General features: G+C 36.4%; 1 protein-coding gene across 1 annotated transcript; it reads right to left on the reverse strand.

The window, feature by feature from the left end:
- Positions 1–23,360: 23,360 nt before the first annotated feature.
- On the reverse strand, positions 23,361–49,361 carry LOC121405822 (neuron navigator 2-like). Its single transcript, XM_041596788.1, has 8 exons — positions 49,237–49,361; positions 47,634–47,686; positions 36,559–36,631; positions 35,830–35,993; positions 33,047–34,088; positions 31,898–31,915; positions 27,432–27,608; positions 23,361–26,395 (listed from the first exon to the last, which is right to left on the reverse strand). The coding sequence occupies exons 2-8, from the start codon at positions 47,634–47,636 to the stop codon at positions 24,066–24,068; spliced, it is 3,807 nt and encodes a 1,268-aa protein (XP_041452722.1). The 5' UTR covers positions 47,637–47,686; positions 49,237–49,361; the 3' UTR covers positions 23,361–24,065.
- Positions 49,362–72,089: the final 22,728 nt, after the last annotated feature.

The raw sequence follows: 72,089 nt of genomic DNA on the forward strand, positions 1-72,089 counted from the left end.
AACCATCGCTTTTGTACAGTTAGCTTGATGGGCAAGGAGGATGGTCAATTTCAATGATGAAATTTTAAAAAAACAGAAAAGAAAGATGAAAGAAAGCTTGATAGAAAAAAGGTGGATAGAAAGATACTCTTATCAATAGGATAATGGGAAGGCAGGATAATTGTTAATTTCATTGAAATAATGAAAGAATTACAGAAAGAGGAAGGAAAACTGGAAGATTGATGGAAAGGTAATATATAGGAACAGTTATTATACCCAGCATTGATTGGTATCAATATTAAAGGAAAGGATGAAAATGCTTTTTCTAAGAAAACAAAATGCCTGTCATAATTGTGTATTTTTTAAACACATTGAAATCCAGACAAAATAAAAATATCATCTGTGTAATATTGTATGATCACATGCAGATCTTTGATACTCACGGCAGAGAATGACACACATAAACTACTTTCAAACCAATAACATTTGCCCACCTAAACAGGATATACATGTAAGCTTAGGCATAGCTAGACATGGGCATATTTTGTGTCGGTGCAAGAACGTCCTTAGCAAAACATTTTTGCAATCAATGCGGCAACCCCCTTATGCCCAAAAGTATCGTGTTACGGGCATTCTTGCACCAAGATATATGAATCTGCATAAAGTGTTCAATTCACCAGCCTGCCTTTGTTCTCATAAGCAATCTATTAATTTAAGGACTGGTTAGACCTGCTTGGAGTACAAATCGTATTAGTTATATCATGTGTGAAAAATATGGCAGCTGTTATACATGAAGAAAAACAGCAGGGGGTTCAGGCGAAATCCAGGCATGAAAATGATTTGTCATTCAGATTTTCTTTTGTTCCAAAAATGTAATAAATAAGGAATTTTAGCTTACTTCACTTTGCACGTAGTTGCATCGTTCATAAATGCCTAATATTCTGCGCACTATAAACTGCATGTCAAAGCTCTGCATGCCGCCAATTGCCATCTGTATGGGACTCAAAGGCACTTTATGAGGGCATTTTTTAATGTGTGTGGGAGTGACCATAAACATTTTGAGAGTGAAATCACCCTCAACTTTAACATTTTTATACTGCATTGTTGTGATCGGTAAAGTAGAATAGGATAAACATTGCAACATGCAAGTAAAAACAGAACCTTAACAATAAAATAGTAACGGTTGTCAATGTAAGATCTTTCAAAGAGAAAAATATTATTTTAATCTAACTGGTTCATGCTCAAGTTGTTATTTTGATTATTATAATTGTTATTTTGATTTTTATATGCTATGCAACTACAAAATAATTTATTAGGAGGCTGCACTCTACAAGCTCAGCTTTTTAGCAGCCCCCTCCATTTCCAACCTGATATGTAATAATCTTGAATATAATCTTTGTACAAGGATACTTGAAATATGTTATGTTATTTATATGTCAAAGGGATACAAAAAACAAACTGTATTTGTTGAAAATGGAAATAAACAAAATGAAATGAAACATATTATTAAATGCGATTACAAATGGATGTGAATATACAGTTAATATCCTTTAAAATATTGATATTAAATTTTCATGGAACGCCCTCATTATACATTCTCAATAATCATACTGATTAATTAAGTTTTTAATGTATTTTCAATATCTGCAATAATTTACATAATTGATTATAAAAAAAATATTGGCACGTTTCTTGTGGGAGCATACTAACTCATGACAGAACCTACTGGTGCCAGTAGAGCCATAATGTCAGGCCCAAATTACATTTGGACAAAGAACACACACTTGTAATGTCATGACTAATGGGAGAAACTCATGTGTGTAATTCAATGACATCTTTAACCTTCATTAAATGTGATACGAGCTTGTTCTGCTAATCAAATATATCGCCAGACATTATCACAATAGAGGTTTTGCTCCTCCCCTCTATTTCCTGGTCTGTTTCACCATTTCGTCCCGTATCTGCATGCATCTTGAGACCCTACATCAATAACGTTTGAAATTTATTGTGAGCAATCTCTTTCACACTATTTTCCCTACATTCATTTATTCATTTCATTTCATTCATTCATAAAGATCCACATCCTATACATCAACAACCCATAGCCCCACTCCAAACTTTCCAACCTACCATCGGTCCTCCTCCACAAATACTTCTATTTCTCCATCCAGCCTACTTTCTCTCTCCCTTACCACTCTCCATCCTTCTATCCATCCATCCATTCATCCATCCATCTATTCATTCATTCATCAATCCATCTATACATCCATCCATCCATCAAGTCATTCATTCATTCAACAAAATCTACATGTACAACCTACACAACCAAACCTGAACCCACTACACCCTTTAGCACCTGAAGGGTTAAACTCTCCAACCTTCAGACAATACCTGCATAAATTATCCTCGTCTTTGTTGGCTGTCTGTCCATCTGTCATTTCTTTCTGTCATTCATTCATTCGTTCTATCAGTAATTCATTAATTCATCCATCCACCCATCTATCTATCCATCCACCCATCCATCCATCCACTATCCATCCACCATCCATCCATCCACCCACCCACCCATCCATCCATCCATCCACTCATCAAACCTACAGCCAACACAACCAAACCAGAAGAACCCCCTACACCCTATAGCACCTAAAGGGTTAAACTCTCCAACCTTCAGACAATACCCGCATAAATTATCCTCGTCTTTGTTGGTCCCTAGCGACTGGACCGGTGAGAAGCGATGGAATATTGATCTCCTATGAGTCATTCCATGTGAAATATTGTTATCTTTGACTGATATCACCAAATGGACAGCTTCCCAAATACTGTATGACTGGCGTCTGACTAACGGTAAAGTTTATATGGTTAAATTTTTAAGTAGCAATGATTATGACAGGATCTGGAGATAAGTCACTTATTTTGTGAAATCCATTATTTTTCAAATAATTTCATTAAGTGGCTAGCTGCCAAAAATAAGACCAGAGTCTGAACTGTATAATTAAAAATAGTACGATTGTTATATCTCGTAGGAACAATTGATTCAGAGATAACGTTTTTAAAAAAAAATAAAATATCATCTTTCATATAATACCACAAAGTGGCTAGCTGCCCTAAATATGACTGGCGTCTTAGTGGTATAGTCATAAAGTTTATAGTATGCTGGTTATTTCTTCAAGTAGCCAAGAATGCAATAGAATTTGGAAATAAGACACATATTTTGTGAAATAAATTAGCTTTCATATAACATCACAGAGTGGCTAGCTGCCCCGAATAAGACTGGCGTCTAAGGAATATACACATAAAGTTTATAGTACCATTATCTTCAAGAAGCAATGATATGGAGATAAATAATGTATTTTAGTGAACTGAAATGAATTATTTCATATAATTCACAAGAGCTTTTGATGAAAAAACATTACAGAGATCAAAGGAAATTGTTAAAGAACATCCTGGCAATTTCAAATTCAATTACACGTCAGTTATAACAAAATTTTTGTATTCAAAAGCTACTTGGTTAGAAATCTAAGTCCATGCACAAATGCTGAAGAGAGGTCCCCCGAAACAACAAAAGAAACAAAACTCCCTTATAAATCAACAGTCATCAAATTTCTGAGTCAGAGCATCGAGCACCCCCCCATGCCCCACCCTCACCCCCCCTTGAGGGATTGTTCCATTCCTAGATCTGTTCAGTCAACACAGATCGGCCAGGCAAGATTTGACCTAATTCTCTTCATAACTCGAGGCGCACGAAAGCACATGTCAGTAAAACACAGATGCATGACGTCAAGTTTTGATGGACATGCGCCTGACAACAAAATACAAAAAAAAACACACAGAATGGCTGAAAAACAATGAAGTGTTATTCTAATCTAATAATTTTTATATTAAGGTTTGATTCCTTACCCCAACTTAATTGCATAGATCTGTATCTTAAATATAATTATAACTTGTATAACCTTACATGTACTTATCACAAATTTGTTTGTTTCTTTTGTATACTACTAAAATAATAGACAGTATTTTATGCAATTTATTAGGCACCATATCCATCTCGTAAGAGATGCTCAAGGTGCACAATAGAAGGGTGCAAACAAAATAAAATAACAACAAAATCATTGATAAAATGAGTCATCTAGGTAGGTTTTTAGCTTATTCCTAAATGTTTTGACACACTTGCTATCCCGGATCTCTTGGAGGGAATTCAGTAGCGAGGTCCCCGCATGGACGAATGCACTTTCCCCGACTTTGTTATTACATTTTGGAACTGTTGCAAGACCGGAGTCACTGGAGCATAGAAGCCTAGATGGTGTGTAGGTGTTAATGAGAGCAGAGTTGTACTGTGAGCAGAGCCATGAACTGACTGATGTACCAGTAGAAGGATTTTAAATTTGACACGCTCACTCATGGGCAACCAATATTCTATTTGAAAGGAACCTTAGTTTGGTATAGGACATAATTCCATTTTTATAAGCCGGTTCTTATTTAAGTTTTATATTTGTATAGGATGAAAGATATATATACATCTAGGGTAGATGTGGACCTACTGAAGAAGTGTACAAATAGTGATAAACCTGTTGTACATAATGTTCTTGGTATCTATTAGATTATTGTTACCCGAATGCCCAACATGGCACCGGGTAAATACACAACCTGCAAAATTAAATATAAGGAGAAATATACCTGTTATCTAGAAGGTGCTAATGAGAAATCATCTAGGAACTTACAGATTGAAACCCAATCCTCAGGATCACCCGACATAGCAACAGTTACTGTAGGAATGCCAACTATTCCAATTATTTTGTATATAATCCATAAGGCGCTTGGTACTTTGTATCTACATGTATTTTTGTTTCCTAGTCATAGAGAATTCAGAAATCAAAATATCCAAGTTCAATCATTAACAAATCCATGGAATAACTTGTAGCTCCATCTGGAATAAAATGTATATTGATCGAACGAATATCTTTGCAAATCAGCCTTAAATCTGTTCATAACAAAACATGCAAGGCCGCATAAGACGGCATGTACCTTGGAGCACATACATGTACACATAAATAATCATAGTGAACTCTTTTTGGCTGCATACGCCTGCCCTCCCATAGGCTAAGGATATTAGCGGCTCCATGTACACATGTGGGGGGCAAATAACGTTAATCACGGCGAGTGTTGCTCGAAGGTTTACTGGGAAATCATCTTGAACCATTGTCCGACTGTGATCTCTCAGCTTTTTTGTTGTCTTCTTCCGTTCTTTACTAACTCTCGCTCTCTTTCTTATCTCTGTGTTTTCCTTTTCTTGATTTATCTGGCATGTCCAAAACTGTGTTTTAGAAATTTTTTCATTTCCTCTGTTTTCTTTTTCCTTTTCTTGTTCTATCTGGCAAGTCTCAAACTGTGTTTTAGAAATTTCCTAATTTTCTCTCCATTTTCATTTGATTTGAATTCTGCATATACACAGATTTCTCTGTTTCTCCCTTCCACCTTTTTCCACTGCCATTCTTCCCTTCCCTTTCTCTCCCTCTCTCTCCACCCCCCCCCCCTCCTCTCATATTTCATTCTATATCTTTTTCTTGATCCCTTTCTTTCCCAATCCCTCCGACCATATTTAACAAGTTAGCGTTATTAACAAGTATTAAATTGCAACATGTTATTTGTGAATTAATCTCGGGTCTCCGAAGTCATTTCAATCCAACAATTAAAAAAAAACACAACAACATACATCAATATTAATTAGAGCAGACAACCTATGCAATTAAATGACAATAGTAACCATAGCAACACAGTAATTGAGACTCTCCAGAACATTTTTAGGGCCCTTACCGGTTCCCTCCTCACAATGTCTCCTCCGCAAAGTGTCAACCAATTGAAAAATGACCTGCATTCGGCAACGTAACAAAAGAGCCCCAACTTTCGTCAAGACAGATCAATCAGGTATTGGCTTCACGTATTTCAATTCTCCCTTTCTTTCAGCTTAATTCGATTCCCATCAAGAGGAGCAAGTTATACATGGCCAGGAAGGGGTACCAGACAGTCTAATCTATTTACTCGGAAAAAGCAGTGTTCTTGCATGCAAGGGGATAGTGTGAGCTGAGAAGTGATTTTGAATGCAAATCACAAATGAACCTACTACTATTACTACTACTGTACTACAAGTAGTAGTAGGAGTAGAAGTAGTAGTAGTAGCAGCAGCAGCAGCAGCAGTAGCAGTAGTAGTAGTAGTAGTAGTAGTAGTAGTAGTAGTAGTAGTAGTAGTAGTAGTAGTAGTAGTAGTAGTAGTAGTAGTAGTAGTAGTAGTAGTAGTAGTAGTAGTAGTAATAGCAGTAGTAGTAGTAGTAGCAGTAGCTGTAGTAGTTGCAGTTTAGTAGTAGTAGTTTAGTAGTAGTAGTAGCAGTAGTAGTAGTAGTAGTAGTAGTAGTAGTAGTAGTAGTAGTAGTAGTAGTAGCAGTAGTAGTAGTAGTGGTAGTAGTGGTAGTAGTGGTAGTAGTGGTAGTAGTGGTAGTAGTAGTAGTAGTAGTAGTAGTAGTAGTAGTAGTAGTAGTAGCAGTAGTAGCAGTAGTAGCAGTAGTAGTAGTGGTAGTAGTGGTAGTAGTGGTAGTAGTAGTAGTAGTAGTAGTAGCAGTAGTAGTAGCAGTAGTAGTAGTGGTAGTAGTGGTAGTAGTGGTAGTAGTGGTAGTAGTAGTAGTAGTAGTAGTAGTAGTAGTAGTAGTAGTAGTAGTAGCAGTAGTAGCGTAGTAGTAGTGGTAGTAGTGGTAGTAGTGGTAGTAGTGGTAGTAGTAGTAGTAGTAGTAGTAGTAGTAGTAGTAGTAGTAGTAGTAGTAGTAGTAGTAGTAGTAGTAGTAGTAGTAGTAGTAGCAGCAGCAGCAGTAGTATAGTGTGAATATTCCCATGTACATGTGTTTGAAGCAAACTTCAAACTTTTACGCAGTTCTAACTCACTTTTTGGAAAACAATCAGAATATGACCAGTTATTTCAAGAGATTTTAAACCACAGTCAAAGGCTTATTCTGCTTAAATCATGGAAGGTCAAAAACATTAGCATTTTTGTATGCTACTTCTTTTCCTATGGTTTAGTGATGAAGAAAATAATTTAAGTTGATACTCACAGATAGCTATGAAAGAACTGAACACTAAATAACCTGAGACTGTACTGTTAAACTGCTGATGCTAATGTTGAGGGTCTTGTGTCTCAACTGATTAACCAATGAAAACCCAAATTTAAAACAGAGATTAAATTAAATAAACATCAAAATATGTGGACCTTTATATATCAAAATTACAGCTCAGTGTGACTTCTTGGTTTGAGTTTTAATCCATATAGGCATGCGATAGCTCAACCAGAATACCTGCATGGCTGTACAATGGAAGTAGTAAGACCTTGAGCTACTAGCCGTTGTCCAATTAATCTATGCGGATTTGGCACCAAAACAGTCACCCAGTCATACAGAAAGCACATAATAGCAACTCAATTAATATTTCAGTTTTTCATTATAGTTCCAAATGATACACAAAGCATACTCGTGCATGCTGCAATGTGAGTTGAGGCCTGGCCGAGCCGTTATGGACAACAAATGGATCAAAAGTGCACAGTATGCACGTCAATAATTATAATTTCATTGTTTGATTATTAAAGGCTATGATAATCAATGCAGTAGGAGAGGGTGTTCCAATTAAGGACAGATCTATATTCCCTTCTCACACAATGATGAAACAACAATATTAATTTTCAAAATGCTGATCTTAAATGTTTTAGGTCAGGCCGGAGTTGGCATTTAGAATGTTTGACTTCTATGCACAAATGAATATTTCAACCAGTTAGAGATTTCATATATTTCGCCAGGGTCTCTTTTCATTCAGTTTTCATAAACTGTCAACAAGTCAACACATAAAGAAATACAATTCAAAATAAACATTTAAATATCTAATTAAATCATCAAGGTTCGCAGAACAACTCTAAATATAACGTTCAAGTCCTTTCGAGATAACAAATTTAATGTATATAGGGAATGGGGAGTTGATAGGACACAAACTTGTTGCATAGGGACAGATAGAGAGCCCCTGTGATATGTACTTGAAATGCACACTTCAAAAGGATTGCACGAATTCCATACATAATTGAAATCGACTAAGGCTGGCTGTCCCCAAAATTGACAAGTTATTTCTGACAAGGTGAGTTTATTAGCCTTCTTCAAGGCAGCTCATATTGTTTATCCAAATCAACATGATGAACATTTCTTTTTCCTTCTCACATATATTCAAGAATAGTGTGATCGATATACAACATTCAAGATATATGTGGCTTTTGAAAATACTGTTGGAAAATGCTCGTTGAGGAGGGGGTATGTTGCAGATATATTAGTGGAGTCTGGGAGAAGGCTATCCACAAGTTGTTGATTTGGAAAACACCACTTGAATAAGAATGGGGTTTGTAGCCTGTAGGAAATCCTGTGTAGTTAAATCCCAAAGCATTTATCTTGCTCTTATCTAACGTATATATATCTATCTCTCTTTTTTTTTCTTTTTTCTTTTCCGTTTCTCTCTTTCTCTCTATCTCTCTCCATTGCTATCTTCTCAATATCTTCTCCTTTCTTTTCCTTTCTCCCTATCATTTCTTTCCATGCAAATCATATTTTGCATTGATTCTTATGCTATGTAGAGAGCGCTTTAACTAAGAGAGGATATCTTGCTACAGTTTGTTTTTCAAACCATATATTGACAAATATAAAAAGGGGAAACTTTGATTGATCCCGGAAGATAAACAGCTGTATGTTTACAATACAGTACATGGAAAATAGCTACTAGCTCCAATGCATATGTACAATTCCCTCATCTATTGCCATACAACAACCAAATGTAAAATCATTATGGCTAATTCTAACATGTTGTCCATTCTGGAGATAAAACCTCTTGAGGCATTTAATATTCATGCATTCAGAATTTGTATGGCTGCGAGAACGGGTCTTCCTGCATTCATATACATGTACATACATGTGCGCTTACATAATGCTGATGGGTATCAATACATAACGTAATGTACATCTCCATTTGCATGTGTTCATACCAACAAGTACATTTATTCCCAAAGTCTTATTTTTTTCTTTTCCATTTATGTGTGCTCTTTTTTCAAATGTCATTATTTATTGCAAGTATTGATTTTTCTGTGGTATTCTTTGCCGCATACATTTATACATATACACCCACAAATATCACATCTACCAAAACAAACAGAAACATATACATCCATAAACAGACATAAATGAACATATTTCATCCATCCATTCAGGTATGTCATAATCATTATCACCATTAACAAGCAACTAAATGTATATGTACATAGGCATCAACTTTCTATGTTCTAATACGCATTTAAACACAAAGAACTACCTCAATTTATATGCATACTGTACCTTCATTAAGCCATAATAAATCTCCAAATGATATGATTCCGTATTACTTATATTCCTCGTACAGGCAAGTATTCCTCATAGTATAACTCCAAGATCATAAAGTAAATGTTAGCTCCAGCCGTTCAAAACAGAGCATTACGTAGCTACTGAGATACCCATAACATACAAGGATTATACAACATCCCAGGCACAAAGCATCATGTTCCATCCGCTGGTCTATCCAGCCGTGAATCTGAACCAAGCTCATACAAGGTGAGATGAAGCAACAAAAAAAAATGCAGGAATAAATAAAAATCAAGAGCTCCGTTCCCTCACAACACTGCCCGACGAGCTCCCACTCTGTATTTAAAGGATCCGGAGTGAGCTCGATCTGCACAGGGGCTGCGATTTGGCCGTGTCGGTGCGTGCTTTGGGGCGGGAGGGTGAGAGGGAGAGAGAGAGATGGAGGGGGGGTAGAGGTGAGATGATTTCCCTTGTGGATGCTGTACAATGCACGGAGCAGGGAAGCTTGGGCATCCCTTGGTGATGACGGCAGAGAGAGAGAGAGAGGAAGGGAGAGATGGAGATGGTAAGATGGAGATATGGGAAGAGAGAAAGAGGGAGACTGACAGAGGTGATTGTGTGAATGTGTAATATATGGGGGGGTGTGATACAAAGTAAAGGATACAGAGACAGATATAAGGAGCTAGATAGAATGAGAAAGAAGGGGAGAATGAAGAAGAGAGACTGGATAGAGAGAGAGGAGAAAGAAAACGTGATAGAAAGAGAGAGAGATGGATAGTCAGAGAGGTGAGGAAGAGAGACTCACATAGATTAAAAAGAGAAGAACAAATGAAAGAAATGAAGAGAGCAAAATAGAGGAGAGAGGGGGAGAGAGTGTGAAGAAATTAGGAGAGTGAGCAAGAAAGAGAGAAAGAGGGAAGAAAAGAAAGGAGAGGATGTGCAGAGGATAAAGAAAATACCAAGATAGAGAGAGAAGAGAGAAAAGGACAGAGAAAGCAAGACTGGAGAAAAGGCAGTAAGCTAGCATGCATCACCGGCATTTGACACACGTGTACAAACCTCCCCACAAGGGCTCGCACAATGAAGACCTACGGAACGAAAGAGGCATGCCAACATGCATCTGAAGAGAACACATCGGAGGAAGGATGGCGTACAATGTACGCTCGCTCTAAAGACTTCCCCCGATTCCTGCAAGCGGAGAGCCCGTGTGTGTGTGTGTGTGAGGCATTGCTGCCGTCATACAGGCACGCTAAGTTATGAATCATAGGAGTAAAGCGAGGAGTGATAGCACTCCTCTAGTTGCTTTGCTAGACCCCAATTTCCTAATGGATTTCAAAAGCAGTCATCTACTTCACAAAGTCAACATTCCGAGCTTCAGAAATGTTAATGTTTATTCAATTAACATATTCACAAGTTCCGACTTGTATGTACATTTCCTATTCTAATTTTCTTTTCATTTCCAGGTCGGAAATATAGAGAGGAAAAAGTAATGAGCATGCCTGCTTTGCCAGACCCTAAATTTCTTAATGGATTCCAAAAGCAGTTATCTACTACCCAAACTCAACAAAGCCAATAATCCCAGTTTCCAAATATTTCCATGTTTATTCAATTAGCATATATTCACATGTGCGAACATGTTAATGTACATTAATAATCTGATTTTGTTCTCATATAAAGGTTGGAAATATAGATAGGTAAAATATATTAGCATGCTTGCTTTGCTAGACCCTAATTCTCTAATGGAATTCAAAAGCAGCCATTTACTACACAAACTCAACAAAGCTAATATTCCTGGCTTTCAAATATTCTATGTTTATTCCATTAGCATATTCACAAGTGCCAACATGTACAGGTAAATATACATGAATTCATTTCCTAATCTAATACTCCAGGTTGGAATATAGAGGTAAAATGTATTACAATGCTTGCTTTGCCAGACCCTAATTTCCTAATGGATTCCAAAGGCAGTGATCTACTGCACTATATCAACATTACCAGCATTCAAATATTTCCATGTTTATTCAATTAGCATATATACCAGTTTCAATGTGTCCATGTGCATGAATTTTCCCTATTTTGACCTCAACTTTAAACAAAAGGGATTTTAGAAATATGTTTGAAATCAACATTAGATGTGAAAATACTGAAAAATCATAGTTTTTTTATATTTTGAAATTTTTCTTGATATAGGACTAGGTAATTTATATTTGTCACAAATGTACATTCCACGTTTACAAAAAATATAAAATTTCCATTACATTTTATCATTTAAATATTAATCCCTTCTTTTGTTTTCTAGTGCCTGACTTGGTTACATAAAGCAGTCTTTCCGCCCTTTCACACATGAAAAAAAATCGTAATTTGAATGATTCCAGTGAAAAAAAGGCTAATGACAAATATTTAGCACAAGTTTGTGAAACCAAACTAGAACATGATTAGAATCACAAACGCTAATCACAGTCACGATTACAATAGCAATCATCATTACAATGATGATTCAAGATTCACGTGTGAAAAGGCCCTTTGATTACTCTTTAAAAATGATATTTGAAATTTTAAGCAATTTACCAATTAAGCCGATCACTCTAACAACTATTGTTTCTAAAACAACTAATTAAAAAGTTTAAACAATACTTGTTAGCATGACTGGCATAAACAGCATTGCTTAAAATGTCAAATAGCATATTTAATTGTGGAGCATTGTGGCACAGAGATTGTCCAGGGAAACTATACAGAATGCGTAAATGAGGGGAGTGGTTGGAGCACCGAAAAGTATGAACAAAATTTACAATATTTTGGGGGTTCTTTTTCAATGTTTTAATAATAATAACGGTATATTTACCCAGGGTAGCTACTTCAATTCCGAAAGCTGTTCTCCCAGCAGGCCCTGCTATTAGTATTACCCCGGCTAAGCTAGGCTACTGATTCAGGTGCACACAGCTTTTTGAGGAATTACTTCCTGCCGGTACCCATTTACCTCACCTGAGTTGAGTGCAGCACACCGTGGATAAATTCCTTGCTGAAGGAAACTACGCCATGGCTGGGATTTGAACCCATGACCCTCTGTTTCAAAGTCCGTAGACTAATCCACTGGGCCACAACGATCTACATTGACATTAATGCTTCATGTCTGAACACAGTTTACTTGCTGAACTCTTCAGCATTAAGCAACGTTTGAAAACAGGTGCCGCAAGTGAAGTCTAAACACAGGCATACCCACCTCTCTTCTACTTCAGCACCTACTTCTTGATGCATATTTGCACAACGGAATCATATTGGACGTGAATAATGGATTTTTCATCAAGTCCCAGCGCGATATTAACTCATCATTTTCAGCCGAGATATGAGAATTACGGTGTTTGCCAAAACAACTTACTCTTGATCGGTGTGATGGAGTGAATTTAGATTTAACCCTTTCACTCTTACGATACAAATCAGTTAGTATCCTCTGGTGGAAAGGACTTTCTTAGCCGCAGCACTTTCTTTGCGGAATAATTTACTCTTCAATCTGAGCATTCTAACATCCTTAAGCAACCTTCAAACCCATTCTAGGCCAGTGTGTGTTAACGCAGGACAAGTTGTTTAAACATTTAATCCCATTTCTTGTTGATATTAAATAATCAAATTCTTGGTATAACTATCAAGAATTAATTTCTCGGTGTCAAGAAAACCATTCTGTACATACTAAATGGCAATAAAATGGTGTAACAAAATAATAATTCATTTCAAGAAATGGGGTAAATGATTACTTGGCTTGCCATACATGGACAATATCAGTTGGTGTTGTTAATCAATGTAATTCTTCTTTTTAGGAAAGAGGATAAGACAATCAAACTGGCTTGCCATAAACACTGGCTAAAGAACAGCGCCTGTAATACCAGCAGATTTTGTCCCAATGCAGAACTGCCAACCTGAACAAGAAGATTTCAGTATTTTCAAGGCTGAAAATCAGTATTTTGGTGAGGAAATTAGTATTTTCACAGGAATACCATAGGACAACACATAAACTGAAACTTAAGAAATCAGTATTTCGCATGAAACCATCAGTATTCTTCTCTATTTTAAGTACTAAATACGGAAAATCAGTACTACTTGGCAGCTCTGCCAATGCCACAATGGCACTCGCCCAAACTCTATTCACTATTTTCCCTCCACCCCCTCCAAATGAAACATTTCCAGACCATTGACACTGTACAGTATAAATGCCTTTCAGTGAACAAATCAACAAAATATTCAAACAGGAAATGTGGTTGTAGTGTACAACTATGAAAGACAAAAGCAAAACAATACTTTCATCAGTACATGAGAAAAAAAAAACAAAGGCAAGGGGAAACTTATGACAGTAAAAGATGGGCTAAAAATGATTTAAAACCGTTGCTTTCCCCTTAACAAGATAGTGTGATTGGTCTGGCGGCAATTTCTCAAAGAGAATTGGAGAGAGCCACTCTGTAATTAGTCTATATTGCTTAGAAATTGACGATCTGACGATGGTGAAGGCTTCATAATGGGTAATGAGTTTCGTAGACGTATATAAATCTAAAAGCCTAACGACATTCATTTTCAAAACATAAAAGTCAACGTTACCAAATATGTGAGTTGCTATGGCAACCGAATGATCACTACAAAAGGGGCTTAATGAGGCAAAAAAGTAATGACTTTGTGAGAAAATGAAAGAAGGAAAATGAAATGGTGACGTGACAGAATTTCATTTTCAAGAGTACTACATTGTACATGTAGATGTTAAGAGCAGTGTATCCTTAACAGAAGCCAATGCTAATGGATCAATGCAATCTAGTTTCTGCCCCCCCACCCAATCACCTCAATACCATGTTTCGAGTATTATACCAGCATTACAACACAAACTCCAGAGGACCCCCCCTACCACACCCTTTTCTTTAACTGAGAAGCAAAAAAGTATTTGTATTCTCAATACGTTCCCACAGAAATTAATGTCCTAGTAACTGAAGAGAAGTTTAGTGTAACCAAATTCTCAAAATGGTGTCAGGCAATGGACAAACAGTAATATCACCTCCAGTGGATGAGACAAGTACAGACACAGAAAAACAGACGCATGAGACAAGACAAGACTTACAGAGAGAACAGCCTATCCGAACTGACCTTTACAAATTTCTGTTGGGGGGGCTATTCATCTACGATACATTAGAAAAGTACACAATCAATCCATTTAGCAGCTAGGTATGGAAAGGCCCTCTCTAAACAAGGAGTAAATTGATGAATGGCCGCCTCTACTTCTTCAGACAAAAAGATAAATAAGGGCGGAGGAATGAAGGAGTTCACTGATCTGTATCACCGACGAATTGCCACGGTGATACAGGAATGATATGAACAAAGGGGGTGGTCATAACATGTATGTGAGGGGATGCACAATAGGGACAATCATTCATTTTTTTTGTAATTAAAAGATTGATTAAGTTCCAAAGTGATTAAAGGAATAATATGAGCAGGTACAACATTTAACAATAGAGGTGATTTGTTTCTCCACTAATAAATTGATCAGTCGCCATGGTGATACAGGAATGATATGAGGAGGGGTGGACATAAAATGTATATGTGAGAGGATGCAAAATAGAGGTAATTATTCATTTTTTAATTAAAAGATTAAGTTCCAAAGTGATTAAGGAATATCAGCAGATACAGAATAAACAATATAGGTGATCTGCTATTTGTCATTGTGATATGTGAACAATAAGAGCAGAGGCAGTGATGTCAAGTATATGATAGAAGATGAACAAATAGACATAAGTATTAACTTTTCTACCAATTAATTGGTGAATCGCCATGGTGATACAGGTATAGTACGTGCAGAGGTGGTGATCATGGAATGTATTTTTGGAGAAAGTAAAAATAGAGGGAATTTATTCCCTTTTCTGCAAAATAATTTATGAATTGCAAAGGTGACATAGGAATAATATAAGGACAAGAGATACAGTATCAAATAACATAGAATGTAAAACAGAAGTGACTGACTTTTCCCCAAAAATTAAAACAAGAACATAATAAATTAGAAATAGGAATAGTTCTATGAAATTTTCCCACATTTATGTTGTATTATCATTGCTGTTTTTTTTTTTGCTTTATTTTCATTCATTTCTTTATTCATTTTTCAATCATTAATTTCATTTTAATAAATCATTTATCTACAATCTTTATTTCGTTTTATTGTCATTTTATCATTTAGTCTTCATTTTGTGTATGTGTGTGTGAGGGAGGGGGGGGGGGGGTGGGTTCAAGAACAAAAAATGATGCCAATAAACCAAAACCTTGAATAGGGTGGGGATACATCTTATGAGAAAAGAAGAAATGGCATTCAGCTGTGGATGCCGAATGCACTGAGAAGTGTGAATTTTATGGGTGTAATTAAGTTAGGGGGGTATAAAGGTAAGAAAGAACTTTGGCTGTTTACTTTAAAGGTCAAGTCCACCCCAGAAAAGGTTGATTTGAATCAAAATCAAACAAGCACAACACTGAAAGATTCATCAAAATCGGATGTAAAGTAAAAAAGTTATGACAGTTTTAAATTTTGCTATTTTTCACAAAAAGGTTATATGCACAACTCAATGACATGTGAGTCGATGATGTCCCGAACTTAATATTTTCTTTGTTTTTTGTTTTTTTCAATTTTTTCAGATTTGACAGTAAGGACCAACTCAACTGAGCCCTAAGATGTTAAAACAATGGTAATACCTCATGTTCACTAAGAAATAAAACTTTGTTTCACATGACAATGATGAGAAAATTACAATATTTCATATTTCACATGATAAAATACAAAAGAAATAGTGAGTGATTAATTAACTGTTTTGTGAAAAATAATGTCAATGTTATGCTTGCTTAATTTTTCTGGGGTGGATTTGACCTTTAAGTAAGGTGGGGGGGGGGGTAAAGGGGTTACAACGAAAAACTTTAGCTATTACTTAAACCCTATTTTAGTTTTACCTCTCGGTGTAATTTTAACACCTCCGTGTATGATCCCATAGGGACACCCGAAGGTGTCAGATTTAACACCAAAGATTATACAGCAAAGAACTGGGATTCACAGGAATAATGTAAAAGTCCTCACATGTCTTTGTGTACAAAGTCGATACAGTTGAAAAGTACATTGTCGATGCACAGTGACACCACTGAATTAAGTAACCAATTACATTTGTTTACACCAATCTAAGCGGGTTGATGATACTAACCATATACCACGAAAGCAATGGGGGTCATCCAGAACCGCTCAAGTGACTACTATTTTTAGCGTTTTTGATAAGGCAAACCATCTTGAGTTTGAAATCGAAATGTCAACGAATTTCGGAATCCAGGTTGGTAATAAACGAGGGACTTGCACTCTGCGATGTATCTAACCGGTCGTTAGGGGTCGGGGAAGGAAGATAGCGTACTTGGAAGGAGTGATATGGTGTTTACATGAAGTAGATATAAACTGTTCTAAGAGATAGCAATGCACATCGAGGGCTTGCTTGCAGGAGAATATCAGTAAATGAGAACAGGGGAAGATCCAAGGGGGCGGTGAGGGGTAACTGAAGGGGAAAAACGTGAATCTCTTTGAAAGATACAAAACAAATGGTGAAAATATTGTTGCTCAAGGTGATTTCTAGGCTGACTACTTTGTTTAAAAAAACAACAGCAGCAAAAATCTAGTCACATGCTAAGAAAGACATGGGGATAAATTCTGAGAGACACAGCCCGTCATATACATATACATGTAACTAAACAAAATTTCAAAGACTGCATTTATCCACCTATAACATACATGTACATGTATTTCCCTTTCGAAAAAGGTTTGGATAATTTGATCAACTAACCACTTGTTTAAAAAAAAAATCATATTGAATGCCAAGGACTGCGATACAGGAGTATCCTACAAATGCACTTCCCCATATACATGTATAGCATAGCAACAGGCTATACATTTCATCTCTTCTTTAAATCATACCTTCGCAAGCACGGTTGAGGTAATTCTGGAGTAAATTCATGTCCGACCGCCTAACGGGTCAAGTACGGAATCCTCTTACCTCCGATGAAGGAAGAGATACGAAATGAGCTCCGTTACTGATTTTCTGAATGAAATTAGGGGACGTCTTTTTTTGAAATTCAGGATCGCTTCTCAGGTGTACAAGTAGGGGGCCCACAGAGAGGATAGAGTTTTGAGAAAGGTAGCAATTATTCCAGTTTTCCATGGTTCGAGAGGGTAGCAAGAAGAAGGTTCCCCAACTGTTACTCTTCTGTACATATTCACCATGGAAATTCTGCGAGTGATGTAGAAAGTGATCTTTTGATTTCGCTTTGGTTGGTATATGCTGATGATCAATCTAACCAAATCATAACTATTAATTGAACTATACTCGTGGTATATATCTCTCACTTTTTTATCTTTCATCATCCCTCTCTCTCTCTGCCCATCTACTTAGCCACTTTCCCCTTTTCATCCGCTCCATCTTACCCTGTATATCCCTTACCCCCACTCCCTCTCTCTATCAACCCTGCCCCCCCCCCCATCAACCCCTCTCTTCCTATCCCCCTCTTGTGGTCTGCCTCCCTTTCCCTAACCCTCTCTTCCTTTCCTTCTCTCTCATCTGACCCATTACCCCTCTTTCCTTCTTGCTCTCCCCCCCCCCAACAAACACCCTCCTCATTTCTCCCACAAATATTTTCCTTTAACTTGATGAATGGTGCCGGAACCAAACACACACGTTCATAATTCACAGGTCAACTCTCAGGAGATATGAAGACCAGTCGTACCTGTGTTCAAATAGCCGTACAAAACCAATTAACCCATCAACTACCAAATACTATTTTCCCAAATGCCTTAACACAGCAGACACTAGGCTCACATAGTAAAAAGGTTAAGGTGGATTTTATGCAGGAGAATAAAGTTTTGAATTTGGGAAGATAAACAGTTTGAATGGGGCCAAAGAAGGGGGAAATAGATAAATAGATATAAATAGACAGACAGACAGACAGACAGATAGATAGATAGATGTAGATAGATAGATAGATAGATAGGAAGAGAGAGACAGTGAAGGGGAAAGGAGAAGAAAATAAATATAAATATATAGCTTTCTTCATGAGATATGAACTCACCATATGCCTGGAGGCCATGTCATGAAGCTGTTCATAAGTTATGAATGACTTTCAAGAATGATGGTATTTTGATTATAACACCAACGAGTGTCAATAAAACAAAATAATGTGTTATGTTAACACCAATCAGTGTTGAATTGGTATCAATATATTTGTTGAATTAGCACCATGATTCTAAAACTAGCCTAAAATATTTAAGGTGTTGTCCTCTCACAAAACTGAATGAGAGTTCATGTAGATTTAACTCCATTGTTTTGCATTGAGTATAGAAAAAAATAGGGATAGATAGATAAATAGATGGATGGACGGACGGACGGACAGTCAGACAGACAGTCAGACAGACAGACATATAGACAGATAGATAGATAGATAGATAGATAGATAGATAGATAGAGAGAGAGATAGAGATAGAGATATAGAGATAGAGAGATAGATAGATAAATAGATAGATAGATGGAAAAAAATATTTGAATATGCATACGTACATGTAGAGACATATAACTAAGGGTCGTAACCATAAAAAGGAAGAAAGACAAGATTATAAGCTAGGTAGTTTTATAGGGTAAACCATAAAAGGGGAAGAAAAACAAGATCATAAAAAAATCCATTTTCAATCTGAAAATATAAAGGGGAAATCAGTAATAAAAATGTGAAGAGGAAAGAGGTTTATATATAAAAGGAGGAAGGATGACTTTATTCCAAGCGACTGAATACAATAATAAAGGCTTTGGAATTATGACAGAAAATCCAATACTTGTAAGGTACACGTGCAGAGAGAAAGGAAATGAAAAAATTGCTGTTTTTTTCCTGTTGCATTGAAGATTCAAAGCTACCTTTAGTCGGTGACCATCGTGAGTACCGGGGACCACAGGTGACAGAATGAATAAATCATGATTCCCTATCCCCATAAGGTCACTCGCTCTGGAATGGTCATCGGCCCCTGTTACCGTGGCTACCCGCACTTTGCGCATGTTCACACTGCCATTTTTTTTTTTTAGAAAGGCTAGTTAGGTTCGGTTGGTGTTCTCATTCTTCTCCTCATTTTTCTCTTTCTTCTTCTACATCTTCTTCCTCCCCTCCTTATATATCTTTTTCTCTTCATCCCCTCTTCCTCCTCCTTATACATCTATAAATCATGAATGTGTACAGTATTTTCACTGTGGCTTTAAATATATGCAGCAATAGTTACTAGTACTTGTTCAAGTATTACATGTAAATACTAAAGGTTTGAATTGAACTATCAGGAGTAGGCAAATTTCCACATTTGGATAATTGGATATTAAAATACTTAATCAACTGTAACACAAATATATTCATTTAAAAGATGAAAATATGTTACAAATATTTTCTCCTTATCATTTCAGCCCCTTTAAGGTTAAAACAAGAACTGGAAAAATGTCCAAAAGCAAATTGAAGCAAAACTAGATGAGTGATTCAAATTTACTCTCCCTGCAAGGGGCAAAATGTGGAAAATTCGATTGGAAAAGGAGAAGAAAAAAAATGACACTGAGCCTTAAATAAAGAAACCAACAGACCTCTAAATGCTAATAAGGCACGTAGCAAAGGAGAGCTGGAAAAAATGTAAATAGAACTTTTAAGAATGAAATTTCATCCTATTGGGTCAAATGTAAATTACGTATGGGAGTGTTGGAGCATCGTACGATCGGAGCGCGGCTCTCGTTCTGTTTTTCGTCAGGTGTGGTATGTGATTAGCTGTCTAAATAAGATAAAAGGTATGTATGGTTTCTAGGTGTATAGTATGCGTGCTGTTTATGATGTAGATGCTGATGTATATGTAAAAGGTTTGTAATTATAGTCCTCATAGTTGAAGGAAAGAAAAAGAAAGAAAAAAATACGTACATATTTTTAGCTTACACATGTACAACATGAAATGAATGATTTTTATTAGTGCATTTATTTAGGTGTTTTCATTTCTATATTTGAAAGTAATATTACCAATTTCGTTAATTGATGGCATATTCAAACAATGTATGAGATGGCCATTCTCTGGCAAACTGATGCATAGAGATTTATATCTTTTATTTATATTTTCTCTGGTTGGTTTGCTTATCTTTGATTTCTGGTCAGCAATCACGCAAAAAGAATCATTATCAATGAAATCTTCAAAAGAAGATACATATTTGTAGTAAAATATGATCATGCCCGTACTCTATACATATGACAGAAACAGGGTCAAAATCAAAACCTTTTGGATTTTATTTTCCTTTATTTTTGAGGAGCTGTCTGATTTATCCCTTTAAAAAATCCATTTAGAAATTGAAGCCTGTCCACCTTGTGTCACACCTAGAGCTGCACTCAAGGCGCCGGTATCACAAAGCTTAAAAATCAATTATATGGTTGATTTTTATGACTGATTTTAATGATCATTACATGCAGCCACGCATACAAACCAAGCGCATGATCAATTGCAAATGGTTTGTGGTAACCGCCCTGTTCCTGGTTGTATATTTCTGTGCAGATGTCACATTCTTTATCGTCACACCTGTGTCTATTTCAACATCACAGATCCCTACCCTTTCCCCTTAATGAAAGCTCTTGCCCCGTTCACACTCGAAATTTAATGCTGGTGTGATACCCCTCACCCGTCATGGGGTGCAATCTTTGATAGTATGAAAATGGGAAAGAGAAAGGCAGATGAAGAGGAAGGGATAATATTACTGGGAGCAAAGGAGGAAAGCGGGGGAGAAGAATGGAAGAAGTATAAAAATAATAATAATATAATAAAACTATGCTTATATAGTGCATATAACGATGATAAAATCATGTCTCTATGCGCTTAGAAAGAAGAATAGAAAGAATGGAGAAGAAAGAAAAGCCTGTTCACAGAGGAGCAAATATATAATCAATTAATGGGTACATGTATATCTTATTTTACGAAAAGGAATGTCTTCAAAAGGGACTTAAAGGATTCTACATTATTAGCTGGTTTAACAATATCAGGTAATTTATTCCAAAGTTCAGCAGAGGACATTTTGAATGAACGAGCACCGTAGAATTGAGTTTTAATTTTGGGAACTACAAGGAGAGATTTGTTGTTTGACCTTAATTTTCTTTGGGGTACATAGAAGGAGTACTAGAAGAATGAAATAAAGGACACATGTATGACGATACATGTACAGAGGAAGGAAGAGAGGAAAGGTGAGATCATTGTGAGGTCATCAATTTTTTTACACTTCCTATTAATAAGAATAATATGACTTGGAAAGTGTCAAATCCACTCTGTAGAGTGCTCAGGGCACATAAAGAGCTAAGATTTGAATAAAGCTATTGAGTGAAAAGGAAGGAGGAGGAGGAGGAGGAAAAGGAGGAGAAGAAGAAAAAGAAGAAGAAAAAGAAGAAGAAGGAGATTAAGAAAAAGAAGACAAAGGAGAAGAAGGAGGAGAAGAAAAAGTAGTGCACGAATGAATGGCAGATTAAAGAGATGATAGGAAAGATTTAAGAAAAGCAGTAAACGAAAAGGGGAAAGACAAGAGAAAAGGGAGGACATACAAATTCAGGGGCAGAAGAGGAAAGAAGGGAAGATGTACATAAAATATCCAAAATGGAAAAGAGCAAGAGCTGTGAACAGACCGAAGGAAATATACATAATTTGGATAAGACAAAGAGGAATACTTCGAGCTGTAACTGTGGAGTAAAAACATGGAAAGGAGAAAGAAAATGAGAGGTATTTTATAAGGATAAGAGTAAGAAGAATGAAAAGTGGGAAGGAAATATTATGAAGAAGGAAAGGAGGAAAAAGGGAGTTGTGAGATCGATTTTGAAAGACAGAATGAGAGAGAGAGAGCAGGTAAGGTGGATAACAACCAAGCGAGAGAGAAATGTTTACATCCATCTCCGGCTCTCAAGTGCGGGGGTAAATGCCAAAAGAAGCATGAAAAAACCCTGGCCCTGCTAAGCATTAGGTGGTACTTCTCCCATGTAATGAGATTAGAAGAGGGTTTGCTGGGCAGATGATGAAGAGGGAAGAAAGTGACAGGCTTGTCTGCTAAAGTGGTTTGCTGCCCTCTTGTGGTAAAGACAAGACAGTTTATTCCTCAACAAAATTCTTATTGCAGGACTCTAAACCTTTCTAATTGAAAAATATGGATTATTTTGCAAAAGAAATTTCATTTCCCTTTTAAATCAACAATAAACCTAAATAAAAACAAAAAATTCCTTCATGTATCTAAATCAGAGCTCTGCATTTTCTTCTCTTTTTTTTTACTAGACTTATGTATAATGCTCAAATTCATTTGCTGCGATTAACCAAAATTTGCATGCTTAAAATAATTTTATCAGGGTTACTATTGCAGATGGGATGAAGAATTTTTAGATCAAGAAAGAGAAAAGAACAAGAATTTTCTGAAAAATGGGGATTTATTTTGTATTAACTTGGATCATATTTCAATTATTGAAGAGATAGCAGTATAGTAAATACCAATTTGATTTGGCCCCAGGGATGTTTGGCAGGCAAATGTCAGATTCAATAATCCCATATTTAATATTTTGGCCTCCTATCCATCCAATTCCATGCTCCAGTTGGCAAATTATTCAATAAAGGAAAACGGAATCCCCAAATGCATAGCTACATGGATGGCTGATGACTATCTGCTGCCCTCTGTAGTCTATATGCAGCACAGTTGAGAGGTTGCATGAAATCTATTTCAATGCTTTATTCACTAACCCATTTGTATTATGTGAGTAAGAGATTTCAGAGATTATTCTCATGCAATTCTGGCATTTCTGGTATCTACCATTATACATGTAAGCATTGCTCAATAGCCATTTAAAGTCATAACATTTTAAGGTCATACAATTTTATCCTTCTTCCAACATTTTTTTTTTTACTTGCAACCTATTCAACAAGGGCTCTCAGCATATTTCTTGATATTATTACTTGAATGATTTTATCATATTACTTGCATACATTTCACATATCTGTCTTTTATATACTGCATGTTCTACTACGCTGTTGCTTTCTTTTTATATAAAACAATTTTCAAAAGAGAAATATGAAAATGAAATAAATGAAATTGAAACCCATTGTCTACAGGAACCAGTCAGAAACTGTTGATGATTAAAATTCAAGTTCCTATGGTTGGTACATGCATATGTACCAATGATACCAAGTGATCATTAACTATTTGCATGCTGAATTAATTTTGGGAGGATGATAATGACCACTGTTCTCATTTTATTTTCTTGAATATATATATCCATATTGCAGCATTGATACTTATTACTTTATAGATATCATCCAAGAAATATTGCATTTTATTAGCTTATCTAATTTGAAGGTAGGGGAGAACCTAATTATTACGCTTGTTGAATTTAATTGTACGAATGTGCACAATTGCAATATCAGCACGCAAGGATTAATCATGAGATTTACGCTAATCAAGGCCGTTGTGTCATCAGAAACCTTTTCTGGTCAGACAATTCTAAAGGTAGCTAAAAATGTGTGCTGGTGCATGACTGTTGTGACTATGTTATACAGCTAAACAAACTTAAACAGTTACAAAATACAACACAGACAACTAGATATATTAAACCACAAACAAGAAAACATAACAATTTGATTCCTTACCTTCCCTCATCACTGAGATCCATGGATTTTGAGAGGTATTCTCGTACAGCAGCCATCCCATCATGCACTCTGAATGACATCCCGATGCGCCTTGCATACAGCGTGCCTCCTCCCTCACTCATGTAACCGCTTCCGATATCACCAAGGCCGGCGGAGCGATGCAAAATATCGCCATCGCTCACGTAGCCACTGGCGATATCCTCGCTGACATAGTCGTTGCAATCGTCGATCAAGGTTTGGTCGGTGAACTGGAGGTCGTTGAGGTGGGAACGATTTGAGAAGGTCCGTTTCATCGAATTGAGATAGACCTTACTTAGCAGGGGCTGGTAACTGCCATCAGATTTGGTTGTCATGACGTTACTGTCATTGGTAGAGTCAGTAGGTATTGATACAGCAACAGTCGACATGTTCCCGAGCTTTGAGGTCGATCCTAATGAGCCTCTGCGAGTCAAGCTGGAGCTACGCTGAGCATGCGGCACCTCTGGGGAGTGCCTCACCTCTTGCGCAGGTTCCTTCAGCTGAGTCGTGATGCTATCACCAAATGTCGTCTCTTTGGTCGCACGGTTCGTCGCCGGCGAGGGCCTGGCAGCGACCTGCGAGTTCATCACCGTCACGTTGTAATCACTCGAGTTCTGAACATCCGGGATCGACTTGAGGACACGAGGCTGTTGCTTGGGCGTACCAAAGGTTGTGACTGCCTTGTCGTTCTTGTAGACGGTGGTGCAGAAGTCTTCCTCCATCTTTGGCTGGAAGATGACACTGTTCTCCGAGGACTGACTTGTGGTTGATGAGATACTGATCTGACTGTGGATCGGTGTGCTGTTGACAGAGTCCGTTTCATTTGAAGCAGCAATGCTTATTGTATCACTGCAGTCCTTGGAGGGTGGCCGACTTCCTGTATAGTTGAACGGCGCCACCGTTGCTGTATTGGCTGGTGAGCGGTTATGACTAGGCGATGTGGTGATGGAGTTACGTCCACCTGACGATGGTGTCTTGACTACGGGAGATTTAGTAGGTTCTGCAACGGGTTTCTCACTATCTAATATAGGTACTGGTTCAGTCTGTATAGGAGGCTTTGGTGGCACGGGACTGTACGCACCACCTCGAGTATAAGTCACTTTCTCCTCACTCTCTTTCTCACCGCTTGTCGTGGACTCTGGTTTCTTTGCAGCAATAGAACCAGGGGCCTTGATTCCTGATCTCTGTGTACCACCTGGCTTGGGAATCCCCCTTGAACTTGGAATCTGTGAACCACTGCCAGGTCCACCGTGCTGCTGGCTCGTGACTGTCTGCACGGGTTTAACTTTACTCGTGCTCAACTTACTCGATGGCATTTTAAGTCCGCTCACTTTTCCACTTTCCAATATATCACTTCGGACACTTCCATCACCTTCTCCGCTATGTATTGGCAATTTTGATTTCAGCTTGCTTTCTGCCATCGGCAACCTGGAGCCATCATCGCTCAAGTCACCGTTGGTCAGATCAGATTGCACATATTCCTTATGACCTAATTTAGGGGAAGTCCTTGGTTTGGCCCCACCAAAGGCTCTTCCGATTGTCTTTTGAGCTACAGCCTTCAAAGCATTCTTGGGGCTGCTTGAACCCAACGTTAGTCCAGGGGATACAGCTCCGTTAGAGTTTGTTCTTTCTATTTCAACTTGAGATTCTAGGCTTTCTGGCACAGGTTCCTCTACTTTGGGCTTCTTCTCGACCTTACTCGGTGGAGGCAACTTTGATTCCTTTGCGGCTGGTTTCTTAGCAGGTGCAGCCTGCCTACCTGCAGATGAGTCCCTCTTCGGGGGAACAGGTTTTGCGATAGATGACTTCCCAGGTGCAGGCTTAGTCTTGGCAACTGCCTCTTTGGGCTTTTCAACTTCCTTCTCCTTCGCAGCTGGTGGAGGTCCCTTTCCATCTTTCCCAAATATCTTCAGCTTTGTCAGCATCGAGCCTTTCCCATTGTTCGCAGGGGGTATCTTTGACCCTGTCTTGTCTCCTCCTCCTCCACCACCGGCACCACCACCACCAGGTGGAGCTGCAGGAGGGGGCTTGCCTGTGCCCCCAGCCCCACCACCGCTCTTCGGGGTAGGAATTCCCTTCTGGCCAGCTGGGACAGAACTCGACCGTGCCTTGCTCTTCGATGCTTCTAGCTTCGATCCGGATTTAGCTGCCATGCCGGGGGAGGGACTTCTGTTCTGGGAGCGGGGTGCGGCTAGACCGGAACCCGGAGGCTTGATATTGGAGGAAGATGAGGTAGATGAGATGCCTGATGAAGACTGGTGTCCCTGAGCTGCTGATGATGATGTCTTTTTGGATGCGGGAGCTGCACCTACAACAAAGTTAGAATAAAATAAAAGCACAATTGTTAGAAAGATTTTTGTCCAGGTGTATATCCCCAGAACCCTGTAACCCAAAGATTAGTGATTGATCCTGGAGCTGAGTTTTGACAAATAATTGCATTGATTGTTGGGTATGATCAATCGTACAAAAGAGTTCCTCGACCAATCACTAACTTATGTGTTTCATCAAGCTGTTTGCGACTCTAAACATGAACCTACGCAGGACTTTAGGCACGACTGGAACATGTTCTTAGGTCCTAAATAAGCTACAGAAGAATACATCATTCAGCACAAGAAAGTAGCACCAGCCACGCTATTAAGTCATGGGTAGCTAACATACAGAATTATGCAACACCGCCAGGGCGCCTGTTTCAAACATTTTTTTACAAAGATATTCCAGAGCTTATGAGAATCATCATCATATGATTAGAAGGCAAATGGAATCCACATTATGGCCTTCATTACAGAAATAAGCTTGAATGGTCAGTCTCATACTAAAATAATTTTCAGACAAATAAACCTGATATATCACATAGTTCACTTACCTCATTTGCTACAACATGTTTTCAGTTTGAATAAATGATACAAATGGGCAACACTGACATAGCGAGCATTTCTGTACATGCTATCAACCTGACCTTAGCACAGCTACATGTACATGTACAATGGTCAGAAGAATGTGTAACACCACAGCTGCCAACCTCAACAAGAACATTTCAGAAATTCAAAAGCTAACAATCAGTATTTTGTTGAGGAAATTAGTATTTTCAAGGAAATATCATTGGACAACACATGAAACTGAAACTTTAGAAATCAGTATTTTGCACGAAACCATCAATATTTCCTTTTTCTTTTTAGTACTAAACAATAGGAATCAGTAATAGTTGGGAACTATGCCTCAGCTATTGTCTCTTACATTCAAATATAGCCTAGCCTACATGTAGAAATTATCATAACCATTTGATATTCTAAGGAACATACATATAATATCTTTAAGTACAAGCATTTTTCTTTCTTTGAACCTACCATATGAATTAGGAACAGGTGAGGGGCCTCTACTCCTATCGTTGCCGATTGAAGCGCCGATGGAATTTCGCTGCCCGGGAGCCTTGATGCCCCCACCCCCGGGGGCGCCGCCGCGGCTGTTCGGGGTGGGGATTCTAGAGCCCATATCGGAAGAGGAGCTCCGGGCACTGCTTGAACCTGAAACAGAAGAAGAAACAGAGTCTTAGGGGATGTTGCAAGAAAAGTATTTGTAATCAATTGCAAATATTGGTTGCAAATTAAAAAAAAAAGAATTTTTACTCAAGCAAATCCAGTTTAACTTGTCCATTCAAGAAACAAACCATCTATTAACGGCAAATTTGCAATGAAATGCATGGCTTTCAATTGATATCAAGACCAACAATTGACAGTTTGCGATCAATTGAAAATTTCCTGTAACACCACATTACTTTTTAATTGTTTATCATTGTGACCAATTGCAATTATCACATTACCTTCATCAAGAGCAAAAGCACCTTATCAAAAAAATGATCTTACTAAAAAGAGGCAAATAAAAAAAAAAACCTAAATGCAGAGGTGCTAACTGGAACAAAGAACTTGATGAGGTACAGAATTATTTTTCAGACTAATAATACCATAGGACAACACATGAAACTTTAGATGCTATAATTTTACAAGAAACCATCAGTATTCTTTTATTTCTCAGTAATAGTCGGCAGCTCTGTTAACTGTTGTTCAAAGATTTCTTTAGATCTGATGTAATATAACAAAGTTATGACATTTAAAAGTTTAGCCTACTTTCCAAAAACAGTTATATGCACACCTTGGTTGGATGGTGTGTGCAAATGACTGAAAGATTGCTATCATTCACTCACTTTTTATTTTGTATTTTATCGTATCAAATTTGAAATATTTAGATTTCTCATTACTGAGTGAAATTAAGTTTGATCCTATGTAGTTTCATTTTTCTAACTTATTGTGATTTGATAGAGAGTTTCTCTTGCTTTCAGACTGCAATCATTAATACTTTGTAGAATTCATTCAATAAATTACAAAATGAATATTTTACAAAAGTTTATAAAAAAAGAACTGGGATCCAGTCAATAAAAAAAATGAAATATATACATCTTTGCCTCAAAGAAAACACTCAAAAGTGGAACTTGGTCATGCCTAATAATGCATGATTATTTGGGTATATTGCTACGCCATGCCTCCAGGTACAGGTACTACACAAAATCAATTTAGTATCCAGTTTTGAGACTTTCTTTGAATAATCAAGTATACTATCCTTTTTTATTTCATTTTTCTTCCCTCTCCTTAAGTCTAGGTATTGTATGGTCTTGGAGAATCTAGGTGAAATTTCTTATGATTTTACCTAAGTACAATCTACGGACAGTTTCTATGAGGCAGGCAATTTTTTTTTTTTTTTATTGTCGGAGGCTTCTTTTCACAATGTTGTCTACATCTGCGACATTGAATAAGCTTACAAAATTAATGGGAATTCATTCATCCCCAGTGTATTTTCCCCTGCTATGAGAGTGCAAGTCAGCCTATTTTCTTATCACACAGATAAAACTATCATTTTCAATGATCAATGTCAATATGCCCGTATCTTGCAACCCTCATCATTCCCTCACAGAGTTTTTGCTCTTTTTTGAAGCAAGCTACACATTTCTTTTCTTCATATTCTACACTGATTTGAAGCAATGTATGACTTGTGGGGAGAAGCATGGTATGATTCAAGTACTATGAACAATGCACTGTAAAACCAATGAAGAATTTTCCTTCCTCTATAAAACATCATGAAACACTGAAAATAAATTAACTGTTAGTCCATTGAACACATTGATCATGTTGTTGATGAATATGTGCATTTTAACATTAATTGTGTCACACTTCTATTCTTTTTTCAAAATGCAACAGTAAAAGCAGTATGAGCTTAAGGATACAAAACATATTCTAAAATTGGGAAATATACCCATATATCAAGCATAAACATACAAATGTGCCCCATTATGTGTACTTGTACATCTTAAAACTTAAAACTATGCATTATAAATATAAAGCATGTTTGCCAATTCCTTTTTCCACAAGAAGTTGCTAGCATTTGCAAACTTGTCTAATAAGCATTTGCAAATATGGTTGTACGATATTTTTTATTGGCCAAAATTAGCGTCCACATGACCAAATTCCTTTAATGTAAAATGAATTCCCTGAAAATAGATTGTGAATCAAACATCTGCCAACATATTTTCTTTTCAGTTCTAAAGCAGCTCGCAAACAGCTTTTGATAACAAAAACAAGCGTTTGCAACACTCATCCGAAAAGTTGGCAAATCTAAACACTGCTACAGTCCCGAGCATTCGTTCCTCTGTGTAATACACCCCAGCAGTGAGGATAAATTTCATTATTTTATAACTCCTTTATAAACCCGAAATATAAAACAAATGATTAATTTACCTTTTGCCCCACTCCCAGGTTTGGAGGTAGCTTTGACCATAAAGCAAAAATGGAGACCGTTAGTATCATTCAATATTTTTTACTATTCACCGCAAACCATGCACTTATATACAAACAGGCATATAAAAAGAGTAGTATGAATAGTACTAACTACCAGTTCAATTTAGTATTATACCAATCACACATAGCTTATGAAGTTATATGTATTTTTAATTGATGCATCTCCTCCTTCTGAAATTCTAAGAATTAGGTATAACTTGTCTTGATAAGACCTAAAACTTTGTCTTTTTGTCTCAACAAGTTGACTTGGCGAGACCCACGTCACCGTTTTCTTGTTCTGTCTTCCTTTTCATTTCTTCATCTTGGCACACTTTGAGTTTTTAAATGTTTTCTTTTTGAATAATAAATCACAAAAAATTGATAAATTTGCAAAAAGCTATGTGTGAAAGAGGTCTGCTATATCTCAATCTGGGTTTAGGAATAGGATTGGTTAAAGGCAAACAAGGCAATATTCAAGGCCTATTTTAATAGGTTATCAGTTACTTCAATTAGGGAATGATTTTCTAGTTTAAAAAAAATATCTTTTTCTGCTCCTGGAAACCTGTAAATCCGTACCAAACTTGATTTTAAATGGAAAGTTTGTTCTATAAAAGATAATCTACTAAGAAAATGAAGCAATCATCAAAATCTGAAAGGTTTTATGCAGAAAAGGCATAGTACTATAAAAATAAGAGGATTATACATAATTGCAAACTTAAGGTACCCCAATAGACGCTTGAAAAAAAAAGGAAAACCCTTGTATTGCCAGAAAATGTCTCCTGCACAAGGTAAGTTTACACCACCACCTGTTTTTAAGGCTTAAAGGTAATTACAATAAAGATGTCTTAATTTCAAGAAATATGGAATTAATTACATGTATTTGTTGCTATGCTTGGATACATGAACCCTACTAGGCACCTTATTAATGTCTGCTATACTGCTAAATGTTATTAACTATCACTATTACTCCAACTAAAATGACTGTTATATAGCTCTAGTATTACATGTGTTTTTATGAAGGTATCCTCTCAATCAGCATTAATGAATAAATCTATTGCATTAATTATCAAACTTATGTTTTGATTTATCATCATTGCTAAAATATTATATTATATTCTTGACCATTTATGTACATGGGTCAAATAGCAAGAAGTCAATCTATCTTTATATCATAAGTTATGATATTAGGTTACTTTTTTTCAGATGAGTTCTGTGCTATTATTTCATTACATCCAACCTATATACTACCGGTACCCGATTATATAATCATGTCCTTATATAAGAATACAGACACAAAATGAGAAGCATTAATCATTGCAAAAGCCCACACAGCACAGCAAACTAACCAATAAATCTATAATCTGTAATGCCAGTCACACAAGGTCCTTCTGACCACAGGGTTATTACTCATTCCATGCTAGATTAGATGCAAAAGGGCTTAAAATCCATGTTCTAAATTTTGTCCATCCAATATTGCTGCATAAAATCTGTCAATCTTGTTTGAATTTAGAGTGAAAATAAATTCAAATAAGATATCTAATGATTATGGTCAAATTCATTGCAAAATTCTTCTATTCCATAGGAAAGAAACATGCTGTATATCAACTGTAATACATTTCATGATTTCCTGAGGATCTGACTGATATAGCAACACTGGTTCACATAGACCATGAACATGTATGAGTGCACTTTCCGCTTTGAAACCCCACACACCGCACACTTCATGCAAATTCAAAATACAAGAGGAAGGACAAAAAAATTGAATGTAAAAACCGGGGAAAAACGTTGAAAATATGTGTGTGATGATCAACAGTAGCAAAATTGAATTGGCAACAAAATGAACACGATTAAAGAAAGTTGTAAATGGAAAATAAGTCATTCATACTACACTGTAAATAAGGCTGAATATCAGTTGATTAAATGAAAAATTTAGAAAATATATTTGTGAAGTATAATACACGCAGAGTATATTTGTTTGTCTTATTTACCTTTCCTACGAACATTGCCTGCAAACGTCGAGTGGAGAGGGACAAAGGTTAACATATTTTTAATTCAAAAGGACAATTCAATTAATGTTCAAAGGACTCTATGAATGGAAGTAGAATTAATGAATAATGAGGATATTTCATGGCTTCTGAAATAAACCTGCAAATGGAAAGTTCTGCATTTCAGCTTAGAAGCCTTCCATGTTGAGGCCACAAGTACCTATTACATGTACATCAATGAAGACAGGGATTCTCTGAGCCAAAATTTTGTGGTATCGATTAAAAACGTTCTGTTCTCCGCAATTTCCTTATATCACTATTTGATTATGGAAAGTGCAGAAAGGGGGACTGGGATAATGATACGATATTCAAGTTTGTCCTTGACCGTTTGTCCTTGACAAAGAGAAACAGAGATGAAGAGAAAGGAAATAGAGAAGCAAGAACATGAAATGCAGAACTTTTGTTATGGGGATAAGAAGAAATAAGATTTCTCAAACATTGAAAATGTCATGAAATTAGATGAAGGATCATTCAGCCTAGTGCATGTACATATATCTCTTAAAAGACATCTTGAAGATGAAAAAATAGATGTTACAATCATATTGTGAAGATGATAAAAGTTCAGAGGAATTTTAAGTCACATTCTATCCTTTTTCCATTTTTCTGATAAGTAGAAAATATAAACATTTCTGTAAAAGTCAGTAAGATAAAAAAACTTTTTTCTGATAGGTAGAAAATACAAACATTTCTGTCAAAGACAATAGGAGAATTTTTTTTTCATAGGTTCATGTAGAAAATACAAACATTTCTATAAGTTTGAAAGAGAAAGATGTTACATCTTTTTTTTCTGACTGGTACAATTTACAATTATATCTGTCAAAGTCTGTTGTTCCATGAAAAAGATCATTTAAAAACTTGATTGCCATTATAGAGTACCAGGACGTATCACTCAGACCTATAAAGGAAGTTGCTATCATCATTTGCTCATCACATTAACACCACAACAAAGCAAGTACTGTACCTTAGATTCACTTTCATGCGTTCATTCATAAGAGTAACATTTAAGTTTGGTTATTTCTTGCCTTCATGCAGCCATACAATGCCTGAACTTCCTTGAGGATGTATCAAAGACCACATGCAGTTGATCCTTACCTGAGTTTTGAGATGACGAGCCAGCCGGAGGCTGCCGCCGTACGACCCCAGCAGTGCTTGTACCCCCATGGCCGGACCGTGTCTGGGGCTTTGGCATGCTGGTCACTGACCCGCCGGACGATCGCCCTGAAGAATGATGATAGCCGGAGCTGCTAGCTCCGCTCTGACTCCTTGCCCCGTGACTGCTGGAGCTACTGACTGTGCTAAGGTTGGTGGATTTTGAAGGAACTCTTTCAGTGGGCGAGAGCGAACGCTGCTTCGGGACTTGCCCTGTTGTTCGCCGTTGCTCGACACTTACAGTGCTACGAGATCCGCTGAGGGCACTTTGTCCGAGCTGTGTCTGAGGGTTAGGAGTGGAACGTCCTGATGATTGTGGATTTGGTGTGGCCCGGCCCGATGTTTGTGGATTCGGTGTGGCCCGTCCAGATTTCTGCGTATTGGTGCTACGGGTCGCTTCCCTTTCCTGCGACGCCTGTCCTTGCGTGGCACGACCTCTGCTTGGATTGCTAGACCCGTTCAACAGAACATGCGAAGGGGGCGACTGTGACCGCGAGGCTGCCCTACCTGAACTCTGCGCCGCTCTCCCTTGATTCTGAGTGTCTCGACCTTTACTTGCCCCGTTCTGCGTGGCACGTCTTGTTGACTGATTTGGGGCAACCTTTGCCTGTTGCGTTACTCCGTTACTATTCCCACTGTGGGCTTGTCGTTCAGTCTGTTTCTGAACACCGTTTGTCAAGTTCTGTGAAGACTTGTTGAGTCCTTGATACGAGCCATTGATCCTTGGGGCAACTTGTCCTGCTATGTTGTTGTTGTTCCCATTGGCTCGGTTTGTTCCACTGGGCAAAGCACGCACTGGAGTTCTGGTCGAGCTTGAGGCCACCGGGTTTGAGGTGGCCGATGAGTTGTTCGTTGATGGCTGACCAACGGATAGGTGAGTTCCGTTGACAGTGGCCTGAGGACGGACGGCAAGACGGGCACCTGTTGCTTTCAGTTGGGCTGGTGATGGCTTGGAATGGCCGTTGGGACGAGGAGGTGGAGGAGGCTGTGAAAAAAGAGAGAAAATTTATGAAGTAATGAAACATGACATAAGAAACTAACATTCAATTCCAAATCATGCAGAGGTATCAAAATCAAGTCTACGTCTTTCGACTATTTGCAAATTTGAAGTTGATGTGCATCCAATAGTAATTCAACATTTGAAGAACAACAGAATGATAATAATAATAACAATAACAAGCATTTTCATAGCGCCATCTACCTTCAAACAATCTGTCCTGGCGGGTACCCATTCACCTCATGTGGGTCAAGTGCAGCACAGTGTGGATAAATTTCTTGCTGAAGGAAAACACGCCATGGCTAGGCTTCGAACCCACGACCCTCTGTTTGAAAGGCAGGAGTCAGAACCACTAGACAACGACACTTCCACAATATATTTATAATTGAACTCAGACATATTGAAGCTTTTGACATGCACTTATCTGGGTAAATTCAGAATGAACAGTACACTAAAATGAAACAACATAAAAATAGAACAGTAAAAAAAAAACCTCTTTTTCATCAACCCAACACAATTAAACAATGAAAGAAAAATGTATTTTTACAAAGAATATAAGTATCTTACCTTTCAGGATCAAGATAAAAACAACAAAAGTAGAATATGAACTACAATATAGTTAATGCAAATGACACTGAGAATCGTATCTTTGTATAAAAAATACACCCAGCAACATGAATAGAAGTGCACAGTAAAGACAAATTATTCCAAAGAGTAGCATGTCTCTGAGAACAATTTAATGTTATCAACTGACTTTAAAGTCCATGTATTCTACTTCAACAGTTCTTCATGTAATAGCAATGAATTCCTCCACAAGTTACAACCTTGTCACATGTATGTTTTCCTTGTGTATAAAGTAAGGAATGACAATTAACCTTTGTAAAGATTATTTTCTTTCAAGAAATGGTCATAGATGTTGCATGGTCTTTGCTTGGTTGTAAACAAGGAAATAACACCTGTATCCCACACAGCCAACAATAGAACTGATACTAATAATGTTTGCATAGTCGAGGGCCTATTCACCTTAAGACTATTTCATTCACGTTATACTTGACTTCAATGCACCTTGGTCTGATAAGCAAATACATAAATGTAAAAGGGTGGAGAGTCGGGGAGGGGGGGGTCAAGTGTGGAATGGAGGGGATGAAGAAGTCATTCGGATAAAAAAAAAACACTTTGGAAGTGAAGGGTGCACTGAATAGGGCAAATTGGAAGGGAAAGGGGAGGGGGGTGTGAGAGCAATTTCTGTAAAGAAAAAGGGGTGGGGCAAGAATGAAAGGGGAGAGGGTGGGAGTCATAAAGACATTTTGATTCAAGATGAAGCAATGAGGAAGTGGATGACGCACTAGACAAGGCGAAGGGGGGGGGGTTGAAAACATTTCTGTGAGGGGAAAGGGGCATGAATCGAAGGGGAGTGGGGTCGTGAAATCATTCCGATTGGTGACTCACTTATGAGATGTTGAGGAGGATGCACTGAATAGGAAAAAAGTGGAAGAAAGGGTAAGATCAACATTTGGGATGGAGAGGGGAGGGGTGGGGGGCAAGAGTGGAGCAGGGGAGGGGTCATGAGGTTAGTTTTATTTCAATACGAACAATATACATATAGGATATGGAGCAGGTAAAAAATCCAAGAATCCCTTTTATTTTCTTAGACATATGTACATCTCAGGTAGGGTTTATTTTAAGGAGGTCAAGATAAAGAGAAATGGATGTTGTTTTCACGGCTCACCTGAGCATGTTTCGCATTCTGCGCTCGTTGCTGGGCAACCGTTTTCCCGCCTCCTGCGGCGGCTTTCTTGCGCCTCTCTTGATCCTCCTGCTGAAGGAGCTGTTTGTAGCGGGATAAGGAGAAGAATAGTCCCAAGACGGACTTGAGGTTGCCTTGATGTAGATCTGATGGATGCAAAGAAAGATGACATGGAATTGAATAGATGGGGCAATGCTAATGAACTGTCTATTTCTCATCACTAGTTTATTGTATTTGCATAAGAACAAAAGGGTGTCAATACAAATATGCAAATGAACTGTAATAAGAACAAAACATTTTCATAGCAGTAGGGCAATCTCCTCCCCCACCAATAAAAATATTAAAGTAAATAAATAATTAAAGGAAATAATAAATGACTGAATGAATAAATATAAAGAATATACAAGTAAATAAATATATGAATGGATAAATAATAAATAAATAAATAAAATAAAACAAATAAAAAAATAAATAGGTAAATAAATAAATAGTTAAATAAAGAAAGAAATAAATAAAAGGATAAATGAAAAAAATAAAGAAAAAATAAAGAAAATAAATAAAAAATACTAAAAGAATAAATAAATAAATACATAAATCAATAAACAAAACATACGAATGAATGTATGAATGAATAAATAAATAAATGAAAGAATAAATGAAATCATAAAGCACAGAAATAAAATGCAATAGAAAATAAAGAAAAATACCTACCTCTTGCTAAAAGACCATCAGTTGCTACTCCTTTTGAGTTTAGACATCCTAAACATTTCTCAATATTCTCTATCTGCAAGATACAAAATATATGAAAATAAGGTACGCAATATCAAAGCCTTCATCCCTCCCGCCACGAAAAATATTTTTTTATAAATAAAAGATGAACAATGATAAACAGATATGTTTACACTATATGACTATATGTAAATGTACGTACGCCTGTAAATGAACGATTAAGCATAAAGCAAGATACATGTACAAGAAAAATGGTAGATAAATCATAGAAAACAGAGATAAATAAGATCTTTGCTTTTTAAGATTTGTGTTAAATTAAATTGTTCATGAGTTTTTCAATGTTCCCTATTTTGTTTCATGTCTTTTGATGGTTGAAAAAAAAAGATCCTTCAATACAACAGAGAGAGCTAACTAACATTGATAATAAAAATAATAAGTTTTACTTGAAATATGTCAGCATCTCTATCTTGTGACAGCTATGAAATGCAAACTCTTCCATTTTGAATAAACTCCAAATTATTGAGGCTTTGCCGACAAATGTGTCAATAAAAAAAGAATAAAAACGTGATGAATTTCAAGATTCAATATTTGAAATCATGACTTCATTGGTTACAAATATTTTCGGCTCTCTTGTTCTATTTGACATTAAACAAAGTCTAAAGGTTGGTGTTAACTGACAAAGACGACAATGAGAGTTTGCCAAAGTCAAATGATTGTCAAAAACAGAGAAACAAGACAAGAAATACTCAGACGCTTAGTTGTTTACTCGGTCCTGGGTTATCATATTTGTTTGGCAATAATTGATAAATGACTGCTTACTGAAGATAACAGAGGATAAAAAAAAAATCTTGGCTCAAAACACCTGCTCCTATTGTTAACAATGGACCTGATAAAGACATTTCTTTCAAAATTAATTTATATTTCTAACTGTTCAAGTCCGGTGTTGGTGTTAGTGTTGGTGTTGGAATTTGGATTGCTTTCCCTAACTCCAAGAACTATTCTAAGTAAACTTGTAAAAGTGATCCAGATCACACTATTGACATCTCAACAACTAGCGAGTGGCTTTTCAGGACCATCTTCATTTTACGTTTGGTGTTTGGTGTTAAATAGTCGTGTAACACCAAAAGGTCAATACGTTTGGTGTTAAATAGTCGTGTAACACCAACACCAAAAGGTCAATACGTTTGGTGTTAAATAGTCGTGTAACACCAACACCAAAAGGTCAATACGTTTGGTGTTAAATAGTCGTGTAACACCAACACCAAAAGGTCAATACGTTTGGTGTTAAATAGTCGTGTAACACCAACACCAAAAGGTCAATACGTTTGGTGTTAAATAGTCGTGTAACACCAACACCAAAAGGTCAATACGTTTGGTGTTAAATAGTCGTGTAGCACCAACACCAAAAGGTCAACACTGACCTTGAAATCACCCAATACATTTTATAACACAGCTAAAAAATTTGACAAATTCAGCATACTCCCATAGAAAACATCACTCTGCTGTAGAGTTTCATGCAGCCAACAAAGAAATACATATTTTTGTTTCTCTCAATGATAACGACCTAAGATTAACATAATGCTCCAAATTAATCAATTTCTATTAAAAGAAAATATCACTAACCATAGAATCACATTGTATGTAGCATGCAGACCTCTATCTATCTTGTCTATCAAAGTGAGTTTGAAAAATCATGAAAAATTCCTAGCACCGGAACAAAAATCAAGTACATGTATTTCTCCTCAACTAAGTGAATGAAAATTTCCTGACATTTGAAAACTAAAAACACAAAATACACTTACAAGTACAGGTACCCAAATCATTTCTCAAAATAAAATGTTTGAATATGATACCCTCTATACATTTATCCATCAAATATGGCTAAAGTATGTATTTGCTCTGCAAAAAGCACTGTTGAACAATGTAGACAGGTTGTACATGCAGCAATGAAAAGGATGAGTCGAAATTTGATTCAATATGAATAAATTAAACCCCATTGGCCCCTTCGCATTTAAAAATGCTATGTATCATATGACACATAACCATTAAGAAAGTAAACATCTACATGTAATCAAGACCGATACACAGCTCTACCTAACGCAAGAGGCCCCTACAGACTCCGACGCCGCACACGCATCAAAATGATATCGCATCAGATATCATACAAGCAAGCGAGATTGTACAACCATCACATACTGGCAAATTATACAGCTGGGTTATTTATAACCCTTGATGTAATTTCTGCTCTTGGCGACTGACGTTGTTACCCCATATTCCCCATCTAGCGCCGGAGATCGATGTAGCCTCGCTACAAGGCTCAGACGTGAATGGGCAACCTTGAATATTGATTGTTTACAATTTGTACAGTAAATTGAAATGAAAATCAATGATCGTTTCTTGCCAGCTGATATTTTGTTTCTAAGAAGAAATTGATGCTGCACATAGCTTTGGAATACTCTAAGCCTAGATATGTATATATTACCAACTAAAAAGTTGCATAATATATTTATCTCTTATTTAATGTTTTAATAGATTATTGATACAAGACTAGTGGGAAGAGGCAGATAGCAAAATGCACCGAGCATCCTTTCAGTTAATTCATGCGAGGTTTGCATTTGGTAATGTCAAACCAGGCATATGAAAAAATGAAGGTTACTTAATATTTTCCTGCCTTTTGTTTACAATTTGATATTTTGAAGAGGCTCATCTGAAAATCTATTTACCATTTTCTATTTAAAATTCCAAGAAGTCATTGATACAAGACTAGTGGAAGGATGTAGATAGCAAAAGGCATCTAGCATCCTTTCAGTTGATTCATGCGAGGTTTGTAAAAGTGTAATGTTAAATCAGGTGTATAAAATGAAGGTTACTTCATATTTTACTGCCTTTTGTTTATTTAGATTGTAAAGAGGCTCATCTAAAAACAGTATACTGTTAAAACAGAGCTGCCAACCTGACCAAGAATAATCCAGTATTTTTAAAGCTGAAAATCAGTATTTTGGTGAGGAAATCAGTATTTTTCTAATTTTTTTAGTACTAAATACAGAAAATCATGAGTGTTGCAAGAAAATAGTGATCAATTGCAATGTGCAAATCTATCAGGAGTCCCAAGATCAGCCATTAACCATACACTGTCTGTCTTTAGTACAAAATCTGAAAAGTTTGAAATGGCGTTATATTCTGTTTTTTTTTTTTTTAGTTACAGTTGTATCAACATTGATATATTCATACTCTGCGGTGCAGGCCAATAAACATGGGCAGTATGAAATATGTCACATATTTTACTTTTTACATCTTATTACCATAGCCCTGGGAAGTGGGAGTCCTGAATAAAACCCTAAGATTTTAATAGGCACCACCACTTGGAAATCAGGTTGACAAGCCCCCCCCCCCCCCCCAAAAAAAAAAAAGGAAAAAATAATATCAAATTTCTAAAGTGCTTAATATTCATCATCTCTATTAAAGCACTGGATACGTAGAGAAAAATAAGGACATGTAAGTTGCAGAGTTCCATAGAATTAACAAAATACTATGAACTTCATCAAAGACTACTGAAAACTAAAGGAAAAATGCATGGAGGATAAATTAACAAATGACAAGGAATAATGTAACAAATAACAAAAGAAAGGTTTATAGGGCTCTTGAATGGTCAATATTTGGGAGTAATAACCTTTTTGTCTTTTCTTATTGCTTGTCAAATTCTTTCTGATGACAAAACCCCGGATCAAAATGCCCTGCATCCCCTATTTAAAAATCATTCCCCGGCAATGATTGATGTTATGGAAATTAGATACCGCGAATGATTCTGTCACTCCTTTTCTTTTTAGCTGTTTGAAAGACATCTAATTTACTACCGAAAATCATTTCTTGAATGCAAATTGTGTTTCTATTAAACCCAACTTTGAAGGGTAAGCATTTTCGGTGAATGAATGAGGGCGTTATAATGCAACCTTAACCAGAATGATAATTGTATTAACATCTATATACGTGATTGACTGCTACTAAATTGCACTTATACCAATCAATAAATACCCACACCGCATGTTTATATAATCCCACACAATAATATGGCAATTAGCAAAGTTAGCCTTCAGAAAGGGTATCATAACACAAAATGGACTTTAAAATCAATAGTACAATATGGCAACTCATGGCTATTGCAAGACTCGTTTATTTGCCAAAAGCTGATACAATTATAGATAATCTATATTCTGGTGTATTTTTACACAGGTGCTTTATGTCTTCACAGATGCCACTATGGAGATACTATTCATTTTTGTTTATATTTCATACCTGATGTTACTGATATAATTATGAGTTATCTATATTCTGGTCTACTTGTAAAAGGGTGTTTTTCTCACAGATGTTAATTGATGTGGAGATAAGAATATTCAGATTATTTATACATCACACCTGATGTTACTGATACAATATTATTATGGCGCGTCTATATTCTTGTGTATTTATAAACAGGTGCATTTCTTTTTCCCAAATTTTATTGCAGAGATTATAAATATTTCTATACTTCACACCTGATTATACAGATAAAATGAGGAATTATCTAAAATCTGGTGTATTTGTAGAAAGGTGTCTTGTTTTCACAGATGTCGATGAGGAGATGCTATTCATATTTCACACCTGATATTTTGTAGATGTATTGTATTGCATATCAAAATTCATGGACTTTAATTCATTTTGCTTCACTTTTATGTATTATAAAAAATTTAAACAGACTTTGTAAATTTTTGCTGTAGGTCCCTATAAACAAAGTGGGGGGAGGGTGATCATCTTTTAATTTCCCATATTGGCTCTAAACTATTTTCAACCCCAAGGTATGTTTTAAGCCTCTCACTAACCCCCCCCCCCCCCACCTCTCCTGTATAAACACATCAACCCATTCCACTCTTCCACCTACCCTTCCCCCCTTATTCTTTATCTTTCTCCCCCAATTCATTTCTTCTCAACTCTCTATTATGTCTGCATGCACAATATGGTGGAATTATCCTTGTAATTGTGTTTTAATTGTCCCATTTTATTTTCGCCTTTCACCCAAAGCATGTTCAACACCCCTTACCATCTCATTGAGGTGTTATATTGATCCCTTTCTTTTCACTGCTTCCCTCCAGTTGGCTCTTTCTTTGTCCCCCTCCCCCTTCTCTCTCTCTCTCTCTCTTCAAATCACTTCTTCCTGAACTCCATTTAATGCCAATCATCATTCTTCCCTTCTCTCTGTTTGTGTCTTGCTTTCTGTTTATCTGTCTTTCTACATAAAGTGTAGTAGACACATATTAAAGGCCTCTGTCTCTGGACACTTCATACATGTATGCAAATATTGTCTGCTATTGCCTTAACCTTACTCCCCTGACCCCCCCCCCCCCCCCCCCCCCCCTTTCCCTCTTTCTACTTTTCTTCTCCATTCCTCCACTCTTTCTAAGATACTACAAGACTTTGGATGAATATTAGGACGATCTGCTCCTGGCTCACCAATTTTCGACAAAGACCTCCAAGCTGTTCATTGTGATTTCATGGACATTTTTCAATAGATTTGCATTGTTGAAGAATCTGTCCCTGTTGCGATCGGGAAAACTCGTCCCGGCTCACCAATTTTCGACAAAGTCCTCTCAGCTGTTCATTGTCATTTTAATGGACCTTTTCTAATAGATTTGCTATGTTGCAGAATCCGTCCCTGTTGCGATTGCGAAAACTCGCTAAATCAAAATAATCTTTTCCTCTAAATATTCAAACAATTACAGGTAAAATACAAACCTTGTAATTTACTATATCACCTCATAGATTGATCACATGATCCAATGGAGATCCATATCCAAAGCATCCTTTAAGCATAAAATAATTATCCTCTGAATATATCACTTCTGATAGTATTCAATCAAAGTGTATATTTCATGTATATATTCCAGCCGTATATTTTAAGTACATATATATCCCAAGTATATGTACCGCATATATATTCCGGTATATTTCAAGAAAATGTTACGTTTATATACTCCAGTATACGTTCCACTTCAAGTTAGCATATTCCTCCAAGCAACAAGACAATTATATTCAATTTCAAAATACATGAGTGCTATTAATTTATAATCCAGTCCAAAATCCTTGTATATGTTTGTATTCCAAGTATATATTCCACTTATATACTCCAGCAATATATATTCCTCCAAGCAAGTACATGTAGACAGGTATATATTCAAGGTCCAAAATACATTAGTGATGTTAGGTGCACTGCTATGAAAGCTGGTTTATTCTGATGTACAACAATCCATTGATCTTTTGCTGAAGTGTGTACACACATGTCTCCAGGCCAAATTTACTCCCCGAGTTCAAACTGTGAACTAGTCTCCCATCAAGGCTGATGCAGAGGTCCGTGGGGGGTGTTGGTGGGAAGATTGGTACCTGAATTGCAGCCACTCAAACATGCCAAAGGAAGATACTATATAGGTATGGAGTGTTAAATGTGGCCCAGTGGATTAATCTACTGACTTTGAAACAGAGGGCCGTGGGTTCGAATCCCAGCCATGGCGTAGTTTCCTTCAGCAAGAAATTTATCCACATTGTGCTGCACTCAACCCAGGTGAGGGGAATGGGTACCTGACAGGAATTCATTCTTTAAAATGCCACCGCGCTCTATAAAAAGGCTGCGGGTTAAAGCCAGAGTAATGATATTGAAGTCCTTTTGGAAGATGGTGATTGCCACAAACACATTATTGGATAAAAAATCAAACATATCAAATTTCAAATAAAATAGTGTAAAAGGATGTCTTTGGTTGCCTGCCCTTGATGTGCATGTCATTGTTGTGTGAATATTTGCTAATCTTCCATCTGGATTTAATGAAATGTTAGGTGCTATAATGATTTGATATTTCTCTATTTATTCTAATCAAGTTTTGCTAGCACAAATTTGTGAACATACAGATCTTAATACTGATTGGCTAGTGATGCAAATGTTAAGATCAATATCAAAATGTTTTGGCATCTAAGTTTTGCTGGCCAAAAAGTTTATAACGTTGAAGAGAAAGGGGTTTTAGAAAATTTTCAAGATGAATGTTTTACTATAAGGGGGGGGGAGGGGGGCGCTTTAAAGTAATATATTCTAAGAATGAAAAAATAGCAGCCTGGAACAATGTGAGAAATAAAATGACTTTACCAAGGCTAGCCCAGGCTTCCCTCTGGGAGCGGAACGTTGAAGTTCATTCCCGAGTCATGGCACGTGGAGGGGTGGTATCAGATTACTATACCACGTGTCGCACAATTTGAGGGGAAATAGCAGAAATTATCAAATGGCTTGAAATTAATGATATCCTCTGCACTTGCTGAAGTCGAGGGATATATCTTAATATATTAGCCTACAGGCACAGACAGATTTCAGTTTGTCATTAATAGTTCATAACAGAGCCATTTCAATACCAAGAAAAAGTTTGAGAAAATGTTTCAATTCTTTAAAAATTGATTTTCCAATCCATTCTCCTCCTCCTCTTCTTCTATTCCTATATCTTCTACCATCCTCCTTTTCTCCCTTCTTTTGTTTTTTTTCTTTCCTCTTTCTCCCCTCCTCCTCTTCCCATTATTCTTACTATTTCTCATCTTCTATCTATATATATTCTTTCAAATTTTCCCCTCCCCTCCCCTCTCTGCTCCCCTATCCCATGTCATTTCCTTGTCCTCCTCATTCTCATCTTTCATTCCCTAATTAATTCCATGTTAATTCTTCACCATCCTTCCATTTACCATCCCATCCCATGTTCTTTTTCCCAACTATCAAACCTTCTTCATCCTCTCTATATTCCCAAAAATACTCAGGAAGTCCTTTCAAGATTGGGAGAAATCAGTATAAAATATTAAAGAAACTTTCTGCAATTTCCTTGTCCTCCTCATTCTCATCTTCAATTCTCCTTCCTTCCAATCTAACTCTTCCCCATCCTTCCATCCACCATCCTACCCTGTGGTCTACTTCTCCCACTGCTAAACCTTCTTTTTCATCCTTCTAACTTCCCCAGAATAATAAGGAGGTCCTTTCAAGAGGCAGGACAAAGCGGTACTAAGAGGCACGCGACCTGCGAAGTCCAGTTAATGACAAAACCGCATCTCCCCATGTCGGAGCGAGAGGGGGGCTTGAGGAGGCACCTTCCCCCTGTGATGATCCTGTCATCATCGGTTTGAAATGGGACCCCTGACCGGGCCAAGAGTGCTTGTCCTCTTTGGGCCTCACAGAACGTTCACGCTTCTTCACCTTCGATTTCAGAAAGGATTTTTCAAAAGAAAATTAGGTCTCAAATGTCACAGATATTGCTCTAGATATGTTCAGATATTACGATTAAGCTCAAATGCCCTTTTTTCGTAAACCAGTCAATGGGAAATATAGCAATTCTCTTTAAAAAGGCCTCAAAAGAGAATGCGGCAAATGTTGCAGGTTAAATGTCGAAAATACAATTCAGCATTTTGGGAAAATGAAAAAGACAATCATTTGCAGACCCATTTTAATAAAAGAAAAGTCCATGTGGCGATGCATTTTGTAGGATATCTTACATATTGGAAGGCTTCTTGGCTCCGAACAGGACTCAACAAGGTCAAATTAAGTTTTTAACAAAACTTTTCAGTCTTCGAACACAAGGAGGCTAGCAGCCCAAACCACTGAGACACAGAAACATTCATCAGTCAATGCAATGGGGTATTTGCATAAATGCTGGGAAGGATACATTTTGCTGCACATCTTACATTGCAGTGCTAATCTGGACTTAATCTAGATAAGACACCCATCCAAAGGTAAATATAAATAGGATGAGGATACAAGATGTAGGTGATGTACTAATCAAGCAAGCATTTACAAAACATTGATCTCCAATCAATTAATCTTTCTATAAAATTAAATGCAGGCAGGGATACATCTAGATGCACCTCTCATGTTCCAAACCTAATCCAGATCCACGGGTGAATGTGAACAGGGTACAAGTTGTAAGCAATAGGCTGGGATATATGTACACGTACAGACGCTACAGGTCTAATCCGGACTAAATACGGATTGCACACCCATCCAGCAGTGTATATGAACAGGATACAAGATGTTTTATACACCAATTGAGCATTAGGCAGGGATACATACTGAGATGCGCATCTCGTGTTGCAGATTTAATCCGGACCGAATCCAGATTAGACACCCATCAAACAAGTATGAACAGGATATAGGATGTTTACACCAATCACAGGAATACTCGGTGAAAACATATTTTCCCTCTTCTCGCTTTATACATGTACCTCACAGCGCCTCTAGGAACATGTAGCTTCCTAATTGGTGCACAGTATGCCCTCTGCCTCTACCTTAATTTCTCTGGAATTCCAGAACCAAAGTCACTGGGGCGCTCCCGATTCGCCCCTGATCGTTTGGAATCCAATTCATTGTACAATGACGGCCTTGTGCAAGGAGATCGATCTTGTTTTCACAAGAAAATGGGTTCCAGGGTTTGGAGAGATTAAATATGATAGGTCTATTAAAGAATTGTCTCTTTTTATTCTTTTGATATAAAACAGGAATTATCAGAAGTGAAAATTGCCTCTTTTTTCATAATAAAAAGTGAGGCCATAAACATGAAGATAGACACAAAAAATCTTGGTTTGAACTTCTCTAAAAAAGTACCTCTGACTTTATATCGTATCTATTTTTATTTCAAAAGTAAATGAAAGTCTTTTTAGTTTCAAAATAACAGCAGAATATCGCATGTACATATGGAAAACAGCACTTTGCTGATAGTGCCTTATGTACATATTCCACAAGCAGTGAATACAACAAATTAAATCAATTGATTAAAATAATTAACAGGAAAAAACAGAATCGATAAAAAGAAACATGATCCCAAAGTTTTGTCCATAAACATTCAATGTACAGTAGTTTGCTATTTACCCCAGGTATATGTTAAAAATATATTGATACTCAGGATTTTTTTTTTTTGGGGGGGGGTAAAAATGAATACAAATCTATAATTTTTTTAAGAAACCAACCTTGAATTCTGAACCCCCCCCCCCCTGCAACCACGATGGGTGATATCACCAGAAACAAATTTCAGCAGTAGATCGGGTTTGGAATACAGTTTTAACAAAATATATTGCAGATGAAGAGGTAGTGTAACATTAAAATGAGCAAAAGGAGATGTTTTGGGGTGTTTTTATAAACAAATTAAGTGAATTGAATTGATTTACATGTATTATCCAATTAATGAAAATTCAGTGCTCACTGGTTGACAAAAATTCAAATATACCACTAGCATACCCCCCTTAAGCAAATCCTAGGAACGCCACTGAAATACACAAATAAACAATAAAAGAGTTGTTTATGTGTGACATCACAAAACTTTGTCGCATTGCCAATTGGAGGACCTCCATACCATTAACTAGTATTCCATCATTAAAATTCAATTATTTTCTAATTTTGTTTCATCTCATTCTCAATTTTTTTTCCCACACAAGCTAACTTATTCCAAAGGTTTCATTTTCCCACGAGATTTATGAATCAGCTCCCTGGAATACTGAATGACACTGATATTGCAAAGCAGACTCAGTACATGCAATATCTAAAGTGCTTTGCTGCCCTCTGGTGGCAAGTGTGTGCTAGTCCTCAGAAAAATGAAACTTGGTTCAGGAAATGTGCTCATTCATTGAAACCATTACAATTTAACAAAATGAATGCATTTTTACATGTTTTATATAATACCTGTAATGTATAGGTAACTTTATGGGGGGGGGGGGGGGGCTAGGCTTAGCATACCACATATATATTTGTATGCCAATAATTGCAGTATGATCAGAAAATGGGATAAAACAAAATACATGTAGGATGAGTTCGGGTATTCTGTCATATCCTCTCTATCATCTTATCATTGAACAAGTTCGAGGAGATATATGAAAGTAATGAGATGCACTGAAAAGAGCATGTTCTTGTGAAGGGTGTTCACTTTGGTGAAATACTGTAATGTATATGAAAATCTATTTCCATTTTCATAAGTCAATAAACAAATAAAAGGTTTTTTTAATATAAAGAAGAAATATCTTACCATCTGACTAGTAGTCCTGGGTGTAGGATTGATCCCAGCGACTTTCTCATTAGCTGAAAAAAAATGAAAGATAACAATACATTTTTGATAGATGGAAAGCTAATATATTATACATTATATATTTGTGTAATTTAGTCAGCCTCTATAGTTGAACAATTGCCCAAGTAAAAGATATTTTGAAACAAAGGGACTCACTGAAGAACGGCTTTTATTCAAACGCGACTTAATTTTCAAACATATCAGGGGTCTGTGAAACAAATATTTGTGATTGACAGCAAATGAAAGAATGAATCCGATTGGTTCCTGATCAGAGTTTTGAATAAAATGCACATGCAACAACGATCTTGATTGGCTATTGGCATTTACTGATTTATTTGCAAAAGAGGGAAAATTTACACAGGACTCTGGGCAATTTTGCTGTAATGTTAAAGCTTATCCAATGTTCCAGAATAAGGTAGTCGGTGGTAAAAAGTAGCCACCCAAATGAGATTTTTTTTTGAGAGAGAGAGATTAAGTTATGGAGCTATTTGCTAGAGATCTATTTTGGACTTGCCTGCTCGATTTTGCGTGTCAAAAAGCACAGTGCACAAAGCTCTGCCATCGATTATAAAACTGTTTCTTGCACTTGTTCCCAATGGTCATTAGGTGTAATCAGTCTTAATAATAAGTCATAAAATTAATCATAAAATCAATCAATAGGTTTAATGTTAAATACAGCGTAAGAATAGATAAGCCTTAAGAATAATAGTGAATCCCTTTAAAGACATTACAAGATTGATGAAGGCACTAGGCATCATTACCAAGATTACCAGGAACCGAGTGCACTTTCACAAAGCAACTTGTCAATAGCTTTTTACTACTGACTGTTACAAAGCTGATCGAATCCTGGTAGCTGATTGGCCAAGGGCAGATTTGTCATTGGAAAATCAATAACACGACTTTTTTGTGAAAGGCTCCCTTGAGAAAGATTGATCATCTCCCTGCATAAAAAGAGCCTTCTTTCCTTATTGTGGGGTAATAAAATAAGAGGGTCCAAAGAGGTAGAACGGCAAGGTAGAGATCATTAAGCTTTGGATCAGTAGATAAAAAGAGACATCATGTTTAAACTTACAGTATTTTTGTACAGAGATTCATTGACTTGAGAAGAATCATCATATACTCATCCTAGAATGTTGAAAAAGATTTACTTGTATGGACGATTTTAGAATAAAGTTTTATTTTTACAGTCTGCATTTTCTTTTTACTTTTCCTTAAAAAAACTCTGTACATTCCAAGCGTAAAAGAGATTTAGTAGAAATGATTTACTAAACCCCACCCCTTAATTCTGCAACATTGGATAAGAATTAACATTTCAATGACTGGTGATATTCCTGGGCTAGTTTGAATTTCCAGTACTCTTTTAACATGTTACTGTATAATTTTTTTTCCTACACATGATCTCCTGTTTTTAACGGTGATCAAATGACAATCATACTTATAAAAAAATCCCAATTCATTTTTCATTGTTTGACGAAAGGAATGTATCCAGATATCCTCGAGCACAAATGCAGGGATCCACTGCTTTTCTGAGTCTGGTACTCATCTAAACATCAAAGTAACTTACTGACAGCATCGATGACATGGGACAAAAGAACTCCATTGGCGATATCGACCTGGAGATCGGCGATAACGTTGGTGTTCCCAGCCTTCTCTAAAAAGTGGTTGGCCCAGTCTGTGTAGATCTGCAATGAGAATAATAAGAAAGTACTTGCAGCAAACAATTGTATGTTTAGAAAGTCTTTTACATCAAGGTTAATTGCCAAAATATTATCATACATCTAGATCTGGTACATTAATGTAAACTTATCTTTGTAAAATCATGAAATCTGAACTCAAAATCGATAATTCTGATGACCACTAATACAAAAAAGCTTAAGTGGAACAGTGTATTAATACTGATTAAAACAAATCCTGACATTTGATGGAATTTGGAGCTTATTTTGCTAATTTCTCAGCAATCACATATTTTCTCCCAAAACCATTTGGCACATATTTTTCATTCATACATACAAACACTTGGGTGGTAATTTATTGGATTTTGTTTAAACTCGTTTTGAGATCGTAACCAAAACTGGTATTTGTCTTTAAATCATGTAGCATCACTCAAGCATTAAAGGGGAGTATGTCCAGCAGAAAACTGATCTTTTAACAGATGATGAAAAATCACACAAACCACACTCTGAATTTCACCAAATACATGTATTTATTTAAAGAGAAATTCCAGTAGTTGCAGTAAACACTGATTTCATGAGAAAGTCTGTAAAACAGGGCTTAATTGTCAGTATATCATCGAGGATCTAGATCTGGTACAGTTGCATTAACTGAACTTTGTAAATCTTGAAATCTACGCTGAAAAATGTTCACACCGAAGATCCCCAACACAGATAAACGCACGTGGACAATGTGTAATTATTGCCTAGAGCGTCGGGCCCGACGCTCTACCCGAATCCTGTGCTTATTTGCTGATTTCTCAGCAATTACACAATTTCTTCCAGAATCCTTTGGCACATGAGTTTTATTTATACAAACAGACACTTTGGTGGTCATTTCATTGGATTCTGTACGAACTCATTTTGATATCGTTACCAAAACTAGCATTTACCTTTAAGCAGTGAATGATAAATATTATTGCTATTTATTCTTTGACACAGACAAGTACATTTTAATCTGCATTATTATAGATTGTATACAAACTTCATGATAACATTTCGAAACTCTTTTTACCTCCTTTCCGTAATTCCCAAAGTTTATTAAGTCATAAATATATTTCAACCATGAAAGTGTTACAAGAACATACACACAATTTTACAGGCAATTGCATTTTAAGCTCTAAATAAGCCAAATACCTCAGAACATTTGTATGTTGAGACTATTTTTACTCCAATCATTGTTTCTCTAAAGCTTGTTGTACATGTAAGTCACAAATCTTTTCAAACATGAAAGTGTGTGGAGAACATGTATACACTTTAAACTCTGCACCTAGACAAATTGCATTTCAAGCTCTGAATCTGACTGATCATCTATTTGTACCTTAACCCTCTCGATAACACCCTTACGTTGAAACTCTTTTCCCCCCTTTCATTAATTCTCAAAGTTTAAGCCACGATTTTCAACCATAAAAGTGTTGGGGGAACATACACTAAAACTTTTACAAAGACAAATGGCTTTTCAGCTGTAAATATACATTTGTTATCATCTATTTCTATCTACAGTATCCACGCCACCTCATGATTGCGAAGCTCTTTCAATAAAATTTCATTACCTGTACCCCTTTGAGTTGATCTATTAGTTTATCAACTCTTAAATCAAGTTCAACCAGCATTAGAGCCAGAAGGGAACATACAAACTCCAGCAATACACTTTTGCATGGACTAAACTCCCTTTTAGCGCTAGACATGTATTATCATGCATTCGCATCTGGAGTTATGCCCTGTGCTGCTTAGATACGCTGGAGCTCCGAAGATCCGTCCATCAAGTTGTCCCCTCACTAGGTTAGGAAATGAAATATTGATCTATACTGGTTGTTTGTTTAGCACTTTGGCAGTGACAATGAAAAGAGTGATTATTTATGGCCTTGCTTTCGTCAGCTGATGAAGAAAGAAAATACTCACTGGCAAACACTACATCTTGCTTTATGAATGAAGCTATGGTTAAAGATATAGTTTGAATTCAAAATCCAGTTCAAAATCCTAGATTACCTCATACGAAAGTTGAACAAAGTTAATTGTTTTTAGCTATTGATTAGCGAGAAAAAGGCAAAACTTAAAAAAGATATGTGAAGTTTTGTTCTCTTCAAGACGAATGACAAGCAATCAAGAGGTGACAATAGGCAATGTGTGGGCCTGTCGTGGTCTAGTGGTTCTGGCTCTCGCCTTTCAAACAGAGGGTCGTGGGTTCAAATCCTAGCAATGGCGTGTTTTCCTTCAGCAAGAAATTTATCCACACTGTGCTGCACTCGAGCCAGGTGAGGTGAATGGGTACCCAGCAGGATTAATTCCTTGAATGTATGAGCTCTGAAAGGCAGCTCGAGCTAAAGCCGGGGTAATAATAATAACAATAACAATGTGCCTCGTAATATATTTTTTCTTAATAGATGGCACTATATAAATAAAATGCCTAAACTATTACTACATAGGCAAAACCTACAGAACATATATTCTATGGGGAAGCGAAAGACGTGAAAATACAGAGGTTGCAAACAGCAATTTTGTAGAAAAAGCGGCCACAAACAGATGACAATTTGATTAGATTTGCTTAATTTTTTTTTTATTTGTAAAATTAGTGGAATTTTAATTTTTATTGATTTTTTTAGGCTGGGGTATGGATATATGCTTGCTTCTAAAAAAGAAATGGAAGGGCATGTTCCCCTTGTGCTCCCACCCTGAATCACCACAGTATAACACTGCCTTCAAAGAGCGCCATCTCTCCCCACTCCCCCATTTATTCTTATATACTTCAGTACAGAAGTCACCCAGATCTTTAAAAAAAAAACATGCACAGCAAAAAATGTGGTGTTAACCGGTGTACATAGAGGACCACACCAGTTATTTTACACCGGTGTTAAATTGGTGGTGTTAGTTTTACACCTATAGGTGTTATTACAACACCTTTTGTTGTTACATTTACACTCTTTGGCATTATGTTTAATCTCTAGGGTGTAATTTTAACACCTCCGGGTGTGGTCCTCGATTAACACCAATTGGTGTCAGTTTTAACACCGCAGTTTTTACAGTGTGGGTTAGCATCATCATCTATCCATCAGAAAGCCTGTCAATATCCATTGATCAATTAATTTCTCCGATACCTACTCATCCCCCATCAAACTCACAAAGTCAACCTCATTCCCACGAGAAGTGTTTGCGGAAAGCACACAATTTACGCTGGTTGTATCCACATTTATGGCTTTTTTTGAGGGGGAAAATAACTCTTGAGTAATAAGTCAAATATTTGATTTTTGACAAGCTGGACCATGAATGAGGTCCATCATCATTTTTAGCATTTTAGGTGAACATAATTTCCCTTAAATTCATTTATTTTTTTTTTCAGAAGCCTTTGGTCCTAGCAAATATCTTCGCATTATTTCTTTTTTGTGTGTCTTTGTGTCAAATTTCAAGTGTACTTGATTTTCATTCTCCTTCTTCATAGAAATACAATAATGCAGGCAAATTAGGAATTATTTCCATTTTTAAGGTTATGTCAGCCTTTTGGGGTGTATTATTTACAGTGTAACACACATGAATTAGCATATATATCTTAAACATACACATTATAAAGACTATTTCCTTTATAGCGTGTATATTAATCAAAATGGAAGTTTGATAGGCCACTGCAGGTTATCACTAGCAGAGGGGGGGGGGGCAAAATTCTAATGATCTATTTTTTGTTTTTGTCAGAAAACTGTTGCCAGAAAAGCGTTTCGAGAATTTCTTTACTCCTCCTGACAAAATTTTTCAGGTACGCCTGCCTGTGGCGACAACATTACTATCCGTTCTTGATAACATTCACCTTTTGAAATAAAACCATGGCCACAGTCAGAGTGTAAATTTAAATTCATTGAACCTGTATGTAAACAAGAAGAGATGGATAGAGGCCCAAGGAGAACAGTTTTCAAATCGTCACATTCAAGGAAATAAATACGGATCGACCGACTTGAAACTAAAGCTATGTTTTAGGTACACGCACGCTTGAGAGGCAATTCAGACGAGTGTTTTCTAGCATCAATCTGATTTTACATACATGTACGATGTGGCTCTCACCATACAGTTTTGGGTAATCATGACAACATTTATTGGATTTATATTGCACTTTTTAGCATATAATGAGCAGGTGTCTTTACGATCATTGTGGTAATGAAAAAAAAACACTTCCTTTTAAGGCTGAGTTATTGATTGTTGAACAAGTCAACAAGGTCAAGTGAAAACTTTTCATGAAGTTGGAAGGACGGTCTCTAAACCCTTTATATTCAAATGTCAACTTGACAATTGTTAAACATACATCAAATTTCAACACGTTACAATCACAAGTACAGCGGCACGTGATTGTAGAAAATTCAGATACTTGAATTAAGCTTGCTATTTTCACAAGCTAAAAAAAAAATGAATATTAATATTGTTAAATTAAATATTCACTCGTATTTTCCGGACATACACAGGAATTTAAGCATGCTTCAATCTAGTAACCACACAAATGTTGCAAGTAGCTGATGGCTTACTTAAGAAATTACAAGCTATAGAAAACAGTATTTCTGATAAGTTTTTTTCATAATATACTTTTTTCATAATATACTGCAGGTTATATCAGGCTTTCGGCATAGAAGAGATTAAGGCATCATTAAAATCCGGTGTGAAAGCTCTTTAGAGAAGATGTACAATCCCTCGAAAGGTCATGGTTTAAATTTGTCAAGAGACATCAAGTTTGGCTAATGCTTCCTCGAGGCAATCAAATCTTCACCGGATCTCACCCAGATTGGATTTATGGTTCAGTGGTTGAACATCAGTGACTTGTGAGCCAGAAGATACAAGGTTCAAACAGTTAATTTGTATGAAAACAGGACTTCTAGTGCTGACAACTTCTGGAAAAATCAGATATTCAGGAGATTACTTTTGTCAAAGCAACAAGGATTTCAAACCAGAATGGAGACATACATCAGATTCAGAACTCAACTTGGTCCTGTAAAATCTGAGGTTGGCCATATCACAGATTGGAAACTAACTTAAAGGACAAATCCACCCCAACAAAAACTGGATTTGAAGAAAATGAGAAAAATTCAACAAGCATAACACTGAAAATTTCATCAAAATCAGATGTAAAATAAAAAAGTTATGACATTTTAAAGTTTCGCTTCATTTCACAAAACATTTATATGCACATCTCGGTCAGTATGCAAATGAGGGAACTGATGACATCACTCACTCACTATTTCTTTTGTATTTTATTATATGAAATATTTTTATTTTTTGTCATTGTCATGTGAAATGAAGTTTCATTCCTCCCTGAACACGTGGAATTCCATTATTTTAACATTTTGTGCTTCAGGAAGGGAGGCTCTAATCATCAAATTCGTAAAAATTGAAATATTGTATAATTCAAACAATAAAAAACAAAAGAAATAGTGAGTGAGTGACGTCATCGACTCTCTCATTTGGATGTAACTTGCTCGTACATATAACTATTTTGTTAAAAATAAGCGAAACTTTGAAATGTCATAACTTTCTTATTTTACACCCGATTTTGATGAAATTTTCAGCATTGTGCTTGTCTGATTTTTCTCTATTGATTCAAATTTTTCACATTTTTTTGAGGTGGACTTGACCTTTAAATACTCTAAACTTTACCTAAACCTATGAATCCAAAGATGGCAAAATTTGTAGAGTGATCCAGATAGTAGACTTTAAGTACACATCAGAATGAGAGAAAATCGCAAGTAATCCATTTTAAATCCATAAACACAGGGAACTTCAGGTAAAGGTAGCTCTTCAAGGAACAGATAGACGGTCAGATCAAGACAACACTTCTCTTCCTGGTATTCTCCACTAAAATAACCACAACTACAGTTACCAAGAACTTGATGGGTACAACAGAATTTCAGTTTGACTATTCACATTGATGGCTCTCATCAGATAATTTATGTTACCCATGCTTGTCCTGGAGATCAAATGGTGTCTATGTTTGTCCACTGGGACAGATCTTCTTTCTTCCCATCAAGGTTGATCCCAGTTAAGCCATTGGGGCAGTGAAGACACAATAGGCACAACACATAGAATGTTGACAAAGAAGCTTGAGGACATACCCTCATAAGTTCAAGTGTAAGTCCCTCTGTCAATAAGGGACGAGTCCATAGTCAATAGGACTCAGACCCTATTGTCAATAGGCCCAAGTCATTTTGTCAATAGGTCTTGGACCCATGATAGTATCCCCTTTGTTGATGTGGCTTGAGAGGCCTAGATCTGATGATCTACATAGCTTTGGCTGAGTTTGTTTGATGACTAGTCTGGGTGCAGGGAACTTATAGGAGGATGTGTAGTTCGAACATAAATTGTAGGCTATTCTTTGAACAGAGTCTCAGCCAGTTTAACAATTTTCAGCAAGAATTTTGCTTTGATTTTGTCTTGTACATGTACTTTCTGAATATAAAATCTCTGAATAAAGAAATGAATTGTGGTCTAGGAGTGCTGCCTCAAAATACAAAACACACCCATGGACATGACCGTTATTAGCGCTCCAAATTTTTAATAAAACATGAAATATTTACACTAAAAATACACATTGGAACATTTGTTTAGCATTTGGTAAAATGAAGTTTTTTGATATTGTACAGCTGAGATTTAATTGAAATTTGAAAGAGTCTTTCATTGAAACTGCAGTTTGCTGGGAGATATTCATATGAATTCATGAATTTGAACAAATACACCATCAAATTTGTTGGCTATACACAATGTACATTCCAAATTGAAATGTCGAACTGTTGCACTATATCTATTAATTTTCTTATAATTTGAATAATATGCACCCATTACCTAATACTCGTATTTTTTTCAAGCTTTCAGGCAAGATTTTGATTTAGAGAGCTTGAATAATTGATTTTTTAATCCCATCTGAACATGCCCCTATAAATAAAAGAGCTTTTAAACCACAGGATTATTTCTGTTGACAAACACTTCATACAATGGGGCCAGTCAATGGAGAAAAAATCAATACCACAAACACTTGACACAGTTAGGTCAACGCAGAGTTCACATTTTATTTTAACTTCAATCCTGTATTGTTAGCTACATAAGTCAATGCTAGTCTGCTGGGCAAACCCTTCGCGCGAGTTAAGGGTCTGAATGTGCAGCCTACTCATGCCTTGTGTACTGAAGGCTCTCTCGCTGTATTGGAACAGCAAGTTTTGTGTGTGCTAGTCTTTGCGTGGAGGCACACTTGTTGATCAAAGTTCCAATGAGGGCCTGTGCCTGCAGACTAGGTCAATGCAATGTTCACATTGAATTTTAATCCCCAATCCAATCCTGTAAAACAACAAACACTGGACACAGTATATGTTGGTGGATGAAGTGTTCACATTTCATTTTAACCCCAATCCTGTATTGTAAGCTACAGTTGTCAATGCAATTTTCACGTTGAATTTTACAAACACTTGACATAGTTACATACACATGTAGGTGGATGCAGTGTGCACATTTCATTTCATTTTAAACCCACTCCTGTAATACCACAAACACCTAGACACATTTATATGAAATGCAGTGTTCACATTCCATTTAACTTCCAATTCTGTACTGCTAAGAAAACTTAACACAGTCAGTTCAAATAGAGTGTTCACATTTAATTTCAAATACCAAAAACTCTATAGACACAGTTAGATATTAAAATGCAATGTTCAAGGTGCATTTTTAACCCGCAATCCTGAAATACCACAATGCTTGAAACAGTTAAATGAATGCTGTATTCACATTGCATTTCAATCCCGATTTCTTGTTACTATCCCTGCACAGGTTAACGTATTTTGATGAATATTTTAAGATTTTTTTCTTTTAATCACCCGACATCTAAATAATTCATACAAGATCATCAAACATGATGATTTCCAAGGGCCAATTCACCCAACCATCAATTTGTTTTGAAGAAACATAGAAAATAAAACATGTGTATCACATGCATATTCATCCCCCTCCCCCCCAAAAAAAAATCTTTGACGCTTCTATTATTGAAATGTCCTACTGGAAAACTATACATAGAGTCAATATCTGCCGCACACCCCCCCCCACAAATCATCCCTTTCTTCTCATCCCAGTTGCTTAAAGGTCAAGTCCACCTCAGAAAAATGTTGATTTAAATCAATAAGAGAAAATCAGACAAGCACAATGCTGAAGATTTCATCAAAATCGGATGTAAAATAAGAAAGTTATGACATTTCAAAGTTTCGCTTATTTTCAAAAAAATAGTTATATGAACGAGCCAGTTACATCCAAATGAGAGAGTCGATGACGTCACTCACTCACTCACTATTTCTTTTGTTTTTTATTGTTTGAATTATACAATATTTCAATTTTTACGAATTTGATGATTAGGACCTCATTGCCTAAACCACAAATGTTAAAACAATGGAATTCTACGTGTTCACGGAGGAATGAAACTTCATTTCACATGACAATGACGTAAAAAAATCTTTTTTTCATATTTCATATAATAAAATACAAAAGAAATAGTGAGTGAATGATGTCATCAACTCTCTCATTTGGATGTAACTGGCTCGTTCATTGTTGAATATAAGCGAATATTTAAAATGCCATAACTTTCTTATTTCACATCCGATTTTGATGAAATTTTCATTGTTATGCTTGTTGAATTTTTCTCTTTTTATTCAAATCAAGTTTTTATTGGGGTGGACTTGTCCTTTAAACCATTAAATTTTAATGACCTACCACCACCACACCGCCACCCCAACTCTGATATAATAGTACAAAGACCCGAGGATACACCTACTCACTCTGACTCACCCCAAATTATTATCCCAATGTGAAAAGAATTCAAACAATACTGCAAACAATAAAAAAAAAACACTGCCAAACCCCACTCCATCAAACACCCAGACCATCTATTGCTATGTCTGGCAATTGCCGTATTATTCATGGTTTTATTGCACTACAATGGAGGGTGATTGGGTCTACAAATTTGCAGAATTTCACACCAATGTGAGCCCTTTCAACTCAATCGCCATGGTAACGGGAGTATTGTCCGCGGGTTCATGAATGGGAATGAAGAATAGAGGTGGTGTGTGGATTATTAGTGATGTCTGGGTGATCATCTTGAGAGTTTTCACACGAGAGGATTAAATCATAATTATAATTTTGGTCATAACAATTCATTTTTACTATGTCCTAGTACATGTATTTTGGCTTGTGTAAAAGAGGTTCATTCTAACCAAAAAATCTCTCAATTCATAAAGTCAGGTGAAATGTTTTGCTGAAAATGTTCTTTCATTTGTTTGACACGTCTCCAGCTGTGCAGTATTAGTCTCCATGTGATAATAATAAAATTAAAACAAAATCTTTAAGCTTGTTTCTAATATCAAATCAATTTGAATAAATGAAAAAAATAAATGTTAATGGAGATATATTTTTTTTAATGTTTCAACGTCTTCTGAAACATAGTTTGCAATTCAACAAATCTGTCCTCGAACATGTTGATTTACATTTTATTATAGAAAAAGAATATATATATTGAAATCTGAATATAGCTGGTAACCCAAATCCCTCATCCCCATGGTGTACACAAAAAAAATAAAATTTGCACTCTCACTAAAAAACAAAATTATATATAAAAGATATGCACTCTCATGTGAAAACACTCCCATACCATAAGCAGTGCAATACCGATGTTTGAAGTTAGAATTATCGGAAGCAAAGATTGAGAAATGTTCATCAGTAAAGGGCAAACGTTTTAATTGTTGGAGGCGATGCCCAAGCATGTGTAAAAGTCAAGGGGGGTCTGGAATTTACTTTGCATTATTCATTACTCTTATTGTAAGTGACAGGAAAGTGCAGAAAATTTTCTGCAGGTAAGTGCAGAAAATTTGTCATCACTGCTGATATTCGCCATGAACGGCGGCTAGTCATATTTGACTGGAATTCAAGTTCTTGTAGGAAAAGACATAATTATTTCTTCGTTCATCCACCTTTGTTAATATCCATGTACAAATACATTAAATGCAATTTTTCTTATTCTGTGAAAGAAAAGTATTGAAATATTTATGAATATTCAGGACTCACTGAACAATACATGAAAATAAGTGGTAGGGAGATTTGTACCCTGTTCCTTTAATACATGTAGTTATGTTGAGAAAAAAGACAAAATATTTAATGAAGTATTGATCAATTATTCACAAGATATGCTGAAGTGATGCGAAAGGTTAATTTTCAAATTTACAAAGGGGAGTAGGGATTTTGAAAAAATGGTTTCAAATTCAATATTTATTTATTCTTGTCATATATGATTTAATGAAGTATTGATCAATTATTCACAAAATATGCTTTAGAAAAATATAATGAAATGATATCAAAAAATTAACCTTGGATTCTTTCCATTTTAGATGTTTTATGTTAATGACCTTGACATTGCAAAAGAGTAAAATCAATGATTTTTCATAGCTTTTCTTCATGTTTTGGCAAATATTGTGCAAAAGACCTTGCCATTGCAAAAAGAGAAAAAAGGCCAATGATTTTCTTGATTTTCGCCCACTTAGGTAAGGACCTCTGAAGTGTAATCCATCAAACTATTGCTAAGAGCCTATTGCAATCAATCTATCAAGTACCTATATTACATTGGTACACACTTGAGAAAAATCATTATATCATGACCGCTGGGATGATATTCATGATGAAGTATCAGTCACAATGAGGTTGAAAAAAATACATATATCAGACCTTCTTTACTCCTCCTTTTCTTAATATAGATATAGGATTTAACAATTTTGTTTAAAACTAGATCTTACATGTATATCTTCATAATTTAGGTTAACAATCCCCCCCCCCCTTCCTTCTTCTTCTTTTCCTCCTCCTCCTTCTTCTTCTTCTTCTTCCTCCTCCTCCTCCTCCTCTTCCTCTTCTTCTTCTCCCTCTTCTTCTTCTTCTTCTCCTTCTCCTTTTTCTTTTCTTCTTCTCTTTCTTCTTCTTCTTCTCCTCCTCCTTCTCCTCCTCTTCCTTCTTTTTCTCCTTCTCCTCTTCCTTCTTCTTCTCCTTCTCTTCCTTCTTCTTCTTCTCCTTCTCTTTCTTCTTCTCCTTCTCCTCTTCCTTCTTCTTCTCCTCCTCTTCCTTCTTCTCCTTCTCCTTCTCCTCTTCCTCCTTCTTCTGCTTCTTTTTTCCCCCTCATCTTCTTCTTCTCCTCCTCCTCCTTTTCCTTGGCATTCTACTTCTTCTTATCCTTCAGATCCTCCCCTCTTCCTCCATCACCTCTTCTTCTTCCTTAGAGATCAAAATATGATGGAGTCCATATGGCCTTGTTTACATGCGCCTCAAGTATATCGGCAGAGAGGGACTATACCCTTTGATGAGGCAATGACAGTCGTGGCACATCATATCGCCCACGTAAGCGCCAGAAGGGCACTGCGTCTTCAATGTCAAGGTACGGGCCAAAGCCATTTTGGCGCTGAAGGAGAGGTGTATGAGTTATGGCTTGTTTTGAGTTCCCTGTCTATGACTAAGAGAGACAAAGATTGACGAGGGTCTTGGGGATCTAAAACGATGATGAGAAGTTATCGCAGGAAAGAATCGCCCGTGGCTTTGGACATTGATTTAAAAGTTTGGTTTAAAATTGAAACAAAGAAAAAATAGCCAACCCAGATATCTCACATGAGTAATAGATATTTAATGCATAATGCATACACAGAATTGGAAAACCAGCTCATTACAGGATAAAATGTCTATCAAGGATATGAAACGATAAAAAACATGACTTTAAGAGGAAAATGAAGAACATTGAATAATAAGATTTGGAAAGAGAAAGTCCTGTGGCCCGTTACACAAAGCTTAGCAATGATTGTAGAACATTTTTCTATGATTGATTCCATTGGTTACAATGTACAATCAATTGTAGAAATCAAGCGTATGATTAATCACTAACCTTTGTGTTATGGGACCCTGGACAAACACAGACAGAAGGAAGATGAGACAGAGAGAGAGAATATTTGAGGTAGGAGGCATGGCCCCAGAAAGCAGGGGTGCTGGACCACCCCCCAATATTTTCTTTGGGGGTGTTGCCTGTACATGTATTATTCTCCATAGGCAGTATCCCGTAGAATTCTGGTAGGTGTTAAAAAATGGAGAAGTAAAGCAAAATGACCTATATTTTGTACTGAAACTTTTTTGTTGTTGTTGGCTTGTCAAATTTCTCTGGACTAAAATAACCATCATTTTGTAGTGACCTTTTTTTTCTTTGCTTGTCAAGTTCACATCAGCACTCCCAGTAAGAAAATCATTCTCAGAGCCCTGGGAAAAGGAGGTAGAGACCTGTTTAAGGAGGGAGAGGTGGGATGGGGAAAGAATGGTCCGGGAGTTGGAGGAACTTTATAATTGGAGCGCAAAAGAGAGGCAGCAGACAGACAGATGGAAAGACAGAGAGACGGAGAGACAGTCAGACGAAGAAAGGACAACAACTGAAATTGGGTTACCGTAAGGGTATGTCATGTAATATACATGTTACAAGTTTGAATAAGCCAGTTCGTAGTTCCTTTCTGCGCATGATCAAAAGATTCTACGCATGATCAGAAGGTCATTTGTACTAAAATGACATGGTGCTTTAAAATCTAATGAGATAAGCACCAACTTTGATGTCTTGATTATTCATATATTCTTTGGAATTGTCGTTTTCATTTACATCCACAAAATACAACAATGCTTCCACGTACAACTGGTATTTCACAGTTTGTCAAGTACAATGTGCAACATGCCAAGATATGCATTCAAAGTAGGAATGCAACAAATACCTTCATCAAGTGTTCATTGGTGTGCTATTCTAGTCACCTGGTCTATTCAATTTCTTCATCCTGCTATGTAAGGCAAGCTTACGTAATATCTTGCTTTGAAATCTGCCTATCATGATGAAAGAAATGAAAGGTCATTTGACCAAAATTGCGCATGAAGTAACTACGAACTGGTCTATTTGAATTCACATTGGCAAAACCATCAATTTTTGTTTTCCGACCCAAATGAGTGTGAAAGCATTATAAGAAAAAAAGCCAAGAACTGAATTTGGGTTATTAGAAGGGTGTATCATCAATTGGTAGTATACAAGTAACAAGTTTGAATTTGCATTCACATTGGCAAAACCATTATACATGTATATTTTTTTGCAACCCAAATGAGTGTGAAAGCACTGAGTACTGAAAAAGGAAGAGCAAGAAAGAAAGAGAGAGAGGGAAAGAGAGGGCAGCAGATAAAATATCTAGTTTGAAATGAAGTCGTCAACACTCCAATCCTTAAATCTGTTGTTTATTTCTCGAAATTGAAATATAAATCCTCTATTTTAGAGTCTGTGATGACAAGGATTTACTGTGGTGCAAATTGACACAAGTGACCTACAATGAATGTAATACAAATCAAGTTGTAATCTAATGCAGTACATGTATATGGCAAGAACTGCTGCACAATGTATAGAGTCAGCGATGTCCAATTGGTTGTGACTGTAGAATGTGTTTATTTGATTTTCTTGAAAAATAAACAAGTTTTCAGGGGATCTCTTGTGGTTGCTTTTTTTTTTAGCTTACCAGTCTAAATTTGCGTAATATTTTATATTTCTCTGACTGAATGTGGCAGGAAATTTCCTGAAAAGCATCATTCTTTGTGGTGACCACTTTCCTCGATGCCAAGTTTAACAAATGGCAGTTGAAAATGACTCTTTTAACATCAATATGATCATCAAGTAGATCCCTTCAGTATCCTCCTCCTTCTCCTCATCTTCCACTATTTCATCACAATCCTCCTCCTGCTCCTACTCATCACCACCACAACCATTATTACCATCACCATCATCATCATCATTGTCATCATCATCATCGTTATCACCATCATCATCATAATCATCATCATCATCAGCTTCATCATCATCCTCATTATTATCATCATCATGATGATCACCACCATCATCACCTTCATAATTGTCATCATCATCATCATCATCTTCATCATCATTATTACCATCATCAGTGTCATCATCATCATCACCTTCATCGTCATCATCATCATTACCATCATCATTCATCATCATCATTCCTTTTACTCCTCCTCCTCATCACCATCATCCTCCCCTCATCATTGCCATCATCATTATCATCATCATCATCATCAGGTTGATCATCATCAATGTCATCATCATCATCATCAAGCTCATCCTTTCATCCTCCTATTCACCATGCACACCATCATCATCATCATCCTCTTACTCATCCTCCTTATCATCACCATCATCCTCCCCTCATCATTGTCATCATCATAGTCATTATCATCAACAATACATCACAACCATTTGCACATTCAATATCATTCCAAAATCATAATCATATAAGTTTCGGATGACCTTTATACTTTGCATCAAATTTCATGGAGGGGATTATTGACTCAAATCACCTCAGTTAATCCACTAACGCCCCCAAATGGGGGGTGGATTATGCCCCTCGGCTCAGATTACATGACTTTCGCTATCAGAGTCCATGACGGTTTGCACTGCACTTGAACGCAATGGTCAATCGCATGATATGCGATCCTCGGTGCATAAAAGCAGATACCCCAGGAGATATCGCGACGTGAAAACGCTTGAGTGGGACTGCGATGATTGACAGGCAGGGGCCTCTTAACACTATGCATTAGAAGCAGAGCAGTATACGTGATTACCATGGGGAAAAGGATGTGATGACGTATGATAACAATCTAACAACTTTTTGTAAAAATCCCAACTCTGGTTCAAGAAGATTTTTGTTCATGTTGAGAGCCATTGATTGAAGGAGAAAAGGGGGGTCTAATTTGCAGTAACAAATTATTTTAAAATAAAGAAAAATTCAAAAGAATATGACTGAACATGAAAAGTAAAAAAAAAACAGGAAAAAACATTCAAAATCAGAAAAAAAATTTGTGCAGGCATACATTTTGCTTTAAATGCATTCATTCATTCATTCATTCATTTATTGATTCCACTTTTAAAACAACTATCATAATATACATAACAAATGTGTTCATGAACATAGTGTATCAATGATGAAATTAAGTATCTAACATAAGTATTTAGGCATATAAGGTACACTACAAAATGTGTATGCGTTGGTGTATTTTGGAAAATAAATGATAGTTAATATAGAAAGTCATGTTCCTTTTTATGTATTTGGATAAAAAAATCACACACAAAAAATGCTAAAAAAAGGGGAAAAGACTCAACTAATTTCATATCTTCAAAAGATTGGTGTCCTTCTTAATCCATGCAGTGTAATGCACTTGTAATTGTACTATATTGGAAAATTTCAGCGTATAAAGGCATGCAATATTTCAAATAAATATCTCTCTCTCACTCTTACAATGTCTCTCCCTCCATCCCAATCTCCATCTATGTATCTCCCTCTCTCTGACCCTCTCGAGGCCACGCGCCGACGAGTTTACTCTCCTTGTGAAACTTGACCTCCTGAATGAATTTGCGACTGAATGGGAGCCTGTTTGCCAAGAGCAAGCAAGTCGCGACACAAATTTCCACAATCGTCACTTACTCTGCGCCGAAAGACGCTGGCTCACTGCTCGTCAAAAACACAAGCCAGGTTTAATGATACAAACATGTACGGTAAGTGGTACACGTATCTGTAGCAGTGTAAACGCATGAATATTGGTTAAAAGTCGACTTGAAGACGGAAATTACATTAAAAAATGAAATTTCCTAATGGCAACTAGCATATATTAGAGCTTTCTGTAGGACGAAAAGCATTGATTTTAGATTAAAAGCTGACTTTAAGTTGAGAACAAAAGTTACATAAAACAATGAATACTTTCAAAATATAGAATCCGTTTCAATGTGTTTTATAACACCTCATTTACAGCTTGAAAATTATACATTATACAGAGAATATTGGTTTTGGTCAAATTTTCTGTCAGCATGATTTATCTTTTTAGAATTTGTACACTGTAAGAACTCCAGTGTTAATTCAACACCAGCCCGAGATTTATGTACATGTATGTCCACACCAGAGAAGTGTTTAACAGCACCAGATTGGTTTTGCTCTAACTTCAGATAGGTGTTATAAAACACCAATAAAGGTAAAACAGCATTGCTTTAATTCCAAACTGGTGTTGTTTCAACACTTCTCTGGTGTTGACATATATAGATTTCGGATTGGTGTTAAATCAACACCGGAGTTTTTGCAGCATATACTACTTTTTTCCATTCCTCAAATGCTTCTCATTCAGTGGGTCCTCATCAAGTACGAAACAAAAATTCATGTGAATGAAGTAAAAATACCAACTACATGTGTTACATGTACATCATGAGAGTTTGAGCTGCATATCTCCCCTCCTCACACATGCACAGACACAAAAATCAATACCATTCACCAATTTACAAATTCACTCTTCCATTATGCAAATGTGATGAAAATCACACACAGACAAATTCAAAATTACCGAATCCAAGATTTTGGACGAGAGCACCAGCAAATCGCATTTCCTCTTTCTCTTCATCATTTCATAATTTGTTTTGATACTAGTGAGGCTGGGTACTCCAGACCGCCCTAATGTATTGACACAGATGCTAGACAGTACAAATAGAGATTGAACACAGCAATATACTAGAATGATGAGATGGTCTTCGTTAACTGTGAAGTATGAACATGCATTTTATGATAAAGTAAATTCATACAACCTATGCACCTACAAAGGATTCCAAAATTGATTGTTCTGTCCCATTTTATAAAGAGACAATGCATAGCTTTTTGTTTTATACTATAATTTGTACAGGCTTTTTGAACAGTGATATCAGGTGTACATGTTGTTAAATAAGAGTGGATGTAGTAATTCTAAAACTGAGGTCTTTTTGGAGAGACTATCAATTCTTCAAACCACAAATTCCCATTAACCAACATGAAATGATAGTTTTTTGGCATCAAGAATTCATTTTCTTGACAATGTTTATATGAAGAATAAAATTTATATAACGGTAATGGCTTGTCATACTGTACAAACGTCAGCTTATGCTTGTTAAAAAACATTCAGGGCCCATAAACACAAAGGTTTAATAGCGATTCAAGTTAGGCTTTATTTTGATGATAAATTGTGCATTGAAGACATGAAGTCAATGCAATGATTGCTAACCTTTGTGTCACCGACCCCAGGGCCCCGTCTTACAAAGAGTTGTGATCGATTTGATCAACCAAAACTACGGATGGCCAGCAACGTCAACATCTAAAATGCAAATTTGTTCAAAATATTTTCTAGATATCATGTATCTATAGGCATTCATAATTTTCTTTAAAATTCAGTACGATTCTCTTTTTGATGAAAGGGGATTGTGCAAATTTCCCATAGAAATATTTTGGCATGGATTTCCATCGCAACTCTTTGTAAGACGGAGCCCAGGGGGTGCTTCACAAAAATTCAAGTATGACTTAGTCGCACTTAAAGGTATTGTTTTACTTTGTGAGCAGCCAATTTAAAAAAAAAAAAAGGCAAACCCTGATTTTGTAAATAGGCGTCTTATAGACACCTAAATAGTACACATAAGTGTACTTATTGAAGAACTAAATAATTATTTTCGAACGCACTTTTTTCTGGGCCTCATTTTTGTAACATATAACAGACACAGGTGACAAGTGTGACCTTCTAGCTCAGATTTTTTAAAACTCAAACCAATGTTAACCAATCACTTTAAATACCAAGTTGCGTACAGTATGAAAGGCTTGACCGCATTGGTCAGATCGCGTCATGAGGACCCGCACTTCTACGTATCTATCAATAAGATCGCGCATTGCATTTCATGTATGCGTCGGCATCTAAGTGCGACTAAAGTCACACTTAAATCTTCGTGAAACACCACCAGGTGTGATAGCTTCTTAACATTCAAATTACATCATACTATTTCCTTTGCAGCTCATTTTGACTTGATTCAGAGAGGCAAGACATAGAATGTGAATACTTGAAATGAAAAAGATATTATTTCAAATGCATGTGACATTTATCGTCCCCATGTTAGTACAAAGAACGAACCACTTAATATCTAATGGTCGAAACTGAAAGTGATATTCTACCTCAAACAAAACTCGTTATGAATACTGCGCAAACATTTACCATTAAAAAGGTGAATCAAATTTGAATGCTTGCATTGCAAACTGAGAATAGAAATGGCAAATTGGCTACCAATAATTCAACTTTTATTGAGCATTAAACCATTGTTTCTGATCAAAGTGAATATCAACACTTGAAATATAGGGTACATGACACATCTTTAATAGAAAAAACCCATTTCACTTTATTGTAGATGAAGTATACCTGAAAAGTCAGAACATATTTTTTAAAATGAAAGCTGAAAGAATTTTATATTGTATAGTTCTCCCATTAAATTATGCAATTAGAACACCTTCAATAGACCTGCATAATCAAACTTCTTTTAAAAAGACAAGTTTTAAAAACTTCACAGAACACTATGTAATTACTTATATTACAATAGTTTCTTTGAATGTTTTATTTGCTCACTTAGATTCATTTTGTGTAATATTATTGCATTTTTTGAGAATTTAGAAGTTCATTCTTAAGTCACAAGTACTGCCTGTATTGTATGAGTTTATTTCAATGATCAATGAACAAATGCTTTGCCTTTGATAATGTTTTCAAAGTAAATTTCAAACTGAAGAAAAATCGTGAATATCACAACATGCTTATTTGACATAAACGTGTATCCATTCACTTCCTTGATCTTCCATTTTGAAGGAAAATAAAGACATTTCACAAATTAATATGAAAATTTAGAATATATTGGACGGCCGTTGAACATCCTGCATCGTAGGCTGAACATCCAGTATGCAATTTCAACCAATGATCGATATGGTATGTAAACAAAGTATGACAGGCCATGTGTCTAAGTCACTCCGAATCATACTGGAATATCATTCAGAATGTGAAGTCATATAACTCATTGCATGCCATAACATAATGCAAGACATGTGCACATTTTTGCCTATTAAAGAAAATATAAAATTTGACCAAAAATTAGGCTTTTCATTTTCTAGAGTCTCCAAAATTCAACTCACCATCCTACACCTATTATTATTAGTTTCCTATTGCAAAGCAACTAAAATTACAAAAGAAAAACCCCAGAAAATATCAACTTCAAAGGAAAACAAAATTAAATCAAATATCCCTAGATATACTAGAAAAACAGAAGGGAAAAATCAAATCGTAACTATAAGAGTTCAAGAATAATTTTAAAAACAGGTTGATATCCCTTTAAAAGAATAAGTCACTGATTTTACAGATTTTTATATTTAAATTGAGTCTAAACAATCTAGAGGTCTGCTCACTTTTCCTAGGTCCTACATACATGTGAACATCTAAAGTAGATGTTAAAACATTAATCTGGGCTCCGTAACACAAAGATTAGCGATCAATCGCTAAATGACCTGACCAATCAATACCAACGTTACATGCGCATTCCGTTTAAAATACTGATCAGGGACAAATCAGAGCGTATTTTTTCATATTTGCAATTCATCGCAAACCTTTGTGTTACGGAGCCCTGATCTCTTGCATCAAATAACCTTTTTTGCAAACTTCTTTCTCCAGTAAGAAAACTATTTTTGTTCATTCAAAAGTATTTAATCTGTAGGTCTAATAGTTTGAGATTGAATTAAAATGTTGCATTTTTAATAGAAAAGTTGAAACTAGGATTTTGATTAAGCTCAGATGCATGCCCTGTCGGTGACACAGTCAGTGCCACTCAGTCACACTCACTTTCCAGACACAGCCAGGTACATTTTTCTTAAATTCAGAAAGGGTAAAGAGCTTCAAAATCAGCTCAAATGCCAGAACCAGGGAAGCCTCCATGAATATCCAAAGCCAATTACTTCACCTGTGACTTATCAGTCTTCGCACTGCCAGTCAGTCAGATAAACAAGCAATTTCCCTGCAGTTTGCCATTGGATGAAATCAATGACAGCACCGACACGAATTTCAATGCATGGGACTTAATTAATTGTTCTTCAGCCCCACCTGTGCAAAGAGATCTGTGGCACATCTAGATCTAATTAACATTGGAACAAGGTTTAGAGTATGAATTAGATGTGACAAGTTCAAAATGACAAATGAGCTACAATGCTTACAATCTTATGCCTTCAGGGGCTTCAGGGCTCTCAAATAGTGAAATACCCTTGCTTGCTAGAATAAGATGAACTGCTGTGTAGAAATTGACTGGATGCCAAGACTACATTACCAGTAATTAGTCTTGTAAAATGTGCAGGGAAGATATTCCTACTTTGCTATCATATTTATTGCATACAGCTTTCATAATTTTTATTATAATTATTTTCTATTTTTCCAGTGGCAGATCTTTATATATAAATATTAATAAATATTGTAATTGTTTTATTCATATTTATTAATTTAGTCCTATTTATTAATTTTCTTTGGGAGGGAGGGGCTCATTATTTTTACCACTATCACTAGGTCTATTATATCATTATCATCAGGGACTATAATAATTGGAATAGGTAACATCTGGCCTAAACCTAAATTAGGCCCAACAGGCCATCTTTAGTTTAGTATTTTTATCTTCATATCATTATCATCATATCATAATGTAATTCTATAATTATCCTGTAATTTCAACTACCACTGCAAGAAAAATAAACAACATTGGTCATTACATATGTCATGCAGGAATCTGACAAATGAAATATTATGAAGAATGAGTTAGATGGAGAAGAATGAAGTAGATATTCTACGAAAATAGACAAAAAATTGCCATATAAATGTGATTAAGCCCAAAAAGTATTTTCATTACTAAAAAAGGAAAGAATCTACATGTATGACATCAAAAGGTATTTTATGAGATACATACAAGCAGAGAAAGATAAAGAGAGAAAGAGAGTGAAATGAACAAACAGAAAATGAAAACACATTTACAAGTCAATACCCTCATTGATTTCCATACTAAATGAGACATGGAAAATGAAGTTTTAATTAGGCCACCTCCCGACTCCAATGCACGGAATCCTCAAATTGGCAACTCATTAAAAGCAGGGCCTCGTGAATCATTAATGAACGTCACGCAATTCAGAGAGAATGAGGGCGCAATAAAAATCGGTATGCCTCGGTTGATACTGATACAGAGCGAGGATAATGACGGATACGCACGTTCTAATGAATTAATTAGTCAGAGAAAAGTTAATGGTGTGTTTAACATTTCTGGTATTCAAAAGGTGAAAATGTGCTTATAGTAGCTTTGATATTAAAAATGCATCAATGTGAGACTGTAAAGAAACATATATTGGTGATATTGGTTTAGTTGGTAGAACTGTAACTTGTAAGTAAAGATACAAAATTAATTTTACATTTGATTATAACTCTCTCCTCATTGTTTGCCAAAGTTTCAACTGCACTGTAAGAATGTAAAGAAACATGGTGATATTTGTAAGTTGGTAGAACTGTACAAAGTTGTGTAACATAAAGGTATGAAATAAATATTTGCATTCGATTACAAGTTCTTGCTCCTGGGGGGTGTTTCACAAAGATTTAAGTATGACTTAGAGTCGCACTTAAATGTCGACACGTACACGATATGCAACGCGCAATCTTATTGATCAATACGCAGTAGTGCGCATTCTCTTGTCATGATCTGACCAATGCTGTCATGCCTTTTATACTGCGCGCAACTAGGCATTTAAGTGCGACTCTAAGTCATACTTAAATCTTTGTGAAACACCCCCCCGGTTCTCCGAAGTTTCAGTCATGGTCTAATTGCACTCATCACCACCATGTCAGTAAACAGAAATTTTTCACAGGGAGGGGGGGGGGGAAAGGCATTATTTTTTTTCATTTGAAAATGAGGGAGCAAGGCAACCGAGTTTGTCATGTGGGTGCTAGCTTTTGCATTTTTTAAGGTAATATTGAAGGATTTCCTGCATTTTTTTTGGTGAATTTATTTATTTTTTTAAATCAGGAAAAGATGTTTTCATTTTTCATATTTTTGCAGGGGGGGGGGGGCAACTGCCCGCTGCCCCAATCAATTGAGTAACATCATAATCACACCTTTTATGTAACAGGGAGTAATGGTATCCCCCACTGCATCAGAAAGAGCTCCTTAATTTTGAGGCAAAAACAATCATTCTAAGTCGTTTTTCTTGCTTACTATCTTATAAAGATATGAAGTCACTGCATTAAAGGAAATATAGTGAATATAACAAGATCCTACTCCCTCTTTCACTTTAACACCCCTCACTCTCTGTTTTAGATGTTTAGGCCCTATAAAATACAGGGGCAGTGCCAAGGTATTGCGATGGAGGGGGGGGGGGGGGGGGGGGGGGGGGGGGGGGGGGGAAGATTTTTTTTCTTTTCTTTACTTTTCAAGTAATTAAAAGAGGATTACATGACCAATATCTTTTTTATATGATGTTATTCTTTATATCTCCCCCCTCCCCTGCCCTACTTCCTATGGTTTTTTTTCTCCACTACTTGAAAGTCAGGGAGGGTGATTATCCCCTTACTACCCCCCCCCCCTGTAGCGGTGCCCTTGTGCCCTGACAAATAGTAACAGACCTGGGCCCTGTCTTACTTAGAGTAGCAATTGATCCGTCAATCGCAACTATGGATGGCCAGTAAGGTCAACATCTACATAATGCATGTTTGATCAAAAGATTTTCCAACTATGATGTATATTGCAAGAATTGTTTTCTTGAAAGTTCACAGT

The sequence above is a fragment of the Lytechinus variegatus genome, chromosome 19 (genome assembly GCF_018143015.1).
Source record: "Lytechinus variegatus isolate NC3 chromosome 19, Lvar_3.0, whole genome shotgun sequence".
Taxonomy (NCBI): domain Eukaryota; kingdom Metazoa; phylum Echinodermata; class Echinoidea; order Temnopleuroida; family Toxopneustidae; genus Lytechinus; species Lytechinus variegatus.

Bases quoted from the DNA above. Each gene is read 5' to 3' on its own strand.
- LOC121405822 (XM_041596788.1), bottom strand. The intron at 35,994-36,558 runs GTAGGTATTTTT...TGCATCCATCAG, and splicing joins TGATGGTCTTTTAGCAAGAG to ATCTACATCAAGGCAACCTC. The intron at 34,089-35,829 runs GTGAGCCGTGAA...CTTTTTTCACAG, and splicing joins AGAATGCGAAACATGCTCAG to CCTCCTCCACCTCCTCGTCC.